The 69,412-nt window shown below is 47.1% G+C and overlaps 4 protein-coding genes and 2 long non-coding RNA genes across 7 annotated transcripts; 2 read left to right on the top strand and 4 right to left on the bottom strand.

Annotated features, from left to right (window-relative positions):
* Window positions 1–19,727: 19,727 nt before the first annotated feature.
* Window positions 19,728–26,067, bottom strand: LOC142078489 (lymphocyte antigen 6E). The gene is made up of 3 exons (XM_075141059.1): window positions 25,890–26,067; window positions 21,706–21,825; window positions 19,728–20,547 (listed from the first exon to the last, which is right to left on the bottom strand). The coding sequence occupies exons 1-3, from the start codon at window positions 25,939–25,941 to the stop codon at window positions 20,339–20,341; spliced, it is 381 nt and encodes a 126-aa protein (XP_074997160.1). The 5' UTR covers window positions 25,942–26,067; the 3' UTR covers window positions 19,728–20,338.
* Window positions 26,068–27,627: 1,560 nt separating this feature from the next.
* Window positions 27,628–33,421, top strand: LOC142078488 (uncharacterized). Its single transcript, XR_012672209.1, has 3 exons — window positions 27,628–27,780; window positions 28,468–29,232; window positions 29,749–33,421. It is a non-coding gene; the product is annotated as an uncharacterized LOC142078488 (long non-coding RNA).
* Window positions 33,422–33,859: 438 nt separating this feature from the next.
* Window positions 33,860–63,112, top strand: LOC142078487 (uncharacterized). 2 transcript variants are annotated; one of them, XR_012672208.1, is made up of 4 exons: window positions 33,860–34,109; window positions 35,983–36,134; window positions 38,280–38,561; window positions 63,034–63,112. It is a non-coding gene; the product is annotated as an uncharacterized LOC142078487 (long non-coding RNA). The 2 variants fall into 2 exon arrangements; XR_012672207.1 differs by lacking the exon at window positions 63,034–63,112 and having other exon boundaries at window positions 38,280–40,995.
* Window positions 36,927–42,378, bottom strand: LOC142078486 (lymphocyte antigen 6E-like). The gene is made up of 3 exons (XM_075141057.1): window positions 42,327–42,378; window positions 37,983–38,102; window positions 36,927–37,138 (listed from the first exon to the last, which is right to left on the bottom strand). Exons 1-3 carry the CDS (start codon window positions 42,376–42,378, stop codon window positions 36,927–36,929), a joined length of 384 nt encoding a protein of 127 aa, XP_074997158.1.
* On the bottom strand, window positions 47,226–52,618 carry LOC142078485 (lymphocyte antigen 6E-like). The gene is made up of 3 exons (XM_075141056.1): window positions 52,447–52,618; window positions 48,497–48,616; window positions 47,226–47,840 (listed from the first exon to the last, which is right to left on the bottom strand). Exons 1-3 carry the CDS (start codon window positions 52,496–52,498, stop codon window positions 47,632–47,634), a joined length of 381 nt encoding a protein of 126 aa, XP_074997157.1. The 5' UTR covers window positions 52,499–52,618; the 3' UTR covers window positions 47,226–47,631.
* On the bottom strand, window positions 56,522–60,283 carry LOC142079801 (lymphocyte antigen 6E-like). Its single transcript, XM_075144548.1, has 3 exons — window positions 60,206–60,283; window positions 57,533–57,652; window positions 56,522–56,960 (listed from the first exon to the last, which is right to left on the bottom strand). The coding sequence occupies exons 1-3, from the start codon at window positions 60,255–60,257 to the stop codon at window positions 56,752–56,754; spliced, it is 381 nt and encodes a 126-aa protein (XP_075000649.1). The 5' UTR covers window positions 60,258–60,283; the 3' UTR covers window positions 56,522–56,751.
* Window positions 63,113–69,412: the final 6,300 nt, after the last annotated feature.

The raw sequence follows: 69,412 nt of genomic DNA, 5'->3' as shown, positions 1-69,412 counted from the left end.
CTTGCTTTGTTATCGGGGGTTGGTAGGTTGGCTTTTTTTGCAGATAGGTCTCAAGTAGTCTGCAAGAGAGTATAAAGGTGATTTTACTTAATTTTTGGATCTGCACCCTAGAACATGCAGTAAATATGGGCTGAATATGCTGGGACATCCCAACTCTAACAAAAATTATGAGGGTAATAAAAAAAAAAATCAAGAGTAAATTAATGAAAATAGCAAGGAGAAGCTGCTTGACCCATCTACTTCTTCCTTACCGCTGTGGGTTGCCTAAGCCAGGGATGACTATTCAGTGCAGTGGCTGGATGCCAGCAGACAGAATTTACAAAATGTGACATCTCAGTACCCGAATTCCTTAAAGATCTTGCCCTGGGTGCCAGCAGACAGCTAAGACATGCAGGGACCCAAGAGAAGTCCAACACTTCAATTGTGCAATTAGCGAGATGTTCTTATTTTAATCATTATCACAATTAGCCAATAGGCCCTGCTTCACATGTTTATGCCAGGTATCTAACTGTTCTGCTTGCCAGCCAACCACATCCCCAAATTCCTTTAACCTGTGTTATTCCCACCAGAGAGCAAACATACTTGTAGCTGGTTTACCTCAACTCTTGTTCTTACTTTGCTTCTGCTTTTCTCCTTGCCTTTGCATTAGTAGAGCATCAGGAAGAGATCATAGACTCACAGACTCACAAAGTCGCAGAATCACAGAACGGTGGAGGTTGGAAGGGACCTCTGGAGGTCATCTGGTCCAATCCCCCTGTTCAAGCAGGACCACCTATAGCCAGTTGCCCAGGACCATGTCCAGCTGGGTTTTTAATACCCCCAAGGATGGAGACTCCACAACCTTCCTGGGGAACCTGTGCCAGTGCTCAGTCACCCTCATAGTAACAAAGTGTTTGCTGATGTCCCAGCTCTCTCAGCTTTTCCTCAGAGGAGAGGTGCTCATCTTTGTGTCTCTTCTTTGGACTCTCTCCATGTCCATGGCTCTCTTTTACTGGGGAGCCCAGAACTGAACACAGTACTCCACATGTGGCCTCACCAATGTTGAGTAGAGGGGAAAGATCACCTCCCTTGATCTGCAGGCAATACTTCATCTAATGTAACCCAGGATACCGTTAGCCGCCTTTGCCGCAAGGGCACGTTGCTGGCTCATGTTCAACCTGGTGTCCACCAGGACCCCCAGGTCCTTTTCGGCCAAGCTGCTTTCCAGCTGGATGACCCCCAGTATACATTGGTGCATGAGGTTGCTCCTCCCCAGGTGTATGACTTTGCACTTCCTCTTGTTGAATTGCATGAGGTTCCTGTCAGCCCATTTCTCCAGCCTTGCAAGGTCCCTCTGGATGGCAGCATCCAGTCTGGTGTATCGGCCACTCCTCCCAGTTTTGTGTCATCCACAAACTTGCTGAGAGTACACTCTGTCTCATCATCCAGATCATTAATAACAATGTTAAAAAGGACTGAACCCAGTATCAACCTCTGGGGTACACCTCAAGTTACTAGCCTTCAAGTAGACTTTGTGCCAGTGATCACCACTCCCTGGGCTCGGCCATTCAGCCAGTTTTCAACCCACCTCACTGGCTGCTCATCCAGCCCATATCTCAACAGCTTGTCTATGAGGATCTTACAGGAGACAATGTCAAAGACCTTCCTGAAGTCCAGGTAGGCAATATGATGAGCTCTCAGCTCATCTACCAGCCCATTCATTTCATCATAGAGGTCTATCAAGTTGGTCAAGCATGACTTGCCCTTGGTGAAGGATCTAGATACAAAGAGAAATCAGACTTGAATGTGAGCTGCAGCAGGGAGAATTTCATCTGGTGCTGTCCACTCTGTCAGCTCTTTCCAAAGACTGGGAGCTCTCGGGTAGGAGAATGTCCCAGAGAGAAGGAACTGTCTCCATCAAATTTACTGAGCCATGAGAACAAATAAGCACAACCTTTCGCCTGTGCTGAGATTTTGGTTTCATGAGAAGAATGTGTAAAAAGTTATTTTAAAAAGATGACAGTGGCCATAATAATAGACCCCCTGGGACATGTACCGCTCTAAACCCAGACCATAAAAACAGACTTTGGTATTCGAGTCCCCAAATCCAGTCCAAGGTAGCTCACCCTGCCTCATCACTCACCAGTTCCTAGATGCTCTTCATCACCTCCCTCTTGACCTGCAAATGCCCTTGCAAGCCTGCAGGTACCAGTTAGCTCCTAGACACGCAGAATAACCACAGCCCAAGTCCTTCAGTGCCTAAAGTCTTTTGAGATGAAGAGGTTTTAGAGAGAGACACTGAAGAGCCCAGGTTGTTGTGATCCAGTATTTCCAGAGCACTCCAAGCTGAAGATATCAAGCCAAAATAGCATCTGGTATTTCCTATTGCAAAGGAAGCCATTTTCGGACAAGATTTTTGGGGCACTTCGCACTCTGCAGGTCCTTCTGAGGAACCCAACACCTGATCTAAGTCCTCTTTTCCACCCCCCAACTAGACACCCGAATTTGTGTGACTTACAGGCATAGCAATGCATTTTGGTACCATGACAGACCAGCAGCCCCTCCTTGGTCTATTTGGAAAGTAGTTCTCACCCCACCTGTGTGACAGCTCTACTGAAATCCCTTCAAACCCCACTAAAGAGAAAAACAATTCAGCTCATCTCAACACGCCTAAAATGGGGTGTCATAACAGCAGGCTCAGGCAAGCAAGCCGCCTTATGAAAATAGATAATGCAATTTCACCCTAACTAGTAAGCCAAAAGAGCCCTTTTATAAAAAAACCCAGCAATTATCTTGCTTTTATTCAAAGCTCACTTTATTATTCTGTTTTGCTCATTGTGAACTGATGCTTTGTTTGCATCAATTCTATGTGTGACAGCTGTCAAATACATCTTTAGGGAGGAAGCTTCATCATTAGTCTCAGATTTCGTGATACTCATCACTGGACAAATCAAAGCCACAGCATTTCTGTTCCTCTTTGAAAAAAGAAAAAAAAAAAAACAAACACAAAAAACCAATCAAAACATAAGCACAAAGGGACAACAAATTAAGAGAGCATTGTCCCCAACATGCAAACCCAGTATTTTCATTAACCTTACTGAGACTAACAGGTTCAAACACAGCTAAATATGTTAAATAGCAGCCATAGATACGAGGGGGTTTGGGGTTTGTGTTTTTTTTTGAGATGGAAAAGATAGCAGATCAGGAAGTGTTTAATACAGTAAAATAACAAAAAGCTGGAATGAAACAACTTTACTTTTGCAAATGAGGCAGCTCTTCAGCAGCAGTAGTCAGCTGGCATCTGACAGAGCAGGCCAGAAACACCATGATTTGGAGATTTAAAGACCTGTGGTCTAAAAGCCTTGTTTTAAGCAAGCTTTGGAATATCTATCTGGCCTATTCGTGAAGGGTAGATATTTGTGAAGGTAACAAAACTGTAGTGGTCCCTTTTTTTTTTTTGAGCTTATGAACTTAGACATAGACAAGCAGACATGCAGTAGCTTAAAAATGAAATTACACTATAAAAAGGAATAGAGACATATTAGAAGCCTTCTTTAAAAGAAGAGGTAGATATAAAATGCTAAAAGATTTCAATTTAGTTATAGCACATTATTTTTAGAGTGCTGAAATCAAAAGGGAAGATAAAAAAGCAGAAAATCTTGGAATTTCTTAGAAAAGATTTTACTAGCTTCACTTGGGTATTGGCAGATCTTCCATCCTTCAACTCTGACTGCCTTTCCAGAAAATGCTAAAATTACACAGATTCCACTCATGCTCAGAAGAAAGCTTGGAGGAACTGCAAATACGTCATGGTTTTATCCCAGCTTTGCAGAGGAGAGAGTGTGCAGAAGAAAATCCTGATTATCAAATCCACTAGGAAGTTTCCAAAATCTGCCAATGTTTGCCTGCTAAATCAAAGCATCCATCCTGACTATACCTACCTGAATGGGACAGGGAAGAGGGGAAGGACCAGAAGGGAGACATGTGGCAGCACTGGGTCACAGCAGGAGCTTCTGCTCACCAGCTGCCCAACTCTTGACGAAGTCTTATTAAGTAGGATGGCAAAATTAAGTTGGTGAGTCAATCCTAGACCAAATTTGTATCCCACCCCATTGCTTTCCTGCTCTATTCTGCCTTTCAGATTCCTGCCCCTCCCTTAAGGAGATCTGACTATAGAGTCCCCTTCTCTCCAAGCCGTCCTCTATTAATAAAAGATGTTCCTCTCTGAACTGCTGTCTCTCCATTGATAAGCAGACACGAATCCCCAGAACGAACAGGGTATAATGATGAAAGGAAATATCTCCTGCTCTGGAAACCAATGATGATTGATCTCTACTGTAGTAGCTGTGGTAAACACATGAAGCTCCCATTGATCTTGACACAGCACAAGCACCCCAAGGCTTTGAACTATTAGTGACCAGAGCCAGGACACATGTCTTAGAGATAACAGGACAGTTAGTGCATTACACAAAAGAGAGGGCTACTGTTCCAGCTCTGGGTCTGCCTCTCCAAACAGCAACTGTGTCTTCCCCCAAAATCCTCCAAACTCCCCTTCTTTCTCCACCCACTTGTCCCTCTCTTGCTGAATCCACCATGCAGACCCAAAGATGGAGGAAGAAAAACATCCTTACATAGGAAGGCAATAAATACAAAGGAAAAAATCCTAACATAGCTCCACATCCCAGTCAGGCACAGATAAAATCAGACCCTACGCTGCCTGGATCTGGAGGACTACTGAGGAGCATGCAAATACCCCAATTAACAATCACGGCTCCTGCATTTAACCTGCATTGGACTTACCTTGGCCACCCAGGCTAACATGGACTCTGATCGTCAGTATAAAATAAGTTTTTGTGCAAGAAGTTATTTTGGTGGCAGCATCGATGGATGGGGAGTCTACGCTAGGGTGTCCTTTCCACTATGCAGTCACCTTCCACCATTAGAGGTTATGGCACCACCACTCACGTAGGACTGCCTGCTATGAGGGGATTCCGTATTTCCTAGGGAATAAAATCACTCATATCCCAAACACCCTTCCGAGTTGGTGATGGAGGAGAAGCAACTGAATCCCACTGAATCTCACTGATGGAAATGGATGAGTAAGGTTTGTATGCATCCCTGTACAGATGGACTCATGGGGCTTCTTCCCTACCTCCACATCCCAGATGGGTCACCCTCAATATCAGGCTGCTGTTGGCTGCCCACCTCGACTGTGTGCTTCAAGCCTACCCCCTCCAGCGAGGTCTCAGGTACCCTAATAGGGACAGAAAGGAGGGAGGGAGGATGGTGGGGGTCAATCCCTGTGGTTACAAACTCACAAGTCCTCCTGCAAATGGGGAAAATCCCCAAAACACTTCATGCCTGTTTGTTTTCCAAGGTGGCCTGCCGAAATTGTCTTTGACTTCATGCAAACCACAGTATGTTACTAAACAGAGCTGGAAACATCAGCTCTGCAGTACTTGGGCCACCAGCTTTGTTTCCCAGCCCATCTTTCCCACTGCTAGTGGCTGAAGTTTAATAAACCACACATGCAACGTATAATTAGAGAGAGCCGTTACACACACTGCATTAAACTGGCTAGCTGGCTTCAGGGTTAAATATCAAAAGAGGAACAGAAATACAAAAAAAAGGCAACAAAAAAAAACCCAGAAGATGAGAGTCAGATTGCACAAGAACAGTAAAAAGTGAGAGCTGGAAATTGCATTAAAGAAATGACACGATATAATCACCCTTTGTCTTGTAACACTTCCTAAAGAGTCTGAACTAACAATCCCAATGGGACCATGATGATCCTGAACATCTGACAAGCTAGAAATATTCCAAAGACAGATTTTTGCTGAAAACTGCTCAAAGTGGGAGTCATGGACATCAGAGGGAACAGGATACATCCCATCCCATCATGCTGCATCTCCTGCAGGAGTTTGGATAAGTCAGAGCAGGAACTTACCGAACTCCATGCAAGCAACGGCAACCAACAGAAGAGACAGAAACACCTTCATCTTGCACGGCCCCTCGTCACCTGGTCACTGGGCTGCCACCGCTCTTCACCGTTGGCTTTAATGGGACACCTCCTGGTGGCTTGCCATGTACCGATTCCAACCCAAGATCCAATTCTACTGGAAAAACGAGTCTGGTTAAGCTATAAATGTATTGAATGAACTACCAAGCAGGCCCCACCTCCTGCCATACCGTCATCTCTTTTCATGTTCCTTGGAGAAGAAAATGAGGTTTGCATGATGGACAATAGCTGAGGTTGTTTAGGCTGGGTGCTTTGTGTCTAGGAATGATGTGTAAACCCAGGGGTATTAAATAATCCCAGTGGCTATGCCTTGCCTTGAAGCTTGTTGATATTTCTTCTTTTTTGTAGTGGTTAGAGAGACCTGGGTGGCTTCCACGAATCCTGGGAAAAAAGCATCTGTAGCCGTGAACAGCAAGGCTCACAAGGGACCCGAGTTTATCGTCAGGAAGAGAAGTGGAAAGTGACTAAGCAATCCCTTATTCACTGGAGATAGCATGGTTGGGGTTTTGGTACTGTAGTACCTCTCCCCAAGCTGTGAGCAGGGTTTCAGGGGGCTGTGGGTGGGAATATGCCATCTCCCTCTCTTGTCTCCCTGTCCTCTACAAGACACAGGTGGAGGGAGCACTGGGAAGACAACAGGACCAGACCATGAAAGTCTGGTCCAAGGGAGTGTCTCAGGCTCACTACCCTGAGCTGTTCAGGGAGGATGGTGCATGGAGAAGCCGCTCTGGTCTGAGCCAACCCTCTCCAAGTGCGGCAGCAAGCCCACAACATCTTTGCTTGCCAAAAACCTTGGCTTTCCCATCCCCAAACCCTGCTGCCCCAGGCATCTGCCTGCTTCTCCTGCCTCAGGCCAGCCCCAGGCTAGTAAATCCTCCTCCAGTGTGTGATGGGCAAGTTTGATTGTGGAATTGCAAAAAGTGGTAAAGAAGTACCTTTCTGTGGTTATGCCAAGTGCCGCCCCAACACACACTTTTAGTAAGGAAAGAAAGGAGGGAAAGTTGAAACAAAGATGTTCTTGGAGATATTCCCACCACCTTTGTTATCTATTGCACCATTGAAGGAACTTTATTCAGGGTTAGTATCACTCAAATTCTTGAAATGTTAAAAGTATACGGTCTTCTGTTATTCCCAGATAAACAGCCCCATCCTCGTCTCTCCAAACCAAAAGCTCCAGTGACGTCTCATCATTTTAGCAAGCCCTGCCTCACTTACAAATGACAAATGTGGGTGATCTACACTCTCGGGAATTCGGTCCCATTGTCTTCACATTGCCTCCATAATACAGTCATTATGTTGATTATGAAAGTTTAGCAGTTATTTCCAGCCCAAAATTATCTAGGGAAAGGCGTTTTGGTATATTCTTGGTTTGGCATTCCTCATGTTCAGCAGAGAATTTTATAATCCTATTAAGAAAGGGAAAATACACTGATCGTGTTTGCTTTGTTCTTAGGAAAAAAAAAAAACACAACTGAATCATAGAATTATAGAATCATGGAAAGGGGTGTGGTTTCTGGTTTCTGGTATTAAGTGGCCTCAGACAATGTGTGCTAGGTGATTGGTTTCACATGCACATCTGAAATGTGATCTTCATTACATTATAAGGTTTTGGATGGAAGAATATATGCCAACACCCCGCTTAAATCCTGTGCCCTCCTTCAGTTTGGAGGGTTGTTTTGGGGGGCTGACAACATACCTTATTTGTTTATAGTTTCAGTTGTTCTTATCTGATTCTTTAAGCATCACCTGAAATGGTTCCTCCTTTATGCACATGGTATGCAATTGCCTTGCAGTGTTGGCAAGTCACCAAAGAAAATAACAAGAATTAATAGGAACACTCAAACAGCATTTTGTTGAACTCCTTTTATTCTTTTGTGGGTAATCACAGCCTATTGTGTTGGGGGGTTTCCATTAACTACAGAGAAAAAAAATAAAAAGACACAAGCTGTATAAATCTGCCTCAACAACCCACAAGATAGATTTGGAAAAAAAAGACATTTTCTAGTGTATGTGTTCAAAGGCAAACTAGTACAAGAACTCTCCGCATTTCAGAGGAGTTTGTTATCATAAATAAAAGGAAAAGTTCAGAGTCAAATATTTACTTCCAGCCTGAGAAACCTGTGCCAAACCCCTTTCCTGTCCTACCTGGCCAGCTGAGACAGCCTCTGGGTGGAGGCACCTTCATCTGACGGGAGCAGTCCTGCAACAGTTGCATCCATGCTGGAAATAGTTTCCAAATCCCGTAACCTTCCAATAGACTGGTTCACGCTGCCTAATTACCAGGCTGAGAAGGTCCCACTGGGAAGTCCTAAAATATGCCCATCCACTTCCCATGCAGAATTTCAGGGCTGTGAAACAGCAGTTGGCTGTGTTCGTGCTTAGAGAAGGGAAGGCACTGGTTTCGTTTGAGAGCCTTCTTGACTTGATCATTTTAAACTCTCCATTTTCTTGATTCTAATCAGCTCTTTATGTATCTCCTAGGAATCCCACAGCATTCCAGAGCAGACAGGTGTATGAGCAAAAGCTATGATTGGATTCAAAGGTAGATATGGAAGGGACATGACAGTGTCGTACACTAGCGTTAATCTTTTGCTGCACACCTACAAGTAGGTTAAACCCAAAAATACTCCTGTAAGATGAGTAAATATTATTATCTCAAAATCAGACATAAGGAAGCTGAGATGCAGAGAGGTTAATTAGGCTCATGGAGCAAGGTAGTAGCAACTCCTCAAATAGAGCCAGCATTGTATTCCACATGGTTTAACCACTAGTTAGTGCTCCTTTTTCATCAGTGCTCTTCAGCTATTTTTGTGCAACCTTGATAAGAGGTGCACGAGTTACTAGAAGCAACAGGAGTGAATGCTGGCCTGAAAGCCACATACTTAGAGGTTTAATCTAAGCTCTGTCAATGATTTGCTAGCTGACCTTGGAAAATTAACCTACTGTAGATACTGCTAATGCATGTTGTAGGCTTAATCATAACTACAATATAAGCTCTGTATTAGAAAGGCTAAAGAGGAGATTTGTTCAAACAATTCACAGTTTTCTCCTAATAGCTTCAAAATAGTGTCAATGATGACAGCCGCTTAAGGAAGCCAGCAGCAAGGATGAGTTAGTCTAATTAGTAAACCTGCTGGTGTACAAAGTGCCAGGGATTAAATTACCATGAACTTCACCTCTGACGCATCTTGTCCCCCATCTCTCTCGCATAGAAACCACAATTGTCTAGAGATGAGAGCAGCTTTGCACCTAGAAGAGAGGAATTAAATAGATATCTTTGCCCTCCTCCATTTTCTCCATCGATGAGGAACGTCTTTAAAAGTTAAAGAGAAACCTGGAAAAGCAAAGTAAAAAATAAACAGTGCCAAGCCTGAATCTGGCCTATCCCTATGAATAATGCATCAGGAATCCAACCCTGCAGCTCTCTTTGAGCCATTTCCACTCAGGCATCACTCATTAGCTCATTAATCACAGCAGCCTTATTCCTACTAATAGATTTTACTACAATTCCCTACAATGTATGGCCAAGATCCAACATGTCTCTGCCTGGCTTTAAAACCATTATACTGGCACATCTTTGCAAGACACTTCAGCCCTCTCTCAAGCTTATTGAGCATGTAAAGGTCGGGTGATTCCTGTAACTAAGTTGTTGGAAGGTTCCCTTGGGGAAAGGGCATGTGCCCCCTCAATCTGACGAGCCATAAACCCAAAGCACCCTGCTGAGCAGAGAGTTGTGACTTTCACAGCAGGTAGCAGGTCAGTCTGCTATAGATTGGAGCTGCAGATGGGTACAGAAAGCTTGGCAGCTCTCTCCACACTGGTTTCCACCTTGGTGCTGGACTGGGACATAAGGGATGCTGGTTAGTGCAGGATCTGGGACAGATCAGACCGCAAGTACGAAGGGTTTCATTAACTCCGCTGCTCTTCCCAAATTCCCACCGGACCTCACTATAGCTATCCCCTCTGTCCCAGGCATGTGTTATATGCCGTGCCTGAGAATTAGTGATGCTTTGTATCATCACCAGGACAGGAAGGTAGGGAACAAGATGATTTATTTTTATAGGGAGTCCTGTTCCCTGTATGTAATGATTCACCTGCCTTTTTGTTTTTTCCCAGCCTGTTTTTTTTTTTCACTTTGAACTCAATGCAGGTACCTCTTACCTAGGTTATTAGTTAGACTAACCTCGGTGTAGCACTTAACTCTTTCCGGGTGGGACTTTCATGTTTATCACTTGCCTGACCAGTGGCCAGCGTATGGATACAGTGGTCCTATGGGGGAATCTTATGGGAGTTAGTAACTACTAAAGCATGTTCTCCCTCTCTGTTCATAACATGCATAGAAAGGATTGATCATATATTTATAACTAGGGGGAAATTGTCTTCCTTCCCTATCAAATTTTTCTAGTTTCCTTTTTTTCTTTTTGCTTTCAAGCCGGTATGTTTTCCCTTCCCATCAACCCTGACTGACTGAGGGAGTAATCACTTGTTTGCTCCAACCAGCTTTCCAAGGCATTGTTAACAATGCAGGAACGTAAATCACTTGTTCAGCTTAGCTGTCACCTTCTTTAATTATCCCCTACATTCCTTCAAGACTTAATTCCATGAACAAGAGATACTTTCCTATCCGAGTCACTTCTCATTGACCCAGAAGGGAAGAACAAGAACAACACATGTAAAACAGTAAATGACCTGACTGAAAGGAAACAGCTTTGCCTCCAAGCCCTTTTCATCTCCCTCTAATGCTGCAGTCTAATATCCAGGTCTCTGGCTGAGGAGTGTGTCTCCAAGTTCAGTCTGCCCAAACCAGTAGAAGACCTGAGTGTCTTGAAGATATCCCCACTGCCCAGGTGATAGGCTCAGCCTGTCTCCCACCAGCTGCAAGAAACATCACAGGTTTGGCCTCCAGATGCTTGAGGATTTCAGGAAAAAGCTTCTGACCAAAAAAATTCTGGCTCCTGGAGCATTTGTCCCTGGTAAAGGTGAGGGAAGCAGCCCTGTGGTGATGTTTCTCAGTCAGGTGAGCAGTTCAGCCCATCTGATGATCCTGGCAAATGGGCAAAGGAAGGTTTGTGGGAGACAAGACCAGTTCATGGGCACAAAGCAGAGGAGCGCAAACACCCCCAGCCACACCAGCAGCACAATTAACACAAATCACAAAATGGTTGAGCTTGGCAGGGACCTCTGGAGATGGTCTAGTCCAATCCCTCTGCTCAAAGTAGTGTCACTAGAGCGGGTTGCCCAGGGCTGTGTCCAGTTGGGTTTGAATAGCATCAAAGATGGAAACTCCATGACCTCTCTGGGCAGACTTTCCCAGCGTTCAACCACACTCTAGTAAAGAAAGACTTTTCTCATGTTTAAATGGAATTTCCTGTGTTCCAGTTTGTGCCCTTTGCCTCTTGTCCTGGCACTGGGCACCACTGAGAAGAGCCTGGCTCTGCCCTCTATGCACCCTCCCTTCAGATATTTATAGACATTGATAAGATCCTCCCTGAACCTTCTGTTTTTCAGACTGAAAAGTCCCCGATCTCTCAGCTTCTCCTCATAGGATAGATGCTCCAGCCCCTTCATCATCTTTGTGGCCTTTCGTTGGACTTTCTCCAGTATGTCCATGTATCGCCTGTACTAGGGAGCCCAGGACTGGACAAAGGACTCCAGGTGTGGCCTCACAAGTGCTGAGTAGGGGAGAAGGATCACCTTCCTTGACCTGCTGGCAATGCCTTGCCTAATGCAGCCCAGGAGGCTGGTGGCCTTCTTGGCCGCCAAAGAACATTGCTGATTCACGTGCAACTTGGTGTCCACCACAACCCTCAGTTTCTTCTCTGCAAAGCTGCTTTCTATCCTACCAGCCCACAGCCTGTCCTGGTGCCTGGGGTTATTCCTCCCCAGATGCAAGACTTGCATCTCCATTTGCCAAACTTCCTGAGGTTCCCCCATTTTTCCAACCTGTCTGGGTCCCTCTGAATGGCAGCACACCCCTCTGGTGTATCAGCCACTCCTCCTCGTTTTGTATCATCTGGAAACTTGTTGAAGGTGAGCTCTGCCACATCATCAAGGTCATTAATGAAGATGATGAACAGTATTGAGTCCTGCGGTACCACACTAGTGACTTGCCTCCAACTGGACTTTGTGCCACTGATCACAAGCCTCTGGGCCCAGTTGCTCCATCAGTTTTCAGTCCACCTTGCTGTCCACTTATATCACCCATACTTCGTCAACTTGTCTATGCGAACATTGTGGGAGACAGGGTTGAAATATCTCTACCTTACTAAGGTAGACATAAACAACATCCACTTCTCTCGCATCATCCACCAAGCCAGTCACCTCATCATCAAAGGCTATCAGGCCAGTGAGGCATAATTTCCCCTTTCCGAATCCGTGCTGACTCCAGGGTTGTGATGCTGCTTTTTGCCTTGTTCCCCTCTCTCAGGATCTTGATCTTCATGGTGGTGCATGCATGGCTGGTCCCTGCAGCCAAGGCTGCCCCCAAACTTCACATCCCCAAGAAGTTCTTCCTTGTTTGCAAGTGTGGTTTGGCCAACAGCTTGACCATAGGCAATACGAGGAGTTATGAGAGAGCTGGGTTTGTTCAACCTGGAAAACAGGCTGAGAAGAGAGGGCTCAGGGGGTCTAACAGCATCTGACATAAAAGAGGATCAAAGAGAAAGTTGAGTTGGGCTCTCCTTGAGGACATCCATTGACCACAAGTTGTAGAAAGTGAAATTCTGTCAGATGATAGAAGGAAAAATATTTCTCCATGTGAGTGTTAAAAAACTGGAACAGGAGACCAGAAAGCCTGTGGTGTCTCTGTGCTTGGGATACAGTGAAGAGGTTGCTGAGCTAATGCACTTCTTCCTCATCTCCATGCTCCAGATGAATTTCTTTCTGCATCATGTCCCTTAGCAAAAGGGGCTTGTGGTCCTGATACGTCAACACACCCATCCCAGGACATCCTACTGAGACCGCACTGGCAGATCTGGGGCCTGCCACTGCCACCTTCCGACCGGAGAAGAAAATGCAAATGCCTCATCCCAGCCCATTTCCCAAGGAAGGGAGGGAGGCATTTTTAGGATTATGTTGGTAGTTTTTAATTTTCACTGTTTCCAGAATTCTAGTTTCATAACCATTCGGTTCCAATCAGCTTTAGGATGAGATACATCCATGTGAAAATAAAAAAGAGAGAAAAATTCAGTCTATCTAAGCTGCTTTGAACAAAGCATTTGATCTTCAATATGCAATGAGTAGCTGTACCTGGCCCTTATAAAGAACCTGAGCACTGCAAAGTGGTCACAGGCAAGGTGCCACCGTCCCACATCTATTGAGTGCTCGTAATTGTATTTTGTCATCTTTCTTCTAATAATTTGGACAATGATACTAAATGGGTGCTGTTCTGGAACCAGCAGGTTTAACTGGCCTGAGCTCAGGAAGGGGTCCTCATGCGAAACTCAGACTCTCGTGCAAGAACGGGTGACCGCATCCCTGCAATTTTAGCAATGAGAAGACAGAATCGTAGCCAGGAGCACCTGGCGCTCAGGGACAACAACGTGACCTTGCTCTCGGTGATGTGGACATGACAAGAATCTGTGTGAAATACAATACACCTAGTCGTTGTTTGTGTTAATTGGCACGGAGAAGGAGAGCAAGGCACTCTACTCACACCTCTTCCCCCACAGGTTTGATGCTGTACGTGTTACATTTTAGATGTGCTCGCTTAACTCTTTCTACACAAAGAACAAGAGCCATTAACCTAATGGCAGCTCGGATGGCCAAGTGTCCCTGTGTCACAAGAAGGGCCAGATCAAACCCAAGGAGACCAAGATACATTGTGCATCGCTTTAAATCTCTTTTTCTTGGGAGGTGATAAGCAGGAAGATTGGAGTGTGCTCCTTCCATCTTTCCAGCCTCCTCCCATCTTTCCAGCCTCCTCCCATCTCGGCTGCTGCTCAGGTCAGCATTGGAGCCTGGAGGTGCCATCTTCCCCCCTGCTCCCCATGGCCTCTCATGTGGATCTCAATACCCATGCACTGGGGAGAAAAGGAGCCAGAAGGAAAGAAAGTGGAGAGGGTTAGCACTGGCAGGAAGGTGGAGCTCTTGATTCAGTCATTTTTTTGACTCCTTTAGCACCACTCAAATTTTCACTTGCAAACTATCTACCTACACACTTTTCCTGACTCCTCCATATCAAAATTAGCAAATGAACCCGTTTTCTGGAGACTCCCCTCCAGTCCTAGAGCTATTCCTTCCTCTAAAACCTGTGTTTGCCATGGCTAGAGTGGAGGCATGTCCAGAGGGACAGAAAAGGGCAGGGATGGGGAGACAGGAATTCTCCCGCCTCGGACCCATTTGCTAGCAGGTGGTGTCTCATACCCTGAGATGATCAATACGACCTTGGGATGCCAGTGAGAAACATCTGCAGAGCCAACTGAAACAGAAACACTGGCAGCAGCCCGTGTTGTTTAGTTTCCAGATAGACTTTCGGGTATTTGGTATTACTACATCTCATAACAAGGCTCACCTGGAAATATGGACCTTAACGAAGGAAAGCAGCTCTATTACCTCTGGGTCAAAACATTAAGATGTCCCCTCTTAGATGTGGAGAAATGGCACCATTTCCCTGAACTTTCTGAACACCTGAAATGTGGGAGAGCCCATCCCGGGCCTGTCTGGAGACAGACCGGTCCCCACGGAGCAGCAGGAGCGGGCACGTGGGAGGCAATGTGAACAGAAAGGACGGGAAGGCTGGGCAGGACGGAGGTGTAGTCTCTTGGCGGTAGGTTTCTTCTGTCCCCACCTACTGTGCAGTGCCCTCCTGTCCTGAAAATACTCCCTGTCAACACTGGTGCCCTCCTGTCCCAAAACCACTTGTAGGCGAGGCTGCAAAATATGGATTGCGAGAAGGGAGAGCAGTGGAGAAGAGCCTTTCCCAGGAAGAAGATAGTCCAGATCCAGAGAAAAGGAAAGATATTTTTAAGTCTTTGTTTCAAACAACCCGTGGCTGTTCCTAACAAACTCCTGAGAGCCCATCACTGTTATTCTGCATTTGTCTTACATTCCCCAGGGAACATAATCTCCTTCTCCCACAGGATCCAACTGGGCTCCCCAAAATAATAAAGCTGTAAGCAGAAGTTAGAATGACACATCTTTGCAAAGCAGCGTGAATGCTCCCTGATTCAGAAGAGCAGCGGGGAGTCTCCAGAGCAACCAGCCCCCACATCCGTGTGTCCATGGGCGCATCTGCCCGTGGGCAGGAGAGGGGCCAGAGCAGCCCCTGCAGCACTGCAGCCCCAGGGAGCTCGGGAAGAGGAGCAGCTGCCCACAGACACCCACACAGGGGCCATTATGTGCCCGAAATAGCCGCCCTCTTCAACAAGAAAGAGCACAGGCTCGAAGGACAAATCCCATCTCCACTCCCAGTAGGGTCATGGGCAAGTCAACGATATTTATGAGCACGACTATTGAAGGCAAAGACAATCCCTGTTCTTTATCCATCACCAGGAAGAGACTCCCATGGCCTTGAGATGGTATGTATGGATTTATCCCTCCCTATACTCTATAGGCTCAGCCTCATGTCTGTCCTCCTTTTGACCGGCCTGCAACCCCCAGCCCTGGGCTTTGAATCCAACCCAAGCACTTTCTTTTCACACAAAGCAAGAATTAATATCTGTAATATCTGCAGAACCATCCAAAAATTTTGTTCCAAGTGTACCTTTTTTATTAATTCCATATATTTTATTTTATTAGAGTATAAGAAACAATATGTAACATACTCTACACTTATACTTGTGTTAATATATTTAAAGGAATCAATGTTTCTTTATTCTGCTTATTCTGTTACAATAAAGGTAATACACAATTACAAATCTCACATATATGTATTAGTAAAATCAACATTTTAGTGTAACCGCCTCAGTGAAATGAGATCATCCAAGAAAGCTGAAATAAAATGTGTCAATATTTTTCCTGCAACACTTTATTGGCCTTAATATATTTTCATAAAGTGTTTCAGTTTTGATGAAACGGTAGGGTTTGGGCTGGAAAATGTGTTCCCTCGGAAAACGTTGGTCCTGGGAAGCCTGTTAAGCCTTTCATTTCCCAATTTGCACTATCAGAGCAAAGCTGGACAAATTAAAACGTTCAATCTGTCTTTGATGCTTCTGATTCTCTGCTTTGCATGCAATTATCTGGTTAAAGGTAGCTCACCCTTGGCTCCCTACTTGCGATTTCACGTGTTAACGGTTCCTCCTTGACTTATGAGATCTGGGCTTCAAAGCATCTTTACCAGGTCTGGCAAAAGCCAGTAGATGGCAGGACCGACCCAGGACTTCTCTTCCCTGTGCACCACAGACACTCCCAAAATGCAAAATTGGGTGTGTCTATCCCCATTCCAGTTTGATAGCCTCAGATGGCAGCTTTCCAGGGGCGCAATAACTCCTCCAGGATCAAGGAAGGATTCAGAAACATCTTCATCCCAAACAGCTGAGACCCGTTGAGGATGACAGTGAAAGTCACAGCCCAACTTCAAGGTGCAAAAGCACTGGGATCACAGGAGCAAGGGGCTTGTGATAGGGCTCTAAACCTCCAAGCATCCAGATGTGCACCACATCTGCCTTTCCTGGAGACAGGAGAGCATGGATACCTATACCTCATTCCAGCATGGAGGCACAGCCACCTGGACCAGGGCTTCCTGCAGGAGTGGTGGGACCACAGCCACCTTCATGGCAAATAGGGTCTCTGGGAGGCAAGTCATTTCAAATAATCCATAACTTGAGTAAATTAACACCAAGCAAGGACATTCTTTGAGTGACGATGTGGATCACTTGAGTAATGATTAAGTAACTGGCCTTATTTGTTCTGGCTGTTTGTGCAAGGAAGTCACATCAGGTCTGTGTTTTCTAAAAGGCGAAATGTTGCCCTTTTGCAAAAAAAAAAAAATCTCAAAAACAGTTGGAAGAACTTTGTTCATTTTTAAGTCCTCCTTTTCGGCAAACAGCAAACCCAGCAAACCTGAGCGGAAAGAGCTGGTGCCGCAGTCAGCTTTGAGCATGTACAGATAATACCCAAAAATGAGAGCCCTTGTGACGTTGGCGTAGTGGTAGACGGCAGCAGCTGCCGTTGAAATACGGCCATTTCCAGGACGGAAGCACAGAAACCGTTTTCTCATTAGCACGCTCCAAAATGGGCAGGTATTTGACTTCAGCTCTTCTTATTTTCCAGTGAAAACCATTCCGGGATATTTTATGCTTCTATGGAGCAAAGCTGCCTCCCCTCGTAACCTCTCGTTTTGTCAGAAAAGGTGAAGATCTGAGTTTTCTGCTGAGATTTCGATCTCCAGTTCCACGGTCCAAGTAAACACATTCAAAGCACTTAGGGGCTGTCCCACCATGGCCCTCAAGTTCAAAATCAGGCATTTGGTTTAACAAGCCACCAGTTTTAATGCTCTATAAATGCTGGGTTCTTACTATTTATTTTATTATTATTATTGTTGTTTTTAATTACTACAGCTGCACATTTTCAGGCCTTTCACTCCTGGGCTTTACGACAGCTGAAGTTCTCACCTGATTTCTGGTGCTGGGGATTTGGGGGCAGAAAAAAAATCTATAGTAAGATCAAAAATTGTGAGATTTCAGGCAGAACTGATCATATGATGCTTGGGATTAAACTGTTGAATAACACCTCTTACATTTGACAAGCTGTCATAGCCTCCCTCTCTCTCCAATATACATATGTCTATCAAAAAGATTTTGCCACATGTGTTTGAAAGGAAAAACTGCAAATATCTCTTCTTCCATATACAAAGCGTACAGGAATATAGCACATGAGGAGGAAAGACAAAAAGAGAGTGAAGAGGAGAAAAAATACCTCCCTATGCAATCTATTCATCATCTATAGGCTCGAGAACACGTGTCAACTGACCTTCAGATCTGTCCCCTGGCAATACCATTAATATAACTTGTTATTTGTATAGGGTAAGTAGCCTTCTGAATGCTTTTCCCGTCAGCCCTTGCTCCCTTGCATAACCGAGTCCTTGGCAAGAGCAAACTCTGAAACGCTGAGATAGGAAGGAGAAGGCCATCGGAGGAGGCACCCAGGTCTCACAACCCTGCTCATAACTTTAGCCCATGGGGTTGTCCGGTGTGGCATCCTCAAGAGCCTCATAAAGGCATGAACAGGCATCAGAGCAGAGCTGTGCTAATGGCTTTTAAGTTTAGCTCTTTGCTCACAGCAGAGGTGGTGTGAGGGTAATTGAGTCCAAAACCAAGATACTTTTCACCAGGTGGCTAGAAAAGAGTTACAGCCCCATTACTTGCAAGGTAGAATACTCTGGGTGCTACCTTGGTCTCACTCAACCTGCAAACGAGGTTTCTAAACCTCTGGGGAGGAAGGCTCAGGCACAGGGAAGCTAGGGAATATTTAGCCCATTTCTAATAATTTTTCTCCCCAATTTTCCCTGTGCTCTACGTGCATAGCAGAGGTTTGCGGTGCACCTCGAGCCCTGTGGTCCCAGCAGGTCCCAGCAGGAGAGGGAGGATGCATTAACCAGAGGAAGGCACATCTGAGGACCAAGACAAAGCGATGCGTTCTTACCAAACTTGTCACCTAATTGAGGGTCACATCACGATGACCAGTCCCTCCTGTTGTAAAGGCTGTCATTAGCATCTGTGTCATTTTAATTAGAAGATGGGGAAAAGGAGGGAGAAAAAACATGTAACCACTTTTGTTGCAAATATTTCTATATATCTGCACACCATCTTTCAAATTAAGCTGTTTATCACTCATTTAAGTGGGGATAGAGGTATAACTGAACAGTATGTGCAGCTTGAGAGGCTTTTGTTTGTTTGCTGACACAAAATAGGAGAACCACGTACAAGGAGGGCATGGCTAAAGAGTGCCAATGCTACACCTGATTTTTGCTGCTAGAAGAGAAAAAAAGCCCAGTGCACCTCTGATCAATCAGTGGAAGTGACAGCAAGCTTTTGCCTGACAGTTTAAGGCTCAATTTTGGCTTGTTTTGCGTCTAGCAGGTCCACAGGTAGGCAAAGCAGGTAGGAAACCAGCACGATGCAGAGATGGCAGGAGAACGCATCTCCCATAGGATGGCCGAGAACTTCCAGGAGCAACGCTGCCGAAAGACCTTGGAAGATCCTGGGATCTGAGGGACAGCAGGAGTGGCAGGTTTGGTGGTGAAGTCACCTTCTGCAGTCCACGTGCACCATCAGCCAGGGATTGCAGCTTGAACCTAAAGATCTGAGTATTGATATCTTTGCCTCTGACTTCACTAAATTTTGCAAACAGACCTGTTGCCCTGGATCACCTAGGTATCGTTGTTATTGTCTATCACCATCGCAATTCCGAAATGGGGAAATCGAGGCACCAAGTCTTTGTAATATGCAGACTAATTTTCAGAGGTCCTGTTCCCAGTGCGCTTGCTCCATTAGGAGTAACGGGGTTGACTCAGAGCCCAATAACTGGCATTTTTCACTAAAACGCACCTGGAAAATGCGACTCCCAAACGCGTGAAATGAGCTAGCCCAGGGGTGTTTATCAGAAAAAACAGGGAGAGGGAGAAGATGGAGTTGCTGCTCAGAGGTGAACTGGAAGGAATGCCGAGATGAAGCACTCAAAAGCCGCTTGAGAGGGTAAGAGGCCCTCGTGCCGGGCATAATATTTGGGTTTCTTCTAAGAGCATTTCTAATCTCTCTGTCTGGAGCAAGGAAACACACACGTCCCATCGCAGGTAACAACAGGAGCATGTTTATTCAGGTCTGGCACTTACAGAGCTCGGAGGGACAAAGTACACGTCATTTGTTTTCCAGAAAAGTCAGCCCAGGATCGGAAGAAACGAAACGATTTTATAAAAAGAGACTGCAGCTGCAGGGGTTGGGAATGCGTCTCCCTTCGGGTCATGCATTCCCGGTGCCCGGACCACCTGTGTGCTGGGGGCACGCCGGTGCCAGGCACCTCCACGGAGGCGAGAGGCAGGAACGTCTGAACACTTGACCGGGTGGTATCTGGGGTTAATCGGTTCTCGGCGAGTCCCAGCCTTGTTTTAACCAACCTTAGAAACGAGGAGGGGGTATTAGGTATAAAAGCAGAAACCCTTCCAAAATGATCCACCTTTGCCCAAGGAGGTGTGAGAGTGCAGTGGGGTATGTCCGCAGAAGAAGGAGAACAGCTTGGCCAAACCGCCCAGGTCTCCGATGCTGGAAGAGCATAAAGTCTGGGAAACAACCACCTTGGAAGCCTGCTGAGAAGTAGATCTCCTTGCAGACAGCGACAGAGAAGATATTGGCTAATGAGACCTGCGACGGCCCGTGGAAGACGGGTCTTTCTTGGCCAGCCCCATCATTCCCGAGCTCTGAGGACGTAGATGAAGCTAACGAGGACCCCCAAGGCCAGGACCGCGTAGCTGGCTTTCACGTTGCTGGAACCACTGATGTTGCAGAGGAAGGAGTCGCAGCAGTAAACGGAGGCAGCTGCTATGCCGATGTTAACCCCGGCGCTGGGGCAAATGGGAGAGCATCCTTTGGAGATGGACTGGCCAGACTTGCCGCCTGAACGTAGGTTGGGGCAGGAGGAAAAGAAGAAAAGCAAAAAGGAGACGGGTTTAGAATGTTTCTCGGCTTTCTGATCACCTGTTCTGCAACGGAAATAACAGTACCGAAAATAGCCAAAGCATCACAGGTGGCACGGAGAGGATGAAGTGTTTCTCGGCGCCAGGCTACGACAGTAATCTCAGCCAGCCCACACATCTCAAGGAACACCCATGACAACCTCCCACGCAGACTCTAGAGACCGTGCAACACCCCAGGGACACCCCTTCCAGGCTGTCAGCCAAAGTTTAGCCGCTAGTGCTCCAGTGAAGAATCTCAAAAATCCCACTCGAGTTTGACCCTGGGACTCCTCACGCGAGACAGGGAGCATGGGGCGTACGGAGCACCGGGGAGGCACTCGCGAGCGAAGGCTGCGTTTCGAGTGTCGGCCGCGAGAGAGGCACAGCACGCGTTTAGCAGAAGGAAATAGGAAACCATTAGCGCTGTGCTAAAACGACAGGTTTTATAAAAGCTCCCGGCCTCCATTTGTGCGTGCACAACCCGCCCACGTTGCAGACCGTGTAACTCAGGCATGCAACACCCCTCCCTCCTGCAAGGGAGAGCAAGGCGAGCCAGGCTGGGCTCTGATCTCTGCAATGGCACCAGGAGACCTGCCAGAGCTGCCTGCTTCCCTAGGAGCAGCAGCTGGGAAGCACAGATTCCTCCCCCCACCAGATCCTTCCTGGCACTTAAGGAGGAAAACTGCAAATCTCCCTTCCTGGCAACCCCACGTCATCCACGGAGATCAAAGAAGCAAAGGTGGGACTCGGGGATGAACAACCCGAACGCACGGCAAAAGCAGGAAGGGCAACCCTGGAGCTTCCTACAGAGGAAGCCTGCAGCATCCTCCACACTTTCACTTATTCATTAGCAACCTCCCCGCCCCCACCCCGAAATTCCCCTCGGACTCCCGGCATCAGTGCAGGCACGTGGGCTTTAACATGACTCCATCTGGTGGCACATCCCTCCTAAAAATTCCCTTGGGATGGTCCGACGCTCAGCTGCTAAGCAGAACTTTCCCCCTTTTTCCAGCCAAAGGAAGGAAAGCCTTCCTGCAGCTCAGCAGGTGACCCAGGAGAGCAGTGAAGAGGGCCAGAAGAAAGTCCTACGACCACTCACCAATTCCCACTCCAACATACGTCGTCACACAGTGGTTTTCATTCTCCCCGCACTTGACAGGCTTCAGGCAGGCCCAGTTGGAGGATGCATCCGAGCAGGAAAAGCAGATGAGCGTGTGGGCTGCAAGAGAAAGGCACACGCCTCAGTTAGGGGCTGGTGGGGAGACCTTCCTGCTTGGTGGTCCCCACCTCTGACACACAGCATGCACCAATTTTGGCCACAGACACGCTTGCTATTCCACCTGTATCAATCTGCAATAGGTTTTTCCCCAAAAAAAACTGGCTCAGGGAAGCGTTCAAGCATAAAGCATACATTTCGAGCTCTTGGCAGGATCAACTCCTCAATACAACCACAGCTCAGCCTGGTACTTCCTGGCATGCTCCTGTTTGCACCAAGAGCAGGTTCAAGCTACAACTCCCAACTAGAAACTAAACAATGGAGGTAAGTTCAGGCCTGCAATCTGCAGCCTGAGACTTGGGCTTATTCAGCTCAGGTATCATGAACACTGATGGGAAATGCTCCAGGCGTGACCATGGGTTCGAGCTTTCCATGATCTGCCTTTGGCAGCAGGGCACAAAGTTCAGGCTACGCTTGAGCTAGCACACGTGGTGGAAATGATTCCTCAGCTAGAGCAAACCCAGCATTGCAGCAAGACCTGCAAGGACTTGCGTTGTCCCGCTACCCAGGGAACCACAGCACTGTGAAGGCAGCATAGGCAACCAACTTTTTTAATTTGGAGCAAGGGGATAGCAAAAAAAGCATGCCTTCCTCCATGGCAGGTCCCCTAAAATGGTATACCCTACACCAGCAGGATGGACCGCACCAGCTAGCTCCCATTCCTCATCCTTCAGATCTGCCCAAGAAAGAGGAAAGACTGAAGATAGCATGGTGGGAAATGGTTGCAGAAACAGCCTGGACCGGTGACTCAGCAGGGACATAAGCACTTTGCAGTGGACTGATGATCTTCTCTGTATTTTACATACAAGAACATCACATCCACGCTGCAACTGTTGACCTACATATGCAGACAGATCAGGTCTGTTCCCAACGTTTCACGGGCTCTGATTTTTGAGCACTCAGACGGCAAGCCCTTCCACGAGGCACTGCCTTTCTCTTCTGTGTTTACAGGATGCAAAACGGAGGAGGGGCTGATTCAGGATGGGAAGTGCAAGGCAGCATCATTCCTGCTCCTACCTTTTTCAGCCCCACCACAAACCGATTATCCTAAGGAGGTGACGTCGGTGAAGCCCTGGGAGAGCTTGCTGAGGCTCAGCAGTCCCTGTCATGGAGTATTCTGAAGAACAAGTTGGACAAATACTTGTCAGCAGCTGTCCCACTTTGCCGTGGGACTGCATGACCTCTTGAGGTTCTTCTCAATGCTGTTTCTCTCAGGAAAATAAAAGCTTTTTACGTGAAAATTGACATAAAAATAATAATTGTGTCTGAGGAATGACTTTTGAGCAGCCATGGCCAAGGCAGGGGAAGAAAACAAAAACATAATCTCAAGGAAACGGATTAAAGCGGGTTAGTGGGAGATCCTGAATGTCACAACAGGGCAGCCAGATGACTCTGCTTTGGAGACGAGGCCAACACCACAACCCCCTAAGCAAGAATTTCCTGGACTGTCTCGTACATCCTCCAACAATCATCAGTCTGCCAACGATCCTTGAAACAAAACAGAGTTACCTGAGCATGCCAACTCAACAGCCACAACCTACACACAGCACCCAGGATTACAGGGCCACCAGCTGAGTCAAAAGCCCCAGGAGAGATTCGTCAGTGGACCTTGCCTCTGGATCTAGGAGAGGGGGAGGAGGACGGAGCCAGCCATTGAGCCTACAGGCCATCATCGTCCCTTGCTGAGCCCCTCAGAGCGTTTCCATGGGTGGCATTTTTGACCTCATTGGCCAAAACTCAGTCTGGGACCTCAAAGTGAAGCCTAGTTCTCTCCTGCTCCCTTGTCCTCGGCATGCTTCTGCTCTCAAGTCTCAGGTGACCTGTCCCAAACCCTTCTCCTTGCAATCACCCTGAGGGCAAAGTGAGGAGGCAAACTTGACTCATCCCATTGCACAGGAACCGTCTGCAACCAGGAATGAAGTGGATTATAGGCTTCCTACGGGCGTTATGGTAGGACATATGTCCCCATAGGTAGTTGCTCACTATGCTGAACGCACGAGTCAAGTGGTGCAGTGCTATTCATTAAGGTTTAGAGGTTCCAGATACAAACCCATTAGAAATATTTGTACGCGCACATAAAAGTGCCTTTAGGCATTAAATTCTCAGCCACGTGACTAAATCTATGCTCTTACCACAGCATCTCCTACCTGTCCCCACGCTCCTTTTTGTCACACCTACCTATCGCCCCTTGTCTGAATATAGACAAAATCTTTCCAGGGGAGGCGAGTCTTTCATCATAGTTTAAGAGAGGAAATATGCAGTGCTAACTAGTGCCACTTTCTGCCCCAGCAAACATATAACTAAATAACCCACTGCAGAGTGAAGACAGCAAGCAGGCTGAGTGTTTTAGACAAAAGGCACAAGAGGGGTGCAGAATTATTTTACGCAGCTGGAGACAGAGCAAAGAGTTGGAGCTCAAGGCTACAAAAAAAAAAAGAAAAAAAAAAAAAAAGCCCAAGACTGAACAATGCAAAAGGGAAGCCTCGTTTTCACCAACTAGAAAACGCAGTCTTCTTCCACGGGAAGAATTTATGTGTTTATTTGTTTGCTGCTCAGCTCCTCCGAGGAACAAAGGGCTCCCAAATCAGAGCGGATCATTTGGGGGAATTCCTCAGATAAGAGGTTGCATCCATTCTTGCAAAGAGCAATGCAGGGGAAAAAAAAAAAAAAAAGCCTTTAAAAGCCCGCTCTGAAGCTCAGCAGCACCGGTGAAAAATGCTGTTGCTTCGGCAGCTCTTCCATTCGATCCCTATGCCGAATGCTCTTTCCTTTTCCCCTGCTCTTCGACAACATCCATATACACCATACGCCAGATCTTCAGGGCGCTTTGAGCAGGGGGTAAAGCTTTTCTGCAAAAGACTCCCTGGATGTGCTGGAAGCATTTGGGGATAAAGCTATCTGCAACAAACCCTTTTGCTTGGCTAAGAACTTACTTTAAAGCTGAAAGGTTTTTTTGGGGGGAGGGGGGAGTGAAAGCCCTTCCTGCCTTGGCCTGGACAGCCCGTCTGCCCGGCTGGAACTGAGCACGTGCCAATGGAGACCCAACGCTTGAATTGCCAGTTGCTTTCCAGACCCCACTGGGAAGGGCAGCGAACAACTAGTTTCTCCTCACCAATGTCCTCAGGAGACAAGGAGGGCCCGTGTTCCCTAAGCAGGCGCTCGGAGAACTCTCCTGTTTGCTCTTTGTTTGGCTTCTCCGAGCATCGACATATGGAAACAATATGCGGTTTTGCACGGCCCCATGGAGTTTGGATAGTCAGAAATGGAGTCATCGGGAAGGCGGGGATTGCAGACCCTGCGACTTGGACAACTTGCAGTTTAATGCCCAGCAACAGGAAACACGTTCTCCCCAGCTTCTGTGGCAGCCCCAAGATGCGCTCCACATGGCATGGTCCCTTGGGGGTCACCTCCCCACACGTTGACCACCGCAGCCTGCCCTGAAGGATGCTGGGGGGGGCGGGGGGTGGGCAGCAGGAGCCAGGATCACGAGTGGCTCTGCCCAGACTTTGCTCCATCAGCCATTGCCAGGGCTGGGCTCCATCTCCCCTCCACCCTCCTTCCCCTCGGCTGCATCTCAGCCCATTTCAGCGCCGTTATCCCGGCTCGCCGTGTCGTACCGGGGAGCAGAGCCGACCCTGGTCTTTGTTCAAGCTGCAACTGGGAAAAGCTCCAAAATATCTAGATGGACAGCTAAAGATGCACACCTACACATACAGGCAAGAAAGCCCTGAAGTTCCTGCCTCAAGAGGGACATTGCTGCGAGGCAGGTCTTGGAAAGACACCCCTCCACCACCCCGCCAAACCCCAGCACGGCTCAGCTCTGTCCCCCCAACCCCTTTGCAACCCTCACCCACCCCTGCAAACCTCCAACTTCCAGAGCCCACCCTGAAAGACGCAACACCACCACCTCCCGAATTTGCTCCCAAACCCAGGGCTGGGGAGGGACTGGGGGGACCTAGGGGAGAGGTGATGGTGGCCGGGGGGAGAGGAGGCATTCCCCCCCTTACCTCTCTCCACGCACAGCACCGCAGCCAGCACAGCGAGCAGAAGAGCCTTCATGGTGCGACGGTGGGGGCCAGCAAGATGCGCAAGGCGGCTGGCTGCGCGCAGGGCTGGCGGCAGGGCCGGGTGCCGGGGGTGGGGAAAGGCCAGCGGCCCCGCCCCGCGGGCCGGCCCGCGCCCCGCACCGCCTCCCCCCACCTCCTCCCCGGCCCCGCCTGTTTTCGTTTCCCGGCCCCGGAGAGCAGGGGCCGGGAAACGGGGCAGATCCCATGATGCCTCGGCGTGCTAGCGCCTGGCCCGCTGAGGAGCTGGGAGCCCCGCGGGAGCAGGGCCAGCTGTGTCGTGGCCCTGCCCCAAAGGCTTTTTCCATCCCCCTTTCGGGTCCCCTCTATTTCCCTGACGGCAGAGACAAGAGTCGAAGGGTCCGTGCATGCCGGCCCCACTCATGCACAGCCCTCTTCAAGTGCAACCCCCTGCATCCATGACTCCCCTCACCCACGAGGATCTGCTGCGTTCATGTCTCCCTCTCCTGCTCTGTGCATCTTCATTCACAGATTCCCTGAGTACATACACCCCCCATACATTCACAACCGCCCTCTATGCACACACCCCCTGCATCTGCAAGCCCCTCTGTGCAGGATGCCCTCATGCATGGATCTCCTGCATGCAAGATCCCCTGCATGCACAAGCCCCCTGCATGCAAGACCCAAGCATGTAGGGAAGCAACTTCCTAAACTGTTTACCAGAGCCTAAATGGGATTAGGCATATAGGATTGGGAAGCTTGAAGGTAGGAGGGCCCAGCAGCTGGGGTGGCATGAGACAACCTGGGCTGCTTGGCAGGGTGGGTCTTCAGGGCTTTTAGGGCAGTCCACCAGAAAGGTTTGTTGGAGTGGCCCAGGTTCAGTAGGTCCCACAGAAATAGCTAAGTCCCCTAGCAAATGAGCTGCAGGGAAGGCATTTTTGGGGGGAACCCTGTGAAGTTGGCTTTCAAGGAAGCCTGGGAATGGAGGAGACGGCTGGTGAGCCAGCAAGAAACAAGCAGGTTTGACAAACTCTGTATGCCACAGATGTGTTTAATTCTGCAGAATCAGCATTTCCTAGCAAATGCATCTGTCAGAAGAAATTCCAGCTCATGTCTTGTCAGAGTGTATTCAGAGTCTTCTACTTGGAAAACAAACCTGTGCCTGCAAACCTCCACTTCCCTTTTTCTCCTATGGCTCACTTTTATTTGTCATTGCCAGTTATTCTAGCAGGAACTGACTGCGAGCGGTGTGTTTCTGTGGTCTAATATCTTCCACTGGAACAGGCTGCTGGGACTGTTTCATTCTCTGGTTTACAAATCAAATACTAAAAAACTGGGAAGTTTCAGCTTTGCGGTAGCCTGGGCAACCGTAATTCAGATACACTCACAAGACCCCTGTCTCATACAGACCAAGTTCACGGTGTGCCCATAAGAGTCGGTCTGGCTTTTTGTAGCCTGCATGTGAGCAATCTCACAACATTTATCTGTGCTTTGGGATGCAGCACCTGAGGTTTAATTTCTGGGTGTCAGGAAGGCATAGCATGTTACTTCAGCTCTCCTATTCCTTCGGTCTCTGGTACACTCCCCTCATCCCCAAGAGAAGTGTACAAGGGCGTACAGCTTTCTGGTTTTCTCCCCCACACAAATTTAACATTATCAGTTCCACTGTTTCCTGGAGAGGCCCCGTCTGCTGCTGGGAAGGAAGAGAGAGGACCTAAGAGTGACACAAGACACAACTCCCCACGGGATCTGGAGTCATCCCAATACTGCTGAAATGGCTGGGTGGGGACAGCATTAATTACAGGATGCTGCAAACGAAAGAGGGTGGGCAGAGCCACTGGGGACCAATTCGCAATGGTGGAAGATCCGCCAGGTAAGGAAGCCCTTCTGAAAGCTTGCTAGTCTAAGTCCATGTGTCCCACCTCCTTACCAAGACTATGGGGTGGGAGAGCAGACTCCAAAGCTCAACAAAGTGACTGTCTGGTGGTAGGGCTTTCTGTACCAGAGCAATGCCCAGCAAAACACTGCACCGAATGATCCAGCCTCTTGCAAGATTGGGGATTGTCAGAGAGCTTCGTTGAAACGTTGACTTCATACTGTGAATGCAAGGCAGAAAAATACCTCTTCAGAAGAAGAAGGAAGTGGTAAGAAAGGCAGCAGGGGTAGAGTCCAGCAGCAGGAATGTGTTCTGTGCTGGGCAAAGGTGGACATAGGTACGACAACATGCTTAAGGGAAAAGGAGATAAGGAGGTAGCTGGATCATAAAGCAAACTGGTGCTAAAGTAAATATTTCAAGGTTTGCTTGCATGCTGGGGAGGAATGGTTAGCCTAAAATCAGAACATTAAGACTATGGCAGCTCCCTTCATGGGTCAGGGGAGCAGATTAGCAGAGATGGGTGCAGCAATTAAAACTGGAATTACTAGGTCTGCAAGGCTTCGGTGCTGAACTGGCACTTGAGGAGTTCGAGCTTGAAACGTGGGCCTGCCAAAAGTGTGCTCAGCTTCTGCGGAGCCAGGTGGCATGCGGAGAGTTTCCTTCACCACCATGTTTCTGTTTCAGGGCTTGGGTGAAAATTCCTGATCCTGGCCAGGGCTGTGCACATGGGTCTCTGTGAGGCACCTAAACCCCAGTCGAGTTTGCAAATGAAGTGTTTCCCCGGTTAGTGGAGCAAAATTGATTTGTGGAGCAAACCTGCTGAAACCGCCTTGCATAGATGCCACAGGAAGGGGACAAAGTCCTTTATTTTCAATAGTTACATCATTCTCTGGAGATGAGAAGTGTTCAGACTTCTCTTCTGCCGGAGAGGATAGGGACTGCTCTGTGGAAGACTCCCGTCTGACCTGCCAAAGCTATCTCACTGTAAAATGTGGAGTATCAGTTTGGCAGAGCAGAGGACCAGGAGGACATGATCTGTTCTCTAGCCTGAAGGAGCAGGAGCCCAGGACCTCCATCCCTGCTCAAGGTGTGTTTCCTCTCAGACAGACAAATCTCTTTGCCCAGAGCAGTCTGCTGCAACGTAGTCATGGCATAAAGGCCCCTCACTGCCCCAGGTGCTGGCGTAGCCTCCTACACTGCAAAGAATGCTGAAGCCATGATGCACCATACCTGGGACTCCTGCTCACACTGTCCTGCTCCACCTGCCTGAATGAGAGGACTGACTTCATATGCCAGCCCTTCCCCATCATCCCACCCCTGGATGTTTCTCCTCCTGAAGCCCCTTTTGGTTGTTCTGGATTGGAGTTGCCCAGAAGATCTTCAGGAACATTCTTGGATCATCCAAGGATGTTCCAGACACAGGTTTTTCATGGGCGAACCAAGCCACAGGTGCTTCTTTGAGCCTTTTTGCTATCTACAGTGCCAAACAGCTCACTGTCCTCTGTCACCCTGACAGGCCACTCTCTGCTGCAGCCCATGGGGCCAGACCTGAGATAGCTCTCAGTTAGCTACTGAGGTTCCTCAAAATGTGGGTGCATAACTAGGTACATCTTTGGGCTGCAGTATCTACTGGAATAGGACCTTCATCTGCCCACTTAAACCACAACCTGCAGTCACAATCAAGATGTCAGAAAGGAAACTTTCCTTTCTGATTGACGTCAACATTTCCGTTTTCCTTCTTTCCCAGAGCCGTTAAGGTGAAGGTGGTTCGCTGACTGGTGCGTGCTCAGTCGGTACCGGAGAAATCGGTATTCTCACACCTCCTCCTTCCAACGTCTGCATGACTCACCCTCTGTCTTGCTTGTTTATTCTAGGCTTTTGACAGGAAAATAATTGTGAAGCTTTAAGCAGGGGTCATTACTCAGGCAAAAAATTAAGCTCTGATTGCTGCTGTGATCTCTCTAGGCTGCTTGAAGTGTACTGGAAGATACGTCCCTGTCTGGAGCGACCAGGCTACCTCTGAAGAAAGGTAGCCATGCTCTAGAGTGATCTGGCATTATAAAGTGACTCCGCTACAAATGCTGTCATGCCCTGAATGCACATTTAAGCCCAAGCCTGAGCCTTTTGTCCTTGCCAGGACTGTAAGTATCTCCAGCCATCTCCTGGATGGACCTTGGAACCGTGATGTAAGTACTTTGTCTCCAGCTCTGTTTCTGGCCTCGTGTCCTAGATGGCCACTGGACTCGGGGTTGTGACCTTGTCTCCAGCCCTGTCTGCTGGATGGCCCTGACCTATGTAGTAGGTATACCTGTCTCCTGTCCTATCTCCATCTCCTGGGTGAACTTTGGACCCATGTTGTAGCCTTGTTTCCAGTCCTGGCTTCTTTTGAACCATCTGCAGTGACTTACAAAGCTTCCAGTGCCTGGGGGCATCTCCTCTCCCACAACAGGGACCAAATTGCCCGATTGTTTTGGGGAGGGAAGAGGTATTTTGGGCCTTTCCCCGTCCCTTCCACCAAAAATGCGCCTCTCTTTAAATAAGGAATTCGCCAGGCTCCAGGGAGGCTGCACAAACGGCGCTGAAGCTGTAGGCAAGGTGCTGGGCTTGTGGAGATTTGTAGTAGAAATGTTAAGTTTGGTATGAAAGACATAGGAGTGGGAATGTGCAAGTGTGTGAAAGCGCCTAGAAGAAACAGCAGAGCAAGGGTTAAAAGGAAAGGCATGTGTTGACTGCTCTAGAGCACCCTGTGTCTGACTTCATTCAAATGAAGAGGAGGAACAAACTGACCTTAGATAAGAGTCTCCGGAGGGTGAAGAACAGGGTGGGAGCCATAAAACACCCAGATAAAGAAAACAAAAGAACTGGGAGTTTCAGGAATTTCACCTAAAAGGGGCAAAATAAAAGACAAAGAGAGCCAAAACAGCATCCTCTCTCTAAAGGCTGTAAAAGGCAAGTCCAAAATCGGTTTGTTGTGCTCTGCCAAGCACCTCAGAGGCATGAGGAGAAGTGCATAGCTGTCATCTCTTGTCTACTTGTGGCATAGAAGTGACACTGGCCAGATCGTCTGGGCATACACATGTTGGAGCCTGTGAGACAGTGATCAAATTAAAACTGTAAGAATGAGTGTGAGAGGGCAAAATCAACTTGCTTAGAGATTCTGTATGATAAAATTGCTTTCTTCTCCTGGAAGATCTTGCAGTGAGTTTTATTACACTAATTTCCTGTAGACTGCAGAAGGGAGTTTCTTGTTCCCAGGAGCAGTGTCTGCACGTTATCTAATTGCTGATTAACATCTAATGCTGGAGCAGGCCCTGGAGCTGGAGGCAGATCCCAGATGAGCTATTGTGAGCATTGGGCACAGAGCCAGTGCCTGTTTCCTGGCCCTCCTGGACCAAGGAAGATTGAACCCCTGTCACCCCCATGCATGATGACAATGCTTTGTGTGGTGCTTAGGGTTTTGCCTAGGTGAGAAATGAGCTGAAAGAGGAGAAAACCATGTGTCATTCATATTATGCAGAGCTGTCTCTTCACTCGCTAGCTCAGCACATCTATTGCTTTTACTGTTGACTGAGATCATGGGAAACCCGAAGGTGTTCTGGGAGCTGAATATCCTTTGGAGTAAAATTCCTACATGATGTCAGCGGAAGGGCATCTTTGGGTCACCTTTGCTGCTAGACATTGCTGTATATTTGGCTTTGAGCAACCTGATCTAGCGGCAGGTATCCCTGCCCATGGCAGGGGGGTTGGAACTAGATGATCTTTAAGGTTCCTTCCAACCCAAACTATTCTATGATTTTATGATTCTACGATAAAGCAAAGTCAAGCCTGAACACCACAGTTTTGCTCTAGTGAGGGGAACTAGCACCCACAACGGGTACATGGGAATGACAGAAAGGAGACGGAGAGGATCAGGAGAGGCAACTGAGTTCATTCTCCAGTGGAGACACCGATGAGGTGCTGAGGACAGTCTTTTTCTATCATGCTTTGATGCATCTTGATAATGATGCTCAAGCTGCTGATGCTGGAGGCAGTTCTCCCAGCAATAGACTCCGACTCTTCACTCTCCATTAGACGCTAGGAAACCTTTTTGATACTATCTAAAAGCTCCTTTGCTGCTGTGTCAAGCCTAAAGCAAAAAGGGGGGAGAATGGAGCAGCCCAGGTCTCTCTTTTGGAGAAGAAACTGGAAGGATCTCATCCCATCACACTCCAGTTTACACTTCCCAGTGCAACGTGTAAGACTTTTCAATGGACTGCAGAGTTCCAACAAAGCCGCCTTCTTTTTCATAATTTTTTTCCCTAAGTTTGACACATGTTAAACATGTGATCTGTTATAACACCCACCACAACTTCTTTTTCTGCCAGATTGCTGCAAGGGAGATTTCCTCATCCTGTATTTGTGCAGATGACGGGTCCACACTAACTATAGAGCTTTGTGCTTGTCCTTCCTAAATTGCATCTTCTTTCTCACACTATCGCTTAGATTTATCGGAGTCACGCAGAATTCTCCTATTTGCAGATTCTCCCAGTTTGTCACCTGCAAGCTCAATGAACTTATTCTCTAACCCGTCATTCAAACCGGTAATTAAAACATTGCATCATACCAGAGCCAAGGCAAGCCACAGATGTTTAATAGATCATTCCAGTTTGACAGCAAACTGTTGACAGTTATTTGCTCATGATTTTAGTTAGACTGTGTTTTCTTAGTTTGCTTATGAGACTGTTATGTGATACGGTGCCAAAAGCTTTATTAACACTAAAATATGTGACAGGTACCACTTTTACCCTAACTATAGATTTTGCCATCTTGTCACAGGTGGGAGTAACACCCATCTGTCACAAAGCTCTTTCTGTTCATCCCCATCTCCTTGATAGCCCCGACACCACTGAAGTTGTTTGATGATTTATTTCAGAGTTTTTACCAAGACTGGGTTTGAGTTGACTTCTCTGTACGTCCCCAAAGTCTCCCCCCATCCCCTTTATAATGATGGATGCTGAGTTTGGTGGTATCCAGTCTTCTGAAATACCCAGAGATCCCTACTGTGAAGAAACAGGAGCAGGTGAAACGGGCTGGGTTTGGCGATGGATACCAAAGATTTCTTTTCCCAATTCCTCTGTGCCTAGACACCACTTAGTTTGGCTGATATCCCTCACTGATGTGCATATTCATATTGAAAACACCACCTTTTATTTGCTTAGACCTGTGCCCGGCTTCATTTTAATGTTCTTGCTTTTGATGTGTTAGTTGGCTAATCCGTGTTAATCTCATGAACATCTGCAGCAGCAAAACGGCTCTGTTATTCTTGTGTTAGATGTGGTTAGTGTCTCCCCACCTGTCTTCCCTCTTACTCTGCACGTACTGCAGGCTGGAAGCAAAAACACCTCTCCTGACTCTGGGTGTGCAACTCAAAGTTGTTGTGGGATTGCAAAACAAATTCTACACTCAAGTGGCACCTCCAAGCATCACCTGGATGTCTTCTCCCAGCAAGCACAGCTAAGCCTGGAGAGCACCACCAAACGTCACACTGCAGCTTCATTTGAAAAGGCAAATGTGATTCTTCCCCTGGAGGAAGAGGAGACTTGGCTGTCTGTGCCTAAACTTCTGGGCCATAGGAGCCCTGATCTTCTACCTGCACCTTCCTCCAGCCCAAGGAAGGGAGGTACTGGTGTGGAAAGGGAGCTGTGACTTTGTCATTAGCCAGACCAACATGTACTCCATTTCTCACCCCCAGCCAAGAAGGACAGCTTTCAAGGGTCCCTCTTCCTTCTTTATTTGAAAGAGTTTCAGTGATTTCCCACCCAGAGCATCAGCTCTGACAAAGTCCGTTCATAAATCCTACCCCCATACTCACATTTCAGAGACCTTCAGCTCCTCATTCATGACTGTGGGCTTTCAGTCCAGGAACCAGTGGGTGGTGATATGACTGGCAATGAAACCAGTAAATCCTTTTAAAGACAGTGAAAACGTTAAGGCACTTCACCTGCAAAGGATCAAACAGCGTAATTCTTGTATGGTCAGGTGCTCTGGCATCCAGAAAAGAAAAGAAAGGGTTCTTCTAAATTTGTAGACAAGGATACCTAGGAACCCCTCTGTGCATTTTATCTTGTTGTAGGCAACATCCGTTTGGGTGCTATCAGCAGGCAGCACTTAAATTGGCGTGGTGAAGAGGAGGGAAAGAGCTAGGAAGGCAGAAAGGGCCTGCAAGGGGGCATGATGCATACAGAAATCTGCCGGCAAGAGAAAGTCCCTGTGAGCAGAACCAAGCAGCTTTTTTAAAGACCGTCCAATTGCCGGGAATCCCAGTGCAGAAGTGGAAGGCCACAGAAGTAAGTCCTCAGTAGTGGTTGCTGGGCTCAGCCGGGCTCTGAGCGGACCACCTCTCCCTCCAGACCCTGCAGCAACTCCTGCTTTGCTGCTCTAAAAAAATATCCGGATGAGGTTTTCTCTCCCTCCTTCACTCTGCCCATCCTCGTCCCCGGCACGCCACCAGCCTCGGTGAACTTGTCTCAACCCTTGACTCCGTTCCCTCCCCACCAGCTGGTCTCACCCACCAAGTCTTTACCTTCTCACGTCCAGTGAAACTGGTTGAGATATAAATTGCTCCTTCTGCTTCCCCTTTCCTGTGCCAACTTGCCTGGCGGTAAAGACAGTAATGGCTTTGGCCTGGAGCCCAACTTTCCTGGAGTTTTTTGAAAGCACCTGATGTATTGCAGGGAAGAAGTGTCTTCCCTCTGTGTGGGGTATTTGTGGAGCATGTGCTCATGGCATCGGGATGCAGCACGGCCAGCACAGCCCCTACCAGTGCTGCCAGCCCCTGCCCTTAGCAGCTGGACATCTCTTCCTTCCTTTGGGTTTAAAAAGTCTTTCCCTTCCCCTTTTCCATCATCGCTTTCCTTCCCTATTGTGGTTGTCTTCGGTGAGAGAAAATTAACAGCTGGCAAATTCACGTTTAGCCCTCTTGACATCTGGGCACGGCTCACCAGTGTGCTCAGATCAACGGGCGTCAGCATATTCTTGTCCGTGCTCAGCACTGTGGTGTCACCTCCTTCATTTGCTTTGTTTTAAACAAAATGTTTAAAACCAGGCACCGGGCTTTAGAGTTCACAGTACAAAACATGAAGTTGATGGGGCATCTTTGGCTGATTGTCCTCTTGGGAAACCAGTTTCTTTGTAACACGGGCAGCGTGAAACATCTCAAAAATGTGCATCCTTCCACATGTGCAACCAAAATACAGCAGACTTCCAAGGCAATGCTTCAGACAAACCGAATCATAGAATCATAGAATCATTAAGGTTGGAAAAGACCTCTAAGATCATTGAGTCCAACCATCAACCCCACACCACCATGCCCACTAAACCGTGTCCCTAAGCGCCTCATCTACACGTCTTTTAAATAGCTCCAGGGTTGGTGAGTCAACCACTTCCCTAGGCAGCCTGTTCCAAGGCCTGACCACTCTTTCAGTGAAGAAATTTTTCCTAATGTCCAATCTAAACCTCCCCTGGCACAACTTGAGGCCATTTCCTCTTGTCCTATCGCTGTTACTTGGGAGAAGAGACCAACACCCACCTCGCTACAACCTCTTTTCAGGTAGTTGTAGAGTGCGATGAGGTCTCCCCTCACCCTCCTCTTCTCCAGGCTAAACAGTCCCAGTTCCCTCAGCCGCTCCTCATCAGACTTGTGCTCCAGGCCTTTCACCAGCTTTGTTGCCCTTCTCTGGACACGTTCCAGCACCTCAATGTCCTTCTTGGAGTGAGGGGCCCAAAACTGAACACAGGATTCGAGGTGCGGCCTCACCAGTGCCGAGTACAGGGGCACGATCACCTCCCTGCTCCTGCTGGCCACTCTATTCCTGATACAGGCCAGGATGCCATTGGCCCTCTTGGCCACCCGGGCACACTGCCGGCTCATGTTCAGCCATCATTTAGCCATGAAATACAACATCTCATCCAAAAAAAAAAAAAAACCCTCCTTGAATTGTTTGGATGAGCTCTGGTTTCCCCCAGAACACAGCTGAGCTAGTGATGCTGCCAACTCTTCCTTTTTTTTTTTTTTGTTTTTGTTTTCCAGAAAAATGAGCTTGCAGCAGGGGCTATGACCAAGAAGCTCAGGGCTGTTTGTTTCAGTCTGTGGCTGCCTGCCCTTCTTCTTCTCTGAAGACACCCTCGGGCCTCCTACAGAGCTTTTCTGTCTCCCCTCAGCTGCAGCTCTCGCAGGAAGAGGAGGGACCAGAGAGCCTGGAGTGCAAAACCAAACAAAGCCCAGCACAATCAGTCGTTTCTACGCCAAGAACATGCTTTTGTAGAAACCATCTCACAATCTCTAAATGACTGGAGTTGGCAACAGCTGTCAGGTTGGTTTGGCCCTGCACAAAAAGAGGGAAATAGATATGGGAACATCTTCTTTTCCAGCTGGACCAGGTCCATGAGGAGGCAGTGTGCGCGCAATTCCCCCTTCCCTTCTCCCTCCCATCTCCCCACTGGTACCCTGCTGCTGCCTTTCCTCTCTCAGCCACGTTTGCTCCTCTCTGCCTTTTCCCCAAGCTCAGCCAACACATCGGAGCTGGGCGATAAAGGATGCTCATTTCAAAACGTGATACCCCTACAAGAGCAAAGAGCCAGAGGAGCCAGAAGTTGTTCCCCACAGAGGCTGGAGGAATGTCCAAAATACTGCCAGAAATAAGCTTTACCTCTACTTACTTATGAACTGCTTGACTGATGTGGGATAACCAACTTACTGTGAACAGAAGATACTGAACATCCCCTCTGTGCTGACATAACTATTGAGCTATTTATTACCTGTGTTTCAGGCAGGGTGGATTGTTATTCCTCGCAGTGCTTTGAAACTCAGGCAAAAATATGTCTTCAAGGATCTCTTCAGAGCTGTAACGATTTGAAGCCCGAACATGTCAAAAAGGCTGTCTTTTATGTGTTTTCTTAGGTGACTTGAATGTCTGGGGACACTTAGGATTCAAGTAGGCTTAGGAAATCAATGGGAGTTCAGCACCTAACTTATTTAGGCTCTCTCGAAAATCCCAGAGGAAGCTCAGCCACAAAGCACGACTCTTTGAGAGCAGTAATTATCCCAGAGCAACACACTTTTATTTCAGACAACAATGCCATCATGGGGAGCTTTTTCTAACCCATCACAGTCCGCATGCAAAGATGTAAGTGACACTGGCTAGGACACCCAGGGACATCATTCCATAGCTGCTTTGCTTGCTGCTGACTCCATTCACATTGCATAATGGTTTCTCACAGCAAGAAACCCTCTGATAAGTTCGGTTTTGTTGCTGACTTGTTCCTGGACACGTTGGAGAACACATCTTAGAGATGACGTACTTAGGCTTGTTGGGTTCTAATGCAGAAGAGAGGGGGGAAAAAAAGAAAGAGTAGAATGTAAGAATCATTGTTAAAATGTTTCCCTGGCTAAATCTGCATTGGCCAATAAAAGGCAGCCAGGGAGTAGTCCCCAAGGCAAATACGTCCTCTGCTCAGGACTAGCAACAGTCTGGCTATGTCCACCCTGGTGCAACATGATGCTGGTCTTCTCTGGGCTCCATGTTTTGTCTCTCCCTAAAGTGGAATTAGCATGTGTTGGGTGGTTTTCAGTTCAAGCTGCCTGAAGCGATGCTTAGTCTGGGTCACTGCCCACCAAGACAGTTTTCCTACAGCATAAAACCAGGGGGAATGTATTGTATGACCTGAGATTTGGTCTGAGGGCACATGGAGCTGTTTGAGGGTGCAGAGCCCCAAGGACAGACCTGAAGGGATTGTGTGTGGTAAAGGGAGGTGGCCGTAGTGCAGTTTTGCCCAAACATTTTTGAAAACAACCCTGGGAGTGAGTATTGCCATAGCAAGAGCTAGCTGGAGCGGTCAGCAGAAAGCTGGAGGGAGCTAACCGTGAAGCAGTGCACACAGTCCCAGGCTTCAGTTCACTCTCTGGTGCTGCTATCTATATCTATATCTATATCTATATCTATATCTATATCTATATCTATATCTATATCTATATCTATCTTCAGCATTTCCCCAACTTCTGGTAAGTATGTATCAACACTGCAGTGACTGCAACAGCTAGCAACAAGGTCGGTGCTTCCTAACAGTTGGTGATCAGGGCTATTGTTTCCATACGTGGCATGAAAGCCCATTCCTGGGACTGTTCTTCTACAGTACAAACGAGGTGTTGTTCAGAAACATACTTGTTCCGACGTTGTTACGGACAGTCACGCAGTATTTGTCTTCCTTTGTGCACATGGAAATGGTCAAACAGTTCTTGTTGGACTCCTGTTCTTGGCACACGTAGCACATAAATGGGTAAGCTGGGGGGGGAGGGGAAGAAAAAAGCACATTACATGGTTTAGGAACCACAATACCTACAATCCAGCTATCTCCGTTTTATAGCCTGATGAATGCTTGTGTGTGAATGACCAGTGACTTTCTTTATTCCTTGACCCATGGCGGCAATGTTAAATCCCTCTCTGTCTCATATGTTTCAGACTGTGAAGTGTTATCGATCTGTTTGCAATCTCTGGCAGCGGTAGATGTGAGTGGAATTCAAGGATTTGGGGTCTTTTATGGTGGAGATTATTGCTGGGCCATAGCTTCTCTGTCCTGAGAGCTTGGCTACGTGAATCGCCAATAACTGCTCAGTCGCTTCTCCTGGGCAAGTCTTGGCAGGGCTTGCAAGGGAGAACTTGAGGATGCCTGGAGCATTTCGAGGAGGTGGATAATGCCCAGTGTCCTACTTCTCTTTCGTCTGGCTCGGAGACTACAGTCACGTATCCTTTCTTGTGGTCGAATGCCACTAACTGAACTGGCCTAGCCTCAGTCCTCGGAAGTCTGATGAGAGTAGTCAGGTTCTCTGTCAAACTTCTGCATACTGCTGTAAGATAGAGAATAAATGGGAAGTTTTAACCAAAAGTATGGTTTAACTGGTAAACACAGATTTGGTGGGATAATTCATACATCTACAATAGAGATACAGAAGATGACTGGCAGGAAGGGCAGGCAGCGATGAGCAGCCTTGTCTGTCAAGAATGTACCACTTGCCTTCAAATCCAGAAGTGGTAGGTAGACCTCTGGAAAGCCTCTGTAAAGTAATGATAAAAAGGAAGAAGAGCAAAAACACAGTCTGGATGAGAAACCACACCAAAGTGTCTGCAGAACACTCCCCAGCTAGGCAGATTAATTGATTTATAGGTTTTATGGTGGTGGTTGGGTTCTGAGCTTGCGAAATCACCTAGAGCAAAGTATGTGGTTTTGTGTGTACGAGAGGGGATGAGTTACTTTGAAAACACAGACATTTTTTGAAAGGGAAGCAAACACAGCACAGAATGCTTACTAAGTTGCTGGTAAGTCTGGGGACGGTCTGTCAGTATGGAAAGGGCAGAAAACAACTAGAGGACGTGTTCCTGTGAGTGCAGTTTTGCCCGATAAGAAGTTGGCAATAAAAAAGTGGAAGGGCAATGTAGGTCAGAGAGACCATTAAATGAGAAGTTCCTGAGGGAAGGGAAGGTGTCTTGGTTTCGGCTGGGATAGGGTTAAATTTCTTCCTGGTGCTGTGTTTTGGATTTAGTATGAGGAGAATGTTGATAACACACTGATGTTTTCAGTTGTTGCTAAGTGCCCTCCTAGTCCAAGGACAGCTCCCGTGCCTACTGACTGATCTAGGTGCACAAGATGGGAGGGAACATAATCAGGACAGCCAGCCCAGCTGGCTAATGGGGTATTCCATACCATGTGACGTCATGCTCAGTATATGAAGGGTAGGCGTGATCCAGGAAGTACCCATCGCTACTTGGTTATCGGTCAGCGCGGGTGGTGAGCAATTGCATTGTGCATCACTCATTTTGTATATTTTATCATTATCATTATTATTTTCCCTTTTTCTGTTCTATTAAACTGTCTTTATCTCAACCCACCAGTTTTTCTCCCTCTTGCCCTTCCGATTCTCTCCCCGTCCCGCTGGGTGTGGGGGGAGTGAGTGAGCGGCTGCGTGGTGTTTGGCTGCCTGCCAGGTTAAACCACGACAGAAGGAAAGGAAAAAGTTCTCAACTGTTGATGCTGAGAGGGTCATAACACTGTGTAGCTTTTTTGCTTCGTTCATCACTAAAAAAGTTGAATCTTCATGTACAGGATAGAGGAGATGCAATAAGGTTTTAGCAAAATTTTTGGCACAATCTTGAATGACATTGTTCTGAGCAAGCCCAGAAAACACAAGCTATGAAAATGCAACAGAATGGGTGCAAAGCCAGACATGAAAACACCCTCACAGGCTAGTTTGTGATGGTTATTGGTCAAACCCGTTGGAGCAATGCAACTCATAAGGTTCTCCAGAGCTCTGCAGTGGCCTCAGGTCTGTACAATATCACTAGTGAGAGCAGGGATGGGATAGAGGATGCACATCACATTTTCAGATGATGCCAAGGACAAAATAGCTGAAAACATACTCTAAGTAGAGTTCTAAGTTATTTTGACAGATGGATGTAATAAAAGAATGAAAAAAAGAATGGATGCAGTTCAATAAAGGGAAATATATTACACCAAGTTAAAAATTAGCCACTTAAATGTAGGAGGAACAACTGGTTGAGTTACAATTAAGGACTGCAGTGTAAACAGCAGGAGTCAACCGTGTCACATTAAAGCAATGAAAACAGACGTCACCCAAGGGAACACGCACCAATGTCATGTGCAAGATATGCAAAGTGGCCTTTCCACTCTGGCAAGGCCTCAGATGGAACACCGATGACCAAATCTGTAGGCGGCACTTCAAAAAATATGCAGAGCATTTGGAGACAGACCAGAGGAGAGGGAGGAGAAATGGTCAGAGATCTTGAAAATATGACCTCGTAGAAAAGGCTGGAAGCATTTAGTCTGTTTATTAAAAATGAGAAAATGCTGAGGAAAGACACAGTAACCTTCTTCATGCAAGCAAAAAGAAGCTGCAAAGAACAAAGTAATAAACTGTTCTATACATCCTATGGTGGAAACACAGCCGAACTGTACAAAAAGAGATGTTAAGAGATATTAAGACTAACTTTCCAAAAGGATGAGAGTCTGAGCAATCCCAGGCTGTGGAATCTTTTTTGTTGAAAACTTTCAAGGACACGTTAAACAAATTTCTGCCTGGTTTGGTCCAGCATTGGAGCAGGGAATAGAATCATGACCTTTTAAGATTTCTTCTGGACATAATATATCTGTAACAGTGAGTTCATGGATGCAAATGGCAACAGACCCTCTTTGGTGGGCTGAAAGATCAACAGTTTTGAATAAAAGTTGCTTATTAGGGTCTTGAATGGGACCCCAGATACATGAGAAGGATCAAATAACAGTTATCTCCAAGTTTTTCTTTGTCCCTGTATTAGGCCAGAAAGCTGCGGTCTCTTACTCTTCAATGTGAAAGTCTTGATATTAGAATTACTAGCTTTCTCCGATCTAGACTGGGCTACAGAAAGGTGCTATATAAAAGCTGTATAAAAAATGATCCTTAAGTCCATTTGGAATCTGATGCCAATATACAACATCGTCAGCCTACTACAGCAATAAGGTATCCCCCCATAAATGTGTGCTACCAGAGTCTTGGATCTCCATTAGCTTTCCACTTCATCCTGGGTAACACTGAGGATGTTGCCTTTGATAATTAGTCTCCTCTGTCCATGTTGTGTCACTGCATTCAGGAATTATGGGCACAAAAATCCTTTCTTTTTTTAGAATTGAATACTCCTTTTCCCACCCCAAAACTGGCCGAAGCTTCTGATCTTCCAGGCTTGCTGCAGAACCATCTGTCCAAAAAAAATGTAGGAGTAGGGGGTTGATACATCAGAGAGCAAGAATTAATTAGATGTCTCTTTCTCAACCCCTGCTAGATATGTATCACGGTTTCTGGGAAACCATCAGGTGTGGGGGAAATATTGGCAATCTGGTCATTATTCCTACGTGCAAGTAGCGATGTAGCAACACATACGTATCAGTCCCAGAAGGAGGACACACATTCAGGGTACCTCAGACTTCCCTTTGGGAGAAGGATGCCTTTAACATGACATATGCACAGAAAAGCTCTTTCACCTCTGCCTCCGATTTAATCTAGAAAAATTCTCACTGGTGCATTTCCTAGGGAGCAAGGCACATGGCAAACCACGTGGCTCGCTACAATGGAGGAAGCAGCAGTACAGAAAAGTCTGTAAAATACTCAAAAGCTGATATGGATAAAAAAAATATGTTTTGTGATGCTTTCTGGCACTTCCAACTTGCATCATTTGCAAAGATCCTATAGACCACTCCATGGATATAACCTGGCATCCAGCGCCGTACAATTAGAGCTCTATCACTCACTACTGCTTGCCAGAAAGAAGAATTATTTTATCAGGATCTTATTTCTGCAGCAGATCATTAATCAAGGTGCAAAAGGAAGTTGGTGGCAGCATGGCTGCAACATTGCAATACTGCAAAGTTGGTGACAGCCCCCTAAATTTTTGCCATACAAAAAGTTTTCACCATCTTCTCTTTAAGCCTTATCTTAACTAGTAGCAGCATTAGAGGCTCACCTTGCTCCACACACAGGACAACAGCCAGCAAGGTGACAAGAGTAGTCTTCATCTCCACCAGATCCTCTCAGCCAGACTGGGAAGATGTTTGGAGGGCAGGTTATATACCTTTTGAATGGCAGCAGTTTTACAGGTTCCAGATGGCTCGCGGGTGGACATGAAATCAACCCAAGGGTGTGTAATGTGCATGTGGGAGTTCTCCATGCTGGAGCCCATGGAACAGGCTGGTACCTTGGGGAAAAGCCCTTTTAGCAACACATCTCTTACTCTTCCGGTCATATGGGAGATGGGAAATGAGGATCTGCTCTCTTCTCCTCCGAGTTTCCTCCTTTCTTTCCTCCCAGCGGAAGCAGCAGCTGCACTGATGAAATAGCGGAGCCCGGAGGCACGGGAAGATAGTCCTAGCAGTGCATTTTTCTAATCCCTTTGGATAGTCAGTGTGTGACGTACCAGGGTTCATACGGTTCATTTTCTTTAATTATTCCACAGTACCAGAAGCTCAGGCTCTCAACTGGCCTACACTGGTTTACCTCCAATAAAATCAGTGTATTTTACACTAAATGAAATTAGCTAATGGTTAGTTAAACAGAAGGTTTTCCTCAAATTTTCATGTCAGTCTTCATTTCCTTATCAATTTTCCATTACCTGTAGTTAATTCCTCTGCTTGCTCCTCTCTTGGTTGTAATTCTCAAATACCTTATACACTTTTTATTTAATGAAGTTTTGCTTCTATTTCAGGGATCCTTTAGAGGATCTGCTGTTCTCCACGCCCAACAGTTTCTGGAAATCAGACCTCCATTTACGATACTACAAATTGGCATTCTGGAATTGCTGCTCTACTTTGAAAAAAGCCATCTCTCAAACTGTCTTTTTTTCAACCTCTCCTCTTAAATCAATCCCTTTTCTTCTACTCTTCTGTGTTGCTCTCCTCTGAATGTCTTAAAATCTGTTTCTGACATTCTGGGAAATAGACCCTAACACAAGATGCATCTTGTAAGAGCTCGAGCTGCCATCCCAACGGAGCTTCTTCCAACGTGAAATTAGTTCTGGATAGCAGGTAGCAGAATGTGCAAAAGCAAAAAACACCAAACCCCCCTTTTGCTGGCAATTATGGAATAACTTAACAGGCAGTTCCCTAGAAGTAGCCATCAGTAGGGTATTTTTGTCTGTTTCTAATATGAATCATTCCAACACTGGATGATTTTTTTATCCATGTGAGTTTCTGATACTTTTCAGACTCTCTTAAACTGCTCCTAGAATGACATCATCAGGTGGTGAATTCCAGAGTTGTTCAAGCCCGATGTCAAAACAGACATCCCCGCTCTTGTTTTTGGAGGTTTGTGTGGTCATCAGGGGACATCCTGGTGATCAAATCAAACCTTCTGCTGTGCAGCGGGCAGTTCGGTTTACTGCCCAAGTGTGTTACAAACAGGCTGTTCTTCATAATTAGAGGGTGTGTCTTCTTGCTGATGTCTTGCAATGACGGTAAAAGGAAGCAACCATTTTTTCCTTTTTTCGATCCTATTAATTATCCCATAGACTTCTATTACATATATTCCTTTTCCCTTCCTCCATGAATGAAAGAGCGCTCTAATTATTGCCATATGCCCCCTCACGTTGACTTTGCCAACATCCATTTGTTTCTGCATGAACCTTCATGCATTAGGATGTTGGCTCGGTACAAGTCAGCTTTGAAAGAGAGGGGTGAGGCTAAGACATCCCCAGCACTGCCAACAAATATGTGCTAAGGAGAGAAATTTCAGTAGGAAACAAGCTCTTCTATGTCAAACAGTTATCTGGGAGCTGTCCCCGGGACATTAATGTCTTCTAGGCGTACTGCAGTGCTGGAGCATGCCCTCTTCTCAGCGTCTGGAGAGCAGTAATTTTGCAGCACAGTGACTGGGTCGCAGTGATTCCTTCTTTCTCAAGAGGACAGATTACGAAACTCAATGCAGTCAGAGGCAACACTTAAGCAGCCAGCGTGGGGAGGATGTCTCCTGCTGCCCAGCATCACAGCCTTCACCCTGGAGGAGGGCCTGGAGCAGGCAAGCCAGGGACACCAAGTGAGAAATAAGATTGAGGAAGACTGCAAAAAAACACAAGGAAGCTGAGTCACCTCTGTAGAGTAATATCTCATCGCTACCCATTCAGGAAGCCTAAAATGGACCTCAAAATGGAGCCATGAGTTGGCTATATGACAAGAGAGCAGCGGTTAATTTTGAAAAAGGGATGCTTTTGTCACTTTCCATGGCTTCCAGAAGCTTTTTAGACCCAGTGAAGATCTTGCTTTGATCTTTTGCATCTATCTTGTCTTTTGCTTTGTCATTGATTCACTGGGTGATAATCAGATCTGGGCAAATAAGCAGAGAGAAAGGGAAGAAATGTCATGTTGTGAGGGAAAAGACAGCCAAATTATTTGAGGAGAGCAGAAGGCAGCATAGGTTCTTCAGAATCAGTGGTGATAGAGCCCTGAGTGAGGGAAAAGAAGGGCCAAAGTTAAACCACCTCACCCGGGTGCCTGATTTAGGCAGGGCAAAGCCCCCTTGGCTGATTCAGGTCCTGGCGCAGTGACTCTGAGCACAGAAAACTGAGCTCTTAGATAATCCAGCAGCGAGAGCCAGCAATCCCTGGAGCAATCCCAATATTTGAGTGAGGTGCTCATCTTCTTCCTGAGAGCCCTCCAGGCATCCCAGATGTCTCTGCAGGGCAGCTTGCCACTCTCATCCAAGGAGTATGCAACCATGGGAGACAACAAATTAGAAACCCTGGGCGGAGGGATGTGGAATTCGGCAGCAGCATCTGCGTGGGAGATGTCACATCAGGATTTCTCATGGAGGCTGGCAGAGAGGAGTCTCCTCTTACACAACCCCCGTTGCCAAGGGAGGGTTCACGAAGGGAGCTTTCATGGTTTTAGGACCTCCTGTGCCTCAGGGCAGTTGCTGCTCCCACCTCCAGATAAGGACCCTTTTATGTAACTTGAGATGTGGGTCGATCTTTAGCCCACATGCATGGGTTGTGTTGCTGGGCAATAGGGAATGCAAAACTTATGGAATCAGGGAGAAACCAGGCAAGAGGGAGGCAGGCTGAGGCCCATGGATGCAGCTGCTCCCTTAGGGATGGGACTCCTGGCTTCCCAGTGCTGTTCATAACTTCTCCATGCAACAGCCATAAACAGACCATGAAACCCTCCACGGCAGAAGCAGGCTCTACCATGAGCCTTCGCCCCCTTTACCCACACATTTTTATACCTTCCTTTACCTGCCAGGTTCCCTCCCAACCCAAAATGGAGACACCTGCCAAGTTCAGGTAGCACAAGACATGACCTTATTTTAAACCTGGATGCCAAGAGCAGGTCTGTATTCAGAAGCTCAACAGGACAAGACCTGGGGCAGTACTAGCCCCAGCTTGGTCTTTGCCTGTGCCAACCAGCATTGTCCCTAAGAAATCCTAAACCTGTGGATAGCAAAGGCTGAAGACTACTTCAAGTAGTTCAGTTGTTACCACCTTGCCATCTGAGTGTGGGGCAGAGTATGGCCGTCCAAGGTTCATTCAAGGTGTTCAAATGTGTGTGCCACTTGAATATCTCTAAATCTGGCAGGAGGGAAAGAAAGGTGAAGAGAGTAGATTGGACAGAAAAATGGAGCCAGCTGAGCTGTGGGATGGCAGTGCAATAGAAACCATGAGGACAACAGGGAGTCTCATGGCTAAAGACGGAGTATCCTTGGCCAACCTTGCATGTGCACTGAGGAGAAAAAAATGAGCTGAGACTCTAGCAAGAAAATAGAGGTTGGAGGTAAAACCCAGATTAAGACTGGATGAAGAAGCCAACAAGGAAGGCTGGGAGAGAAAACAGCCAGGGAGTACATAGCTGGGGGTCAGATGTGGATGGGAGGAAGGGTGGACAAGAAGGGATAGGAGCAGTTTGGGGTGAGCTGCAGCCATGACACCACATTTCTTTTGCAAACCTGTTATAAAGATCCGGCTGTTTCTGAGTGTTGTTGCTCCTCTGCTCTCGGCAAATACCCAGCAGAGTGAGCAAAGTGTGTGGCTGCTCTCCCTACAGTGAGTCTATGGAGAGAAAACCAGCTGGGTGAGCTGCACCCAACTAATTACCCGGGGAGATCTTCGTTGGAGTAATCCTAGTGGAGAGCTTCTTCAGCTCAGGAGAAAGCATTTCAGCCTCCTGTGACTCACTTTGGAAGGATTCGAGTGAGCACATCTCTCATTCCCAGCTAAGATTATCCACAAGGAAGGTCAGTGCAGGGGAATGAATTCCTTCAATTTTAACCCCGATAGGAAACTTGACTAGCAAACATAAAAGATTTATTTTCAAAGTTAATATTTAGTTATAGATGAAGCTGAAATTTCCAGACTCCAGCAGACACATTAGAAACCGTCTTGCTTTTCTGATGATTTTCCTTTAAGCACCTTGCAAGATACTTTTCTCCCCTTTCAAAATAATCCGTAATGCTTATAAAGAAATTTCCACTGGAAGATCTTAAATCAGTTTAAAGAAAACTTAATGCTCAAGATCCCTTCGTGTTGAGTCCCGCCTTGTACCCTCTGTTTGCCTGCTGGAGAGCTCCACAGCCATTTCCTTTCAGCCAGCTGACCCAGAAGAGAAATGGAAAGCAAGTTAAATAGAATGCAGTTTACTCTGAAATGGAGTCACAAAATGACGCTTCTGCCAATGCAGAAAAAAAAAAAGAAAAACTGGGGTGAGGCTTCCTGAAGTGAATACAAAACAATTGCAATATATTTCAGCATTATTTCAATTTGACTTGCAGACTAACGCCTCCGCTTTTGTTACTGCTAACATGGATGCATCCAGCCGCTACGCCCGATGTTCCATACCACACAGTCACACAACAGAATAAAATAACACTTTATTGTGCCCAACTTCTGTTTAACAACTATAATATTAAAGGCTTTCTCAGAGCAAAATGATACGGGGCAGAAAATGGTATAAAGGGAAAAATGGCACAAGAGAATGGCAGGGAATGGGGAAAATGAAAGGGAAGAAAATGCATGGAGTTATAAAGGCCAATAGTAGGAGAGATGGTGACTATATGGTGCCCTTCTGCATGTGCAGGGCTCCACATCACGCCTTTCTCTTCCAAACACCATTTTGAGGTAGGGCTGTGCTCTTACGCGTTGTCAGCAGAGCATGGAAAGAGCAAAAATATTTCCTGATGGGATGTGACCTTCCAGGTAGGAGAAAGAGGGCAGCATTCACACTGTACAGATGAGAGTTTGATCCCTTGCAATGCAAGGCCAAGCAGCTCCTTTCCCCCCGCCAGCCCCTTTAAAAACCCAGACGGAGGATGCAGGCGAGACTGGCCAAGATGCCCAGAGCTATCATAGTGTAGCTGGTTTTCACGCTGCTGGCACCACTGATGTTGCACAAGGAAGTCTCGCAGCAGCTGGTAGCAACACCAGCTATGCCGATATTCAGGTCAATTGTTGGGCAAAATGCAGAACATTTCTTGGTAATACGCTGGTTACGGTCATTGCCTGAAGTGGGAGAGAGAGAAAACGGGAAGAAAAGTCAGGTTTTTTATCGTGTATATTTTTTACAGACTTCAATGATAGACTGGCTGTGCAATATCCAGTGGGAAATACGTTGTTCTGTACTTAATGCTGTTGGTTTTCCCTTGGGCTTCGTCGCACTGCATCATTATTTGTGTATATGTGACCCGTGGAGACCATCTCCAAGCCTTACGACTCCTCTGCTGTTTTCAGGGCAAGCTGAGTGCAACCTGGGACAAGAATTTGGAGATCTAATGGATTTGTATGGTGCAAGATTGCAAGACATCATTGTCACTGTGCCTTGGGATTGCTCCTTCCACGGTACCTGGCCCTTTCCAATTTCAGCACCTCATGAGCATGTATTTAAGCTTGGAGATGAGACAAGGGGTTTGTGCAGAGAAATCCTCTCTCTTCCAATGTCTCCCATTCCTGAGTGTGTCTAATCAGCAGTGCAGTATTGTTACGATATATTGCAACAGAGACGGGCTACGCTGAGTTCCCACCTGCTGCAAGATTTGCTCTCTGTATGCTATGATCCTCATTAATTCTTCTACCACACCTCATGGTGGGACAAGGCTCTGCGGTCAGCCTAACCTGAACCCCATCTTGTCATCAGAGCCTTAGAAAAGCTTCACACTTACCAAGTCCTGTGGTAGAATAGGTTGTGAGACAGTACTTCTCATGGTCAGAGCATTTGGTTGTACCGAGACAATGTATATTGGAAGATGCATCTTTGCACGTGAAACATGTCAAGGAGAAAGCTGCAAAAGAAGCACACAACACCCATCAATCACCTCTAGAAATATCCGTAGGAGCACAAAAGAGGTGGTGCTGGTCCAGATGGAGGATCCTCTCAAGCCCAGCGGCCACAGGCAGACAACCTCCTCAATGTGTGAAACTTGGCCCCAGCGACTCTCCTGGACCCAAATTACTTTAAGCTCAGATTCCTGACACTGATGTGGTTTGCTCATTTAGTAACCCTCAAGGGATCTTCCTTCTGGATACTTACTTGAGTCTCCCTTGAATTCATTTGAACATCTGGCATCCCCAGTGTGCTTTTGGAAAGACTGCCCCAGTTTACTAACACTTACAGCATGAAGTTCTCGTGGTTTCTTTCCAACCTGGCTCCTCCAAGCCCCAGTTCTTGTATGGAAAGAGACCAGTGGATTCCTGCCCACGCTCTTTCACATTCTCTTCAAGTCATCTGAAGAGTCCTGGCCTACACATCCTTTCTCAGAGCACACAGATCAACAGTGAATTGTTTAAAAAATCTTTTTGAATACAAATCTTTTTGAGTAACCCCCTTGGCCATACTAGTCATGAATATTTTGCTGCATTCTCCCACAACGTATCTCAAATGAGGGACAAGTGACCTAGATCTGCTTCTCAGTGTTTGCTGGGAAGATGGATGCTTGCATTTGGCTGGTTCATTTTCAGAGCTTTCCTGTGTCGGGAGGCAATCTTGGACCTGTAGAAGACAAGCCTCAGCAAACCACCCCCTTGGCTGCAGCAGACTGCTTTTTACAGCCATCCGTGGGTGATGACTGCGTAACGCTACAAAATGTGTACATCTGTAGCACTGTGCATCTGCAAACGTTCTGCTAATACGAATGAATGAAAACAGCTTGCACTCAAGTAATCTAAAGCAGTCATTCATAGCAAAGAGATCCTCAGGGAAGGTTTCTTTGCATGATAAGGGGAATTTCCTACTCATCTGTTTATCTGGAGCAAACACTCCTGCAGTAACGTCACCCACCAGGGATCAGGCTTATTCTTCTCATTTCCAGGCTATCCCTATCTATGGCCAGTTACACCCATCTTATTTTTGTACCAGCACTGTCCTTTGCCTTCCTTGCTCTTTGTCTCCCTCGCTCTTCTTCTCCCTTGCCCAAGTTTCTTTGCCCTTGTTGGTGCCTTTGCCAGCAATGTCCCAACCTCATTGGTGCCCTTGTTTGACCTTAGACAAGCTTATCTGGCCCAAACAGGCTCTCTGCTCCCTATCGTCCTACTAGCCCAGACCTGGCCTTGACCCGGGAGACCTTGGCTCTGACCTTGACCCGAGTGATCAGGGTGTGCACTGTATTTCAATGGAAGCCACAAAAATGCCGTTTAGGGCACTATTCATCCTTCTCTGTCTCTTTGGAAACGGTCTTCTCTCCCCACTCCCGCTAACAGCCCCTTTGCCCTTTCCATGGCCACCCAAGCACTGACCATCAATTTCCTGTTCTGGTCTGCAGTCCTTGCAGATCCTACTCTCCCTCTGTTGTCTCTCACTGAAGAGCAGCTAGCAGAGGACACAGAGGCCAGGCAACTGCGCTTGCAGTGACTCAGACCCCATCTCCCTCTGTTCCCATGCTCAACACCCTGACGATTTCAAAAGCCTCAAACCTGGCACTCGGCTCACTCTGACTTGATACCAAGATTGTTGGAATTTGCTTCCTACCTTGGTCGTGGTCATTTCCATCTCCAGACTCTATTGGCTGTCCTGCCCGAGCAGTATTCAGTATTCTCCTGACACTGCAAGCTATATTTTTTTTTCCGAAGCCTGGGACCCTCCTTTAGACTATCGGCACTCAAAGCAGTGTGGCTTCATTCTCTTTTCTTGTGCAAATCCCACATAGTCACATTTCTGCTCCACCCCACTGGGAACCACCCTTTCCTCCCAGAATAACTGTACACTGGAGCAGAGTCCCCAAACTGGGTTTTCCAGACATGTAAGCCATTTTATTCTTTAATTAATGCGACTGGGTTTTTCAGACATGTAACTCATTTTATTCCTTAATTAATGCAGCTTCTTTAATCAAGCCCATTCCAAGAAAAACTTCCTGAATCTATGCAGGAAACAGTGGAGCTTGTTACATGCCCAAGTCCTGTTTCATCCCAATCTCCCAAAGCTGCTAATTTAAGAGTACAATTGTCCTGGGATCCTTCTAGCCATTTGAGGGGGCAAGCACCTGCATGGATGAGTTTGCCAACATCTCTCTGCGCTCAGGAGGTTTATCTCTCACTCACATTTACTATAGAGGACCCTGGAGGCATGTGGGCTCCCAACCTGGTAGCTTAGTTAAGACCCTGAAGTCAGGTAGGACAATTTTGATCCTCTGTCCTGGTAAGAACAACAATTGCTCACGCTACTGAAAAACACTTCTGATTTTATTGTGCCTGTTGAGATACCTGTTGTATCTGAGGGCTGAGTTGGGAAGGGAACAATATTTCTTTAGAAATGTGCCTCACTCAGGATGCAAATCTGGGGTTAAACCAGGCTGCCTTTGGAGGTGTCCTGTGTGTGCCTAGCAAGACCTCTGCTCTAACTGAAAAAGAATATTTCTCAAGGAAGATTTTCATGTGAATAATTCGAGCCACCCAGATAAATAACGTGTAAAGCATTAGCAAGTGCAAGTGCTGGCGGATGCAGGATTTACACCGTTAAAATCAGTCAGGTTCAGGATTAATTGGAATAGCAACCAGCCTTCTGGCTAGATTACAGAGCAAAGTGGTGCTGCGTATGTGTTAATTTTCACCAACTCCTTTGGTAAGTTTGCTGTCTCATTACGTGATCTTTTTAAAAAAATGTGATTACAGTTGATAAGCTGCAGGAAAGAATCCTTTTATTGCCCTCAACTTTCTCAACCCTGTTAAGCACAATGATTTAGCACATGCCAAATTTAAAGCCTGTGAAGTCCCACAGTAAGAACATTTACAGCCTCAAATTAAGTGTGAGCCTAAGTGCTCTGCCAGAATGGCTAGTAATTTGCAGGTAAAGCCCTACAGCAGAGCCTGAAAAAAATTCAGTTTGCAATAAGGCAAAAGCCCCCCAAGCTGAGGAAATAAACTATTCCCCTGGAATAGTCAGAGGGGTATTCAGGGCTGTACCCTCTGTTCTTTGCCTGACCCACAGCCCACCCCTTGGGTGTGTGGGACAGCAGTCCTTGGGAGAGTCCAGCCAGGCAGAGTTAAAGTGCATGTTCCCATCTTTCCCAAAAGAAAGAGCCACCAGTTATCAGAATGAGAATGGGACTCTGCGTCTCCATCCCAGACCTGGGATCAACGTCGGCAAAGTTGCACCTCAAAGCAACAAGCTGCAAGAAAAGAGATGGGAACCAGAATTGCACCTTCTTCTGGCATGCCCATCACTACCAATTTAGGTAATGATGGTTTGTAATGGCAATCAACAAACAAGCAAGTGAAAAAAAAAATAATCAGGCTGTAGTTAGTTATATGTCAAATTTGCAGCTTTATTGTACGTATTGCCCTTTGCCTCCAGCTCTGTATATCCCTCAACTAATCCCCCTTCTCACGGAGCTGCACCAAGGGCTCCCAGCTGCCTACACTGAGCCACTCCAAGGGCTGGGCTGGGACGTCAGGTGAGGTGGGTATTTCACCCCCCACTTCAGCTCCTCAGCATCCTTCTGACTTCTGGTGGGGATACGTCCCCTGGCTTCTTATCCTGAGGACTGGAATATTCTCTAGAGCCTCGTGACCCTTTTGCTTTACCATTTATGCTGCAAAATCCCCTTGTCATCCTGCCATATTAAAGACCTGCCCCAATTCTGGGGGTCTCGCTAGTGTAAAGCAATCCTTGGCGACTCACCACTCTCCGCGCACAGGGCTACGATGAGCACGACAAGAAGAGAAGTCTTCATCCTTTATAGGTCTCGCAGCCTCCAAAACAAGTAGGACTCACCCAGGGCAGGTTTTATACCTCTGCAGTGTTTGCTTTGATGCTAGGATAATAACTATAGGGTTGCTATGTCAGATGGTGGATAATTGAGAGTAACGTGTCAGTACTTGTGTGTGGAAGTATGCTGTGTTGGAAATCTAAACAGGCATATATTCTCCCCCCTGCTGCTTCTTTTCCTAGTTGTTTCACAATGCAGTTTGTTCATCTAATGTTAAGTATGCAACAGTTTCTAATTCTGGATAAGTGGGGGAAAAGCAAAATACAAAACCAAAACACTGTTGACGTGAGAAGAGGAATGTTTTCTTTTCCAGGTCAGCTTGGGTCTCAGAGCAGGCTGCATCCTTGAAGATCCTGTCCTCGCACACTGTTTTAGTACATATGGAAATTGATTGAATTTGAAATTGAAATTGGGATTGAAACGTCTACAAAATGTCTCCCAGGATTGTCAATACAGCTAGATCAGAAGAGCAGTATCCTTCCACTGCATTTCATAGGGGACCAGACATCAATTTCTGTGGGCCTTTTTAAGACAGCAGTTCAAAATCATAAATGTTTCTGTTCTAAAATTGGATATTTTGTATGAGGGAAAATGTTCTCTTATTAGAAAATAAATTTCACTGGGCAATGAAAATGACCACTTAAATTAAAAAATAGAAATAACACCCACCCCCATCACATTGAACAAGCTGGGATTTTTTTCACAAATTACAAAAAATAAATGTCAGGGAGAAAAAAACAAACCAGTTAAAGCACGGAGAATGAGGGATTGCCTGATCAAGGATCTCAACTCATTAAGTCTTCAGAAAAAAAAAAAAAATTATAGCCAGCCAAAATTATGTGAAATGCCAAATAGGAGTACTCCACTGGATTTCCATACGGTGCTCTTTATTCCTCCTTTTTTATCTTGTTTCATCCTATCTCCCTGTATAAAATCAAAATCTTTCCCATCTTCTTCTGATTGCAGTTGCTTTTTCCTCCCACCGTTGTCTTTCTGCCATCTAGTCGTGGGGACGGAGGCACAGTCCCAGAAACGCTCCAGCTGGATCCCTTTCACATGACACTCAGAGCCGCAGGAGCAACTTGCGTGCCCCGAGCTTCTGCCAGCGACTCTGCCCCTTGCTGCTCTCCATCTGTTTTGTTTCCCTTTTTTCTTAGTCTCAAAGTTGCTCAGATTTCCATCTCCCATTGAATATTTGGGCTTCCAGTATGACCCACCTACAGCCATTATCTCATCAAAAAGGCATGCCCAGTTCTTGAGGTGATGTAACTTTTTCCAACACCTCTAAATTGGACATATAAATATTGTTAGTATGGAAACCTGCATGACTAAGGTGAGAAAACTTCTGCTTTCTCAATAGGTAGAGCATGAAACTCAGTTGGAACAGAGGTGGCAATTAACCAAGAAAACTCAAAGGAGGGGTGTTGTTTGGCTTCATAAGGCAAATGCCTTTGTAAGGTACCAGGCAGGAGGAAAACAGAAGTTGGCACCCTCCATGCCAGGCACTGCAACCCTCTCTTCCTTGTGAAATATTTTATTTTCCCCAATCCAGAAGGGATTTCATGAGTCTTTATTGGTAAATCAACTTTTATCGCTGACTATTTGAGGTAATAGCAGAAAAGGGGGCTCTAGTCGCAAGGCGATGCCATTCTGCAGCCCGTACATTGCGCTGCAGAGGCAGCCCACATTCAGATTTATTTCAGCCAACAGCATCCATTAACAGGTACAGAAATAGCAGCTCAGCCAGGCACTCTTTTTTTTCCCCCTCCCTTGTAGTCTCATCCAACTAAAATATCTCTTGCCTCCTGCAAGCTGCTGAGATTTTGAGATGGCAAGGCTGTATTTCTTAAAGGAGTTACTGCAGGATTTCTGACACTCGAGATTTTCCATTAGATGGTCCTGCACTCTTCCAACTGGTCCCATATGTCGCCCTGATATTAATGTTGTCTTCATCCCTCACCAGTGCCAGGTGAGGTAGATTGAAGAGAACCCATGGGGGTAGAAAGGACACAATTATTACGACACCAGAGGGACCAAGGCAAAGGAGAAGATAATCATAGAATCATAGAATCATTAAGGTTGGAAAAGACCTCTAAGATCATCAAGTCCAACCATCAACCCCACACCACCATGACCACTAAACCATGTCCCTAAGCGCCTCATCTGCATGTCCTTTAAATACTTCCAGGGATGGTGGCTCAACCACTTCCCTGGGCAGCCTGTTCCAAGGCCTGAACCACTCTTTCAGTAAAGAAATTTTTCCTAATGTCCAATCTAAACCTCCCCTGGTGCAACTTGAGGCCATTTCCTCTCGTCCTATCGCTTGTTACTTGGGATAAGACACCAATCCCCACCTCGCTACAACCTCCTTTCAGGTAGTTGTAGAGCGCGATGAGATCTCACCTCAGCCTCCTCTTCTCCAGGCTAAACAACCCCAGTTCCCTCAGCTGCTCCTCATAAGACTTGTGCTCCAGGCCCTTCACAGTTTACAAGTGTTTGGAAGCTATGAACTTTAAGATTTTGGAAAGAGTAACAGGGGATTTAAGTGGGGGTGGAGGATTCGGTGGAAAGACTTATTTCCCTTGGCACAGTTGCTGAGTGGAGAAGGAAGAAGAGTGTTTTGCTCATCTTGTTCTAAACCTGGTTGAAATTGTCACGCGAGAAAAACAAACAATTTCTTTATTTGGGTGAAAACATGTAGTTTGCATGAAACAAAAGCTGAAATTTAAAAGTAACTGTGAAATTCAGATGTTTTTGCTAAATGTGGATTTTCAAGTTGGCCAGAAGCTTTGAGAAGCATTTCAGAAACTATTGTGATTAACATATCGGAAAAGTGATGGGAAAAGTAGTTAAAAAGAAGTTCTGTTGGTCCCTCAGCACAGAAGCGCTACAACACTAACATTCTTCAGTTAGCCCATCTCGTATTTAAATAAATGCCAGAACACCCTCCTTGCCCAGAAATTAAATCTTTATAGGATGACTAAACCTAATCCCATCTTCACAGCCTTCGGCCAGCGCTGAGGTTTCTCCCCGTTGCACAGAAACACATGCACTTCGCAGCCTGTCTTGAGCGCTGGTGGAGCAGAACTCCCTTCACATCCAGCTGGGCTGCAAACCTCAGGGCTTTTTTCAAGGTGCCACTTCTATACAAGCCCTGCTGAAATGCAGCACTACATTTTTATAAACTACTCAGCTGGGAATTACGCACCCTCCAGCTCCAAAAGCGCGTGTATTTTGCCCATCTTAGCTATAGCTTTGCTCCTCCAAGAGCTGCAGGGGATCTCCACCCCATCTTCTCCATCCCCAAGCCTGGAAATACAGCAGCGACAGAGGAGAGGGAAGGAGCAGAGACCTCCCCACCAGATCAGACACCTCTGCCAGGTTCTTTCTGCCCGTTTCCCCTGTCCCTGCAGGGAAGTCATGAGCAATCACTCAGACAGCAGCATCTTCTCCAGGCAGGCATGGAGGTCCCCTTTCCATGAGGACAGATTCCAGCAGCACCGTCCTCATCTTGGACATCTCCAGCATCTTGGTGTGGGCCCTTTTACCTATTTTAAAAGCTGAAACCATCCACCCAGCAGAGATCACACGAGAACTTTGCAGCACAGCCAGGAGCACAACCAACACCTGGCAAAGCCCCAGTCCTGTGTGTTAGCAGTTACAAAACAATTCTCGCTGTTGCTTGCAACGGAAACAACACAAACATCTTTGACCTTTCCAGATCGACGCCTTCATTCGTTAGCACTGAGTGATCAGGCAGAACATCTGGCTTTATGGAGTGTCTGTCTTGAGCTGCTGGAGTCAATTGAGAAAGGCAGCCAGGAGAAGACTCCCAGGTGCTAAACAGAGGAATTCAATGTGAAGTAGAGATTCAAACTACAGTCCCTTCTGGCAGAGCTGTTTTCTCAGGCTGATCTTAGTGTGGATATAGCAAACACACTCTAGAATAACATAAATCTTTATTTTGTCTGACGATTGTCACACACATGCTATCAAAAGAGCTTTCCCAGGGAAAATTAGTACAAAACAACAAATGATACAGGGGAAAAAATAGGAGCTACACTGCTGTGCCATTTTGTGGATGGGATCTGAAGCAATGTCTTGGAAAAAACAGGGTAGCATAGACCCTGTTGGAGACACTTGACAGAGGATGTTGGTTTCTCAGTTGGGGAATACCTTGTAAGTTCTTGGGTTGTCACATCTTCTCCCACCCCTCATCACAATCCTGCCCTGATGACACAGATCAAACTGGCCACAATTCCCAGGAACATCACGGCGTAGCTGATTTTTATGCTGTTGGCACCACTGAAATTGCACAGGGAGGTACTACAGCATTTGGTGGAATAAGCCGCCACACCGAAGTTCACATTCGCCTCGGGACAGTCTGCAGAACATTTCTTGGTGATGCGGTGTCCCATGTCCTTGCCTGGACAGAGAATAGACAAGAAAGGAGAACTGTGATTTAAGATTCTTCTGCAAGAGCTGACCAGAGGATGATAGGAGGAGATATATTGCACTATGCCTAATTTGCAATGCAGCAATAACAGTGATCAGTGGATTTGATGAGTGCTGGGTGAGTGTCCACACAACCTGGATCAAATGCATGACACTAGAAAGTCCTTGGTAGAAACCCACACCATGTTTCACGTAGGACAGCAAAAAATAACTGCCAATGCATTTTCGTTTCTAAAGCCACATTACTTACAGCCAACCCCTTCTCGTCCTCCATCACAAAGCATGTGTATGAGCTCTCAGATCAAACAACAAGGTCTGCTCATGAAAATCTGTGTGCTCCAGCCAGTCCTGCCATAAGGTGGTGAGGAGCTTACCTCAGGTGGTGGATCACAGGGCACCGCTGAGGGATTCACACATATTATATGTTGTGATCCTTAAACCTCAGTGATCAACAGCTACTGCCCTCAAAAAACTATTGCCCATCAGTGACTCTGGAGGGGGAAAAGAAAAAAAAAAGCTTCTTGACGTGTTGCTGGTACTCACCAAACCCAGCAGAGCTGTAGGTGGTTGTACAGTATTTCTCATGGTCTTCACACTTGTAGGTCTTAAGACAGTTCCAGTTGGAGTGCTCGTTGTCGCATGTGTAGCAAAACAGCGAGGAAGCTGGAAAGAGCGCACATGACACATATTAGTGGTTTCCAGCAATGCCCTCCTGGGAAGAAAGCGTGAAAAACCATGTCTCTTCTTGGAAAATACAAGGTGAAAATTATGTTAGGAACAAGTTTTCATGACAAGTGAAAAAAGATGTTGGGTTTGATTAATGAAGCTGAAAAAGCAAACAAACAGAACAAAACAAGTTTTCTTTCTTTACTTGAGATTTTCGGTGATTAAACCTGAAAACACATTTTTTCAGCCTGAGCAGCACTCTCAGGTGACCTTTCTTTCTCCCCCAGGGCTGCATTGGCCTGGTTGACAGTGAACCTGCAAAAGCAGAGCTCACGACCTGCCCAGCTGGGTCTAGTATGGTTTTGGCAAGGAGAGGATGAACTGGCACTGTTCTCAGGTGAGAACTTAGTTTATAGTATTTTCAGACTGCATCTGCAAAACACCGGTCAGACATGAATTAATTAAAGCCTATGACACCCCTGTGAGCTAAATTACTGAGCACAGAGCCACATTAAAGGGAGTTCCCTGGGAGAGGTTGCTCTGGACAATAGATAGATTATTTCTACCAGTGCCTGGAACAACATGTTCTCAGTGATATTATTAGCAGGGCTGAGCCAGGTCTATTACAAAGCCAGAATGAGGTAGGATATGTCTTTCTGAACAAAACTGAAGTAAATTGAGTTTCCAGGCTGGCCAGCTGGCCATGCTAGAAACCCAGGCACGTGCCATCTCATTCCCTGGCGGTGGATTCACAATTGATGGAAACTGTTTCCCTCCTGTTCAGAGTCCCATGAAATGCTCCTCATTACTGAGCAGGGGTGGCAGAGGCAGTTGAGTTGCTCTCAGGACAGCCTGTTCCATTGCCACCAGTGGTGGAGAGTTCCTGGTTGAAGGTGACCAAATTGCAAACCAGGGAGGGTCCTCCGTTAGGCTGAAATTTCCCTGATTCAGTTCCTCCTGGCTTTCTCAACCCAGGAAGGTTCTTATTTCTGCACAAAATAGCCCCTTTCAATTGAATTTGAACCTATTTTTGACAAGGAAGCTCCTCCCAGAGACTCTCCAAAGCCCAGTTACTCAGTTGATTCAAATTCATCTCTGAAGTTGAACCAGCCCATGATGCTTTGTTAGACAATTCCAGAAGCAGTTTTAAAAGAGAATTAAAAGCCATTTTAGGCCCTAACTACCCCAGGTAGGAGAAGAAAAAGCCACCCCTCTCTGCTGCAGGGAGCTCAGGTGCTTTGTGTACAGCTCTGGAGCCAGCTCTGGGTCCTCATGCCCCACCATACAACTGACCGTCTTCCTCTGAAACCCACCCAGATGCTCTTTTCTAGTGCCAGGTGTTGCAAGCGCAGGTGTTCTCCATAACAGCAGATAAAATCATCCTTGTTGCATCCTGGTTTTAACTTCTCTTTAACTGACTACCCAGCACTCGCTGTTTCTCCATCACTTGGATAAGTCCAACCTCTCACCTCTTCTCTGGAAGTCCTCCAACCCGAGCTGTGGGCTACTGTCCTTTTGCAGACCATGCCAGAGCGATCCCAGACACGCTGCCTAGCAAGTGTTATTGCCTTTTACAGTCCCTGTAGCTCTCTCTGATCTGCTTTTCTGCCAAATCTCACAAAGTTGTTCAAACCACTTCCTGCTGCAGATGGAGCCGAGACCCCAACATGTGCACAAAAGCAACTGAAATGCACTCGTGTTCACTGACTGATGCAAGGAAAATCCCTCCCAGTCAGGAAACAATAACAGCTTAAACTATTAAAGCTGTTATAAAGCCTTGCCTGCGTCTGGCCTCCACCCTCCATTAGCTCTAGTTTTGCGAGTGCAGCCAGAAATAGCCTTAACGGTGCAAAAAGGCTTGCAGTACTCCTCGGGAGTGCAAATACATGCACAGAGCCAATGTTTTTCTCAACTGGATATTTCTACATAATTATCTAGTTATATCTGCACCTCCTTTTGAAAGAAGACGAGCACCAAGCCTTGTGGATGCCATTATAAACACACTCACGCCCAGACTCTTAAAAAAGCTCTTCAAACCTATGAGCAAAGAGCTCTTAGGCTTTCAAATATCTGCCAGCAACCTAGTTTCTTAATTGTAATGTCATTGTGGGAAATAAAGTGAAACGCTGGCAGAAGATGCGGTGTCAACACCAGCCCTGTTACCTTTATCAGCAACTCCTGAAGTTTCATTCAGGAACAAAAATAAAACCAAAGGCAAAACTGTGAGCCCAGCTTAATTCCTATTAGCATTTTTCAGTTCACATGTCTATCTTCAGATGTGAGTGGTCGGAGCTTAATACTTGAGGGTGTGAGAAACAAGAGCGGTGAGCTCATCTTCTTTGGGTTATGGGTACCTCGGCAGAACTGACCCAGAAGCTAAGACTCAACCACATTAAATATTGCTTGACACAGCTGACGCCAAAGAAAAACTGCACTACCAAGACCTCACCAATTGCAATAAAAACTGTCAAACCTTCTTGTCCCTGCGTTATGTCTAATTTCTCTTCTGGTATTTTCATCCTCTCCGTCTGGTTCTCCAAAGCTACTTACCTTGCTTGGCACACAGGACTGCCGCCAGCAGGGCAATCAGAAAAGCCTTCATGGTCGTTGTGCCCTCAGAGTCTGAACAATGTGGGATGGTGCACCACGGTAAGGTTTTATACTGGGACCGCGTTTACTTTGACTTCCTTTGATTAGAGTAATTTGAGGTTTGGGGAGTGACGGCACATAAGATGTGATCAGTGATGGGTGTGTTTGTGCGTAGGAACCTATTACGAGGCTCCAGGTAGCAATTTTTTTTACATCTCATTCAGATCCAATCTTTTTTTCCGAGGCCTACTCCTGCTGACCGTGTCTGCATTGCTAATTTGGGGAACAATTTATCTGATTCAAACATGGGAGTCCCTTCTTACTCCATCGGGCTGAACCGCAAAACCTGGAGCAAAGCAGAGGCAGCTGCGCCAGTCTGGGGTGGCTCATCGCTTGCAAGATAGTAGGCGTCACCTGGCATCCTCCATCCTTTCTGTCTGCCATGATATGAGAGCTTCATATCTCTGGGAAGTGGGAGAGGAGGCAAAAAAGAAGATTTTCCCTGGATTGTCCCCAGTCATTCAGAATTATCTCGCTTATACTAAGGAAAGTGCTTTAAGCGGTAAACCAGCTTGTATCGTTCCTGCAATGACACTGTTTGTGCCTGGAGACTGTCACTCAGAGGCTCCCATGGTCCAGGCAGGGATGGGATCCGAAGCTTTTGTTTTGCTCTGCTTCTCTGTCCTCCAGAAGTATCCAGACTTTCCAAGCAACGATGTTTGTTTGTTGCTACCTGTAGACCAACTCTGGACTCTGTCAGGTTTTTCCAGTCCCTCATGACCTTTCTAGTCCTTCTGGGCTCCTTCCTTCTGCTCCCACAACCACTTCATCGCCTCTTGCCAAATGACTCAGAATGCAGCAGAGGCACAAAGTGCGTGGAAACGGGTGCAGGAGTTAAACTACGAATGGGAGCGAAAATGACTGAGAAATAAAACAACTCCTGGTCAAGAATACATCTCAGCAGACCAGGACCCATCGTCTTTACAGAGAGAAATGACCAAGAGGAGCTCAGAATCAAGGTTTGTAAGGTCACAAATGACGTGGAAACAGAATAAAGAACATCCAGTTGCTCTTTCTTTTCCCCAAATTACTCCCCAAGGAGTTGGTTCAGAGGCTCTTCCTCTGATCACCTCTCTGCAGGATCCTGGGCAGATGGCCCCTTGCCCAACCCCTGTGACGGGTCTTTTGCTTTCAGTCATTCTTCCTTTGCCCACTTCCGCTTTTCTACAGCAACTTCAGCCCCCAACAATTTCTGTCCCTGCCTGTGCCCAGAGCAGGGTGCAGGGGATGAGCATCCAGTTTTCAGTGTCTTCCACGCTGTTCTCTGGATTTGCCCTGCCCTTGAGCATGAATCTTTAATCATCTTCTCTTTTAGCAAGGATGTGAGAGACCCACGTGACAGCTAATGCAGCAACTATACTTAGGAAATAATCTATGAAAAAGCCATACTCTCCAAACAAGACTTTGTATAAATACATGCATGAACGACATCAGGCAGGAAACATGATCTGCTAGAGCATGGGGGGAGATAGTAGGTATTAGCCCACATGTTTGTTTTACGTATAATAGCCAGGCTTCTCTCAGCCAGCTGGAGAAATGGAACCCAAAACTTCCTTCCTTTCCATCCACATAAAAATTCCAGAAATGAAACTGAATTATCGCACTGAATTCAGCTCATCTTGGAGCCAACCAAGCAGAAAAATGCAGCTCCTCAGCAGGAAGAAGGGAGCAATGCATGAACACAGCCCACAACAAGGAAGAAAAAAAGCTTTGAAATTAAAACAAATAAATGAACAGTAAATATATGACACTGTTAAAGCCAAGTGCAGCTGAACAGAAAATCTGCAAGTGAGAAATGGGCTGTTGGAAGTGGAAATGTGAGAAAGCATTTAAATAGATTAGAGAGAGGGAAGGTTAATAATAATAAACAAGATTAATATTTCACCCAGAACTGGAAAGAGAGAAGGAGGGAGTTGCAAAATATTGGTACAAAGCAAAATAAATCAAAGCAACCACACAAAGCTTGGGGGGAAATAGTTAAAGACAGGCAAAGTGAGGGTAAGAAATAAGATGGGATGGGAGGGAAGTATCGATGCTTCACTGTTTCTCCTATGGTGGCATTACTTAGTGCTGTGCAAAATCTACATGTTGTTATGTGCAGACAGTGTTCAGGTATTAACTATAGCCCTTCAGGGTCTGAGGAGCATTTTCCCCAGCTCCACAAATCCCAGTTTAATCAGGCACTGCAGTCAGACTGAGGGGTCTCCTGTGGGGCTTGGATGGGGAAGGCATCTGGGGGATCACCTGGCCCCTTATCCCCGTGTCCCTGAAGGAGAAGACTGCAAAAGCTTTGGGACTCAGACTGTGGTTTGGCCAGATCCCAAAAACATGCTATTCTTGTGCGCTGTTGATATTGCAATCACGCCCAGGGCCACTGCAAGGGCTCTGGGCTCCAACCAGAACGGTGGGGAGGAGGATGGGTGTCCTTTGAAGCAGAGAGCAGCCCACTTTTTCAAGCAAGGGGAGAAGAGAGCTGGAAGAAAAGCTGGGGCAAAGACAACTGGGGTGGTGGGAAGTGCAGATGGTGTCAAGAGACTTCAGGGAACACAGCGTGGAAGTGTTAAAAATACTTTCCCAGGGACATTAAAAAAAAAAAAGCGGAGGGCAGCAGGGTGAATCTTGCTGCAGAAACTGAGCTAGGTGGGTGTTAACCCAATGGTGTCATGAAGGATATTAAACAGTTAACAGAGCCTGGGAATTTTAAGGAAGAAACCTTAACCCACTTCGAGCTTGGCAGCTGACAGCGTGTGTTTGTGCCAGACCTTGGGAGCATGTTGTGCAAGGCCTGTCCCTTTTGTGTAACTGGAGCCAGACAAAGTGTGTTTTCAACTCGTGATGGAGTGGCAAGGTGGAGCAAACTGCCAGGTCCGGGAATGTTTTAATGTCAGCTCCCTTTCTCCCTTTTTCTTTCTGGAGGGTGGTTCCAATCGCAGCTCTCCTCCATGGTGCAGGGAGGAAACTCTGTTTCAGCTCAGGGTTGCAAACTGCAGCCTCAATGGGGAAAGGAGATGCCATGGGAGAAGGTGGGAAGAAGGCAGCCATGGGTAGTGTTCCTGGTGTGCCTGAGTCACGCAGATGGTGCATGCAGGGCAAGAGGTCCAGCCCAGCCCAGGACAGCATCGGGCTGATCTGGTCGTGTCCTCTCCTCCTTCCTTGGCAGGTCAGGGAAGGCTGAGTTGCTTCATCTGACCATGCAATGGTAACAGGGTTAGGTGAAGAACAGGAAGGGGGGAGATCATGGGATCCAGAAACCCCAGGGAAAAAGGAAGACCTGCATGTGATATTTTGCCTTTTCCCCCTAAGGCCTGACTGTTGCAGGCAGCCTGCTCTATTCTTCCCTTTCCCAAAGCACATCTGGGTCTGTAGCTGACCTGGTAGGCTCCAAACAACAGAACAGAGCTCCTCAGGTCAGCCTCATGCTAGATGACAGAGGCTCCCAAACCTCCAGCTAGGAAGGACAGGGGTAGCCCAGATCCACCATGTCTGGCTGAAATACAAGGTGATCCAGGTAGGCTTCCATCTCAGCATGACAGCTGTGATGGTCACAAGAAGCCTTGCTATTGGTCATAATGGGTGAGGACCAAAGCCATTTTTGTCACATTCCCTTAACCTCCAAGGTCCTAAGAGATAATTCAGCCCCATTATCTTGGAGGCTCATGGGGAGATATCAAACAGCGCCATCATACATGGAGTCAACCACCATGATTCACATCCCCACCAATGCCCTGGCTGAAGGGCCAGATCCAGATTAGCTCACCAAACAGGACACAAGCCCAGCCCCAACGCCATCCATGCCATTGGACCATCAACATGGCTTGGGCACACCCCAACCAGCATTGTCTCAAACAGTGCCCTGACATGGGGCTGCTCCTTGCAAGCAATTTGGCTGTAACCACCCTGTTTGTAGAGGAAAGAGGTTAGAGTTATGGATGTGAATCATCCTTCTTGGATCCAGGGCTAAGGTTTATTATTCTGTGGTGGCATCTCTGCAGCCAGGAGGGGGGATATTGGAGACCTGCAAGGTCTGAAGGAAAAAGGACAGCGAAGGATGGATGGGAGGAGGAAGAAGAGGTGAAAGAGAAAACCCCATTACCGTCTTGGGATTCCCCCAAAAGAGTTAATGCCAGTCCTTGCCAAGGAGGACGCCACTGGCCACAGTTGTGTTTATGGAGAAATGATCCTCACAGGTTTATTTAAGTTTGCACTTGTAACACAGCTCAGTTGATAATTCCCAAAACTGTCATTGCTTTTTCACTGAAAGTGGGAATTTCCCGTTGTCCGAGGTCCAGCCCTCCTGATCGTCTTTTATGACATGAGCAGTCAAGCTGCAGGCACTAAAATGGGACCGTCCCCTCTGCCACATATTCACGCTGGTCCTGACAAGTGAGGCTCTGGTCTTTCTTTGGAAATCTTGGGCTGCGATAGGCATCTGAACCGTGCCAGTATAGACACTTTTGAAAAGCCTATCAAAAGCTTTGCCACAGAAGATTTTGGCCAGCTTCTCCAGGAAGAAAAGTAGGTGACAGCTCTCATGTTTGTCTTCACAACTGTCTTGCTGATCGCTGTGCGGTTTTTATGTTTGTTTTGTGGGTTTTTTTAAATTAAACTTTAAGATCCTGGAGTTACATGGAGCAGTCATTTAAACCTGCCAGGCCAGTAATATATGAAACTCGTCTAGGACACAGCTGTGGTAGCAGCTGGCCTTGTGAGAGCCTCCACAGCCATCTGCAGGGACACCAAGAAAGCCTTAGTCTAGTCGTCCATTTTACTTCTGTAAGAAATAAAATTTTCCATGTCTACCTGTTATAAAGGGTAGACACGCACACCCCACCCCAAAAGGCAAGGAAACAGTCACCGTTTTCAAAAGTGCTCTTTTTTTTTTTCTTTTTTTTTTAATTTGCTTTAGGTTCTTGTCTCATCTTTTGCATGATGGGTATTTCAGGCCTGGAAGTGATCCTCTGTTCTGAAACCCAATAGCTGGAATTTCCAAGGTTAAATGAAAGCTGAGAGTAAAATGAGAAAAGCAAGTTTCTTTCTGTCTATGGGAAAGCTGTGATGAGCTCCATAGACAACTACTCTCTACTCTTAATTTCTTTTAGGAGCTCTGGGTTTGATTTTTTCCAAGTGGACCCCAACTGGGAGTGGAAAAACTCATCGTGAGTGTAAGCACATGCATGGGAAGATCAGGATGCTCCGGTTTCTCTCCTGACCCACTCCTGCTGACCCAGCCAGGTACAGCATCAAAATCCCAGTTGTGAGAACAAGAGCTTGGGCCATCCCTCGTTACGTCTAGAAACTTGTCACACCTCAGGTAATAGCCATGCTGAAACCTCTGCAACTGCGGCCGAGGAGGGCAAGGAGAACAGGGCTGTCCCCGGAGGAGAGCCCACAGCAGGCGGAGGAGCTGCAGATCAAGGAAATATCCTGGCTGAAACTATCCCAGCCCGACGGGTGTGTTCAGCAGGGCTGAGGAACAAACAGGATGATATCTGAGAACACAATCATATTCCTCACTGGACGAGCAGAAGGGTATTTTCCCAGCAGGGTTAGCCAAAAATTCAAGGCTGTGTGTTGTTTGGGTTTTTTTTTTAATTATTATTATTTTGGAAAAGCAGGGCATGGTTTTACTGCGGTGCGTTTGTGCTGGTGGTAGGGCAGAAGGAGGGAAAGGCGTCGGTCCATCTCAAGAGCATCCCTGCACACTGCAGCTGGACTTTGGCTTCTCTCACCCCATCCCCACCACTTGTGGGGTATGGTGAGAGGAGCTCATGTGCCACGACTGATCCCATCCACCGGCAGAGCAGCCCCTCTGAGCCCAGCTCGCCAACCACTCAGCGCAAACAAGGGCTTGTAAACCTCAGGGATGACAGCCTGGGAGGGGCATGGGAACCAAAAGCCACCCACACTGATCCAGGGAGCAACACCAGGGTGGAAAAGCCACCCTGGGTTTGCAGACACCCTCCTGCTTGCCAAGGAAAGGGCACGGTAGGAACAACTCGCCCCATTTTGATTGCACACACCAGGCTTTGACCCACTCCCAACTTGTTAAAATGTCAGGAAAAAGACAACCATGTCTTGAAGGGACTTTGCAATGTTTCAGCATTGTTCCAGAGCCTCAAAATTGAGTCTGAGCCAGGAGAGGCATGCCCAAATTCACAGATATGGGAGAGCGGTGGCTTTTTTTGCTCCTGCCAGCTTTGCTTTGCAACCTGACCACTGCTGCAGGAGCAGGATGGGGGAAAGTAAACAGGATCTCCGATGGGAAAAGAGGCCCACGAAGCTTTTCTTCCTCTGAAAGCAAAACCCAGGGACATGCCCTCCCATTTCTGGGCTGTAAACACAGTGCTTGGCATCAGGCCCTGGTTTTGCTCACAGCAGCTCTCTCCTGCCTCCCCACGTGGAGGAAAACCCATTTTCGTTCAAGCTGAAAGGGAGATGGGATGAAGGAAGCACCAACAGAAATAGCTCTAGGGTGGGGCCAGCACCATGAGACCCATTCTGCAGCCAAAACCTCACCCCCTGTCCCTCTGGGCATGGCTTTCACAGCAGACGTACAGGGTATCTCCTCTCCTCTGACACATCCACAGCACCAAGCAATGTCTCTGGTGTCACTTCCACAGCCAAAACCGGGCTGTGACATCTCCAGTGCCCTCACTGCCACCTGGTCCTGATGGTGGGATAGGTCCTGCCCATCCACTCTGATCCCATCTCATTTCTCCAGGGAAGGGTGGCCAGGAAGGGGAGGATGAAACATGCCATCCTGAGCAAGCAATCCTTGCACGTGTTGGAGTCAGGCATTGCTTCTTTTGAGTTTCTCATGCCAGTTGTACAACGCGGTGGGGTCCTGGCCAGACCCACCAAATGCTATGATAACAAAAAAGAGCTGTGAACCTACTTCTACACCACTAAATAAGTCAAGGACAGGGCACAGGCTCGCACAATTGCCCACTATCCACACTCATCCATGCCAAGAAGCACCTCCCAGACCATGCTCAGGAGACAGCCCAGGGCCAACAGGCCATTTGGATGTGGCCACCCTGTTTTGGGGACGGAAAGGGTGCCACAAGCATGCCATACCGCATGGCCTCAGGGCTGGAGGACGGACCCTGCCCTGTGCTGTTTACCTGTCTGGATGGATCCTCCCCCTGTAGCATTTATTTATTATTTATTATTTATTATTTATTATTATTTATTTGAGAAGTCATGGCAGTCCGGTAAAGTTCCCACTGACTGGAAAAGGGGAAAACCCCCATTTTTAAAAAGGGAAAAAAGGACGACCTGGGGAACTACCGACCTGTCAGTCTCACCTCTGTGCCTGGGAAGATCATGGAGCAGATCCTCCTGGAGCTATGCTAAGGCACATGGAGGACAGGGAGGTGATTGGAGACAGCCAGTGTGGCTTCACCAAGGGCAAGTCCTGCCTGACCAACCTAGTGGTCTTCTATGATGGAGTGACTACATCAGTGGAGATGGGAAGGGCTACAGATGTTGTCTGTCTGGACCTCTGTAAGGCCTTTGGCACGGTCCCCCACAACATCCTTCTCTCTAAATTGGAGAGGTATGGATTTGATGGGTGGACTGTCTGGTGGGTGAGGAATTGGTTGGATGGTCGCATCCAGAGGGTAGTGGTCAACAGCTCAATGTCCAGGTGGAGATCAATGACATAGACAGTGGGATCGAGTGCACCCTCAGCAAGTTTGCAGATGACACCAAGCTGAGTGGTGCGGTTGACACACCTGAGGGATGGAAACCTCAAGAGGTTGAACAAGGCCAAGTGCAAGGTCCTGCACCTGGGTCAGGGCAACCCGCAGTCTCAATAGAGGCTGGGGGTTGAAGGGATTGAGAGCAGCCCTGCTGCTCAAGGCCTTGGGGGTACTGGTGGATGAAAAGCTGGACATGAGCCGGCAATGTGCGCTCGCAGCCCAGAAGGCCAACCGTATCTTGGGCAGCGTGGGCAGCAGGTCGAGGGAGGTGATTCTGCCCCTCTGCGCTGCTCTGGTGAGACCCCCCCCGCAGTATTGTGCCCAGCTCTGGAGCCCTCAGCACAGGACAGACAGGGACCTGTTGGAGCAGGTCCAGAGGAGGCCACGAAAATGATGAGGGGGGTGGAACGCCTCTGCTATGAAGAAAGGCTGAGAGAGTTGGGGTTGTTCAGCCTGGAGAAGAGAAGGCTTCGGGGAGACCTTATTGCGGCCTTTCAAGTACTTAAAGGGGGCTTCTAAGAAGGGTGGGGACAGACTTTTTAGCAGGGCCTGTTGCGACAGGACACGGGGGAATGGTTTTAAACTAAAGGAGGGAAGATTCAGACTAGATATAAGGAAGGAATTTTTTCCAGTGAGGGTGGTGAAACCCTGGCACAGGTTGCCCAGAGAGGTGGTAGATGCCCCATCCCTGGGAACATTCAAGGTCAGGTTGGAGGGGGCTCTGAGCAACCTGATCTAGTTGAAGATGTCCCTGCCCATGGCAGGGGGGTTGGACTAGATGACCTTTAAAGGTCCCTTCCACCCCAAACTATTCTATGATTCTATGATTTCGTCTCAGGAGCTTGGTTTCACCCGTTTGCTTCTTCACACTCCTGCCAACGCGTGTGGTGCAGCATTTAGCATGGAGGGTCTGGAGTGGGAGGTGAGATTATCTGCGGGGACGCTGCTGTAACAGCCTCCGACCCAGCTCCCTCTTGCTCCAAATAAGCGGAAGGGGCCATGAAGGCAGGACCATTTCAGTAATGCCTGGGAGATGCTGAGCACCACTCCTGCCGGTTTCCTTGGAAGCAGGACAACATCTAGGGGAAGCACTGGGTTTCTGTCACCACGCCTTGGCGACGGTGGATATTTTGGGAAATGAAATATGGTCAGACCTAGAAATTCATCAAGCTCTGCTTTCTCTGAATCCTTCAGCCCCACAGCAGGCAGCAAACCTTGGGGAGAGCATCTGTCTCCAGATACGTCCACCCCAGCAGCAAGGTCCACACGCCTAGGGAAAGATTTGTACCACTCTAAGCATGGGGAAAGGAGACACTGGGGAGTTTTTTCTGCTGTGGGGAGGGGGTAAAACACCACCCTTCTCACCACTGCTGACATCCAGCTGGGAGCTGGGTGATGAGCAGAC

This window comes from Calonectris borealis, chromosome 2, assembly GCF_964195595.1.
Source record: "Calonectris borealis chromosome 2, bCalBor7.hap1.2, whole genome shotgun sequence".
NCBI lineage: Eukaryota > Metazoa > Chordata > Aves > Procellariiformes > Procellariidae > Calonectris > Calonectris borealis.
This window is presented reverse-complemented; position numbering and strand designations above follow the sequence as displayed.

Excerpts from the sequence above, each read along its gene's own strand:
- LOC142078489 (XM_075141059.1), bottom strand. The coding sequence starts at position 25,941 with ATGAAGGCTCTTCTGCTCGCTGTGCTGGCTGCGGTGCTGTGCGTGGAG. Across the intron at positions 21,826-25,889 it reads GGTGCTGTGCGTGGAGAGAG|CCCACACGCTCATCTGCTTT; the intron begins GTAAGGGGGGGA and ends TTTCTCTTGCAG. Across the intron at positions 20,548-21,705 it reads GTATGTTGGAGTGGGAATTG|GCGGCAAGTCTGGCCAGTCC; the intron begins GTGAGTGGTCGT and ends ACCTACGTTCAG.
- LOC142078485 (XM_075141056.1), bottom strand. The coding sequence starts at position 52,498 with ATGAAGACTTCTCTTCTTGTCGTGCTCATCGTAGCCCTGTGCGCGGAG. Across the intron at positions 48,617-52,446 it reads AGCCCTGTGCGCGGAGAGTG|CTTTCTCCTTGACATGTTTC; the intron begins GTGAGTCGCCAA and ends CTTCTTTTGCAG. Across the intron at positions 47,841-48,496 it reads CTATTCTACCACAGGACTTG|GCAATGACCGTAACCAGCGT; the intron begins GTAAGTGTGAAG and ends CTCCCACTTCAG.
- LOC142078486 (XM_075141057.1), bottom strand. The coding sequence starts at position 42,378 with ATGAAGACTACTCTTGTCACCTTGCTGGCTGTTGTCCTGTGTGTGGAG. Across the intron at positions 38,103-42,326 it reads TGTCCTGTGTGTGGAGCAAG|CTTACCCATTTATGTGCTAC; the intron begins GTGAGCCTCTAA and ends CTCCCCCCCCAG. Across the intron at positions 37,139-37,982 it reads CCGTAACAACGTCGGAACAA|AACCCAACAAGCCTAAGTAC; the intron begins GTATGTTTCTGA and ends CTTCTGCATTAG.
- LOC142079801 (XM_075144548.1), bottom strand. The coding sequence starts at position 60,257 with ATGAAGGCTTTTCTGATTGCCCTGCTGGCGGCAGTCCTGTGTGCCAAG. Across the intron at positions 57,653-60,205 it reads AGTCCTGTGTGCCAAGCAAG|CTTCCTCGCTGTTTTGCTAC; the intron begins GTAAGTAGCTTT and ends CGCTCTTTCCAG. Across the intron at positions 56,961-57,532 it reads CTACAGCTCTGCTGGGTTTG|GCAAGGACATGGGACACCGC; the intron begins GTGAGTACCAGC and ends TTCTCTGTCCAG.